Source organism: Sebastes fasciatus, chromosome 1 (assembly GCF_043250625.1).
Source record: "Sebastes fasciatus isolate fSebFas1 chromosome 1, fSebFas1.pri, whole genome shotgun sequence".
In the NCBI taxonomy this organism is placed as follows: Eukaryota; Metazoa; Chordata; class Actinopteri; order Perciformes; family Sebastidae; genus Sebastes; species Sebastes fasciatus.
Window position 1 is genome coordinate 46,564,486 of NC_133795.1, and position 62,547 is coordinate 46,627,032.

General features: G+C 39.3%; 1 protein-coding gene and 1 long non-coding RNA gene across 5 annotated transcripts; both read right to left on the reverse strand.

Moving 5' to 3' along the window:
- Positions 1-30,009: 30,009 nt before the first annotated feature.
- Positions 30,010-31,909, reverse strand: LOC141776412 (uncharacterized). The gene is made up of 2 exons (XR_012595761.1): positions 31,288-31,909; positions 30,010-31,217 (listed from the first exon to the last, which is right to left on the reverse strand). It is a non-coding gene; the product is annotated as an uncharacterized LOC141776412 (long non-coding RNA).
- Positions 31,910-32,413: 504 nt separating this feature from the next.
- LOC141776405 (coagulation factor X) lies at positions 32,414-60,685 on the reverse strand. 4 transcript variants are annotated; one of them, XM_074649955.1, is made up of 11 exons: positions 60,230-60,676; positions 60,024-60,139; positions 59,641-59,813; positions 59,512-59,536; positions 57,139-57,252; positions 43,951-44,085; positions 37,130-37,413; positions 36,883-36,997; positions 33,807-34,003; positions 33,594-33,719; positions 32,414-32,715 (listed from the first exon to the last, which is right to left on the reverse strand). In XM_074649955.1, exons 2-11 carry the CDS (start codon positions 60,082-60,084, stop codon positions 32,473-32,475), a joined length of 1,473 nt encoding a protein of 490 aa, XP_074506056.1. In that variant the 5' UTR covers positions 60,085-60,139; positions 60,230-60,676; the 3' UTR covers positions 32,414-32,472. The 4 variants fall into 4 exon arrangements, with proteins under 4 accessions (XP_074506056.1, XP_074506067.1, XP_074506045.1 ...); XM_074649966.1 differs by lacking the exon at positions 60,230-60,676 and adding an exon at positions 60,170-60,180; XM_074649944.1 differs by having other exon boundaries at positions 60,024-60,676.
- Positions 60,686-62,547: the final 1,862 nt, after the last annotated feature.

Below are 62,547 nucleotides of genomic sequence, written 5' to 3' on the forward strand. Positions count from 1 at the left end.
TCTCCCGAACAGAACGTCGTAGACACTTGGAAACGTGCTCTGTCTGACATAATTCGACCACGCTGAACACGCCTGTCGTGGTTGTGAGTCTCTACGACCTTCCGTTCCAGAGATATACATTTTTTGATATAAAAAAGTTGCGTAACTTCGCAACCGAAAGTCGCACAGACTTGTCAGTGCCATCAGTGGAAAGAACGACCCCGAAAATGGGGGGGTACGTCAAGGTCTCATCGCTCTGTCATGTTCACACAAAGAGTTAATGAGGATGATCAAGGATGATCAATTTGATCATCGTGGTTATCATGCCCTTACCTAACCCTAACCCTAACCCTAACCCTAACCCTAACCCTAACCCAGTGCAAACAAACCTCCACCGGATCTATCAACCCCAACCATAACCCAAACCTAACCCTAACCCTAACCCTAACCCTAACCCTATTTCCAGATGAAGTTTTTATCCCCTTAACCTAACCCTAACCCTAACCCTAACCCATTTAACAGTTAAACAGTTCACTACTAGATGTTTCTGAAACATTAAACAATTAAACAGTTCACTACAGGTTGTTTCTGAAACATTTAACAGTTAAACAGTTCACTACTAGATGTTTCTGAAACATTAAACAATTAAACAGTTCACTACAGGATGTTTCTGAAACATTTAACAGTTAAACAGTTCACTACAGGATGTTTCTGAAACATTTAACAGTTAAACAGTTCACTACAGGATGTTTCTGAAACATTTAACAATTAAACAGTTCACTACAAGATGTTTCTGAAACATTTAACAGTTAAACAGTTCACTACAGGATGTTTCTGAAACATTTAACAATTAAACAGTTCACTACAAGATGTTTCTGAAACATTTAACGTTTTTCTCGAATATCTCCCGAACCGAACGTCGTAGACACTTGGAAACGTGCTCTGTCTGACATAATTCGACCACGCTGAACACGCCTGTCGTGGTTGTGAGTCTCTACGACCTTCCGTTCCAGAGATATACATTTTTTGATATAAAAAAGTTGCGTAACTTCGCAACCGAAAGTCGCACAGACTTGTCAGTGCCATCAGTGGAAAGAACGACCCCGAAAATGGGGGGGTACGTCAAGGTCTCATCGCTCTGTCATGTTCACACAAAGAGTTAATGAGGATGATCAAGGATGATCAATTTGATCATCGTGGTTATCATGCCCTTACCTAACCCTAACCCTAACCCTAACCCTAACCCTATTTCCAGATGAAGTTTTTATCCCCTTAACCTAACCCTAACCCTAACCCTAACCCATTTAACAGTTAAACAGTTCACTACTAGATGTTTCTGAAACATTAAACAATTAAACACTTCACTACAGGATGTTTCTGAAACATTTAACAGTTAAACAGTTCACTACTAGATGTTTCTGAAACATTAAACAATTAAACACTTCACTACAGGATGTTTCTGAAACATTTAACAGTTAAACAGTTCACTACAGGATGTTTCTGAAACATTTAACAATTAAACAGTTCACTACAAGATGTTTCTGAAACATTTAACAGTTAAACAGTTCACTACAGGATGTTTCTGAAACATTTAACAATTAAACAGTTCACTACAAGATGTTTCTGAAACATTTAACGTTTTTCTCGAATATCTCCCGAACCGAACGTCGTAGACACTTGGAAACGTGCTCTGTCTGACATAATTCGACCACGCTGAACACGCCTGTCGTGGTTGTGAGTCTCTACGACCTTCCGTTCCAGAGATATACATTTTTTGATATAAAAAAGTTGCGTAACTTCGCAACCGAAAGTCGCACAGACTTGTCAGTGCCATCAGTGGAAAGAACGACCCCGAAAATGGGGGGGTACGTCAAGGTCTCATCGCTCTGTCATGTTCACACAAAGAGTTAATGAGGATGATCAAGGATGATCAATTTGATCATCGTGGTTATCATGCCCTTACCTAACCCTAACCCTAACCCTAACCCTAACCCTATTTTCAGATGAAGTTTTTATCCCCTTAACCTAACCCTAACCCTAACCCTAACCCATTTAACAGTTAAACAGTTCACTACTAGATGTTTCTGAAACATTAAACAATTAAACAGTTCACTACAGGATGTTTCTGAAACATTTAACAGTTAAACAGTTCACTACTAGATGTTTCTGAAACATTAAACAATTAAACACTTCACTACAGGATGTTTCTGAAACATTTAACAGTTAAACAGTTCACTACAGGATGTTTCTGAAACATTTAACAATTAAACAGTTCACTACAAGATGTTTCTGAAACATTTAACAGTTAAACAGTTCACTACAGGATGTTTCTGAAACATTTAACAATTAAACAGTTCACTACAAGATGTTTCTGAAACATTTAACGTTTTTCTCGAATATCTCCCGAACCGAACGTCGTAGACACTTGGAAACGTGCTCTGTCTGACATAATTCGACCACGCTGAACACGCCTGTCGTGGTTGTGAGTCTCTACGACCTTCCGTTCCAGAGATATACATTTTTTGATATAAAAAAGTTGCGTAACTTCGCAACCGAAAGTCGCACAGACTTGTCAGTGCCATCAGTGGAAAGAACGACCCCGAAAATGGGGGGTACGTCAAGGTCTCATCGCTCTGTCATGTTCACACAAAGAGTTAATGAGGATGATCAAGGATGATCAATTTGATCATCGTGGTTATCATGCCCTTACCTAACCCTAACCCTAACCCTAACCCTAACCCTATTTTCAGATGAAGTTTTTATCCCCTTAACCTAACCCTAACCCTAACCCTAACCCATTTAACAGTTAAACAGTTCACTACTAGATGTTTCTGAAACATTAAACAATTAAACAGTTCACTACAGGATGTTTCTGAAACATTTAACAGTTAAACAGTTCACTACTAGATGTTTCTGAAACATTAAACAATTAAACACTTCACTACAGGATGTTTCTGAAACATTTAACAGTTAAACAGTTCACTACAGGATGTTTCTGAAACATTTAACAGTTAAACAGTTCACTACAGGATGTTTTTGAAACATTTAACAATTAAACAGTTCACTACAAGATGTTTCTGAAACATTTAACAGTTAAACAGTTCACTACAGGATGTTTCTGAAACATTTAACAATTAAACAGTTCACTACAAGATGTTTCTGAAACATTTAACGTTTTTCTCGAATATCTCCCGAACCGAACGTCGTAGACACTTGGAAACGTGCTCTGTCTGACATAATTTGACCACGCTGAACACGCCTGTCGTGGTTGTGAGTCTCTACGACCTTCCGTTCCAGAGATATACATTTTTTGATATAAAAAAGTTGCGTAACTTCGCAACCGAAAGTCGCACACACTTGTCAGTGCCATCAGTGGAAAGAACGACCCCGAAAATGGGGGGGTACGTCAAGGTCTCATCGCTCTGTCATGTTCACACAAAGAGTTAATGAGGATGATCAAGGATGATCAATTTGATCATCGTGGTTATCATGCCCTTACCTAACCCTAACCCTAACCCTAACCCTATTTCCAGATGAAGTTTTTATCCCCTTAACCTAACCCTAACCCTAACCCTAACCCATTTAACAGTTAAACAGTTCACTACTAGATGTTTCTGAAACATTAAACAATTAAACAGTTCACTACAGGATGTTTCTGAAACATTTAACAGTTAAACAGTTCACTACTAGATGTTTCTGAAACATTAAACAATTAAACACTTCACTACAGGATGTTTCTGAAACATTTAACAGTTAAACAGTTCACTACAGGATGTTTCTGAAACATTTAACAGTTAAACAGTTCACTACAGGATGTTTCTGAAACATTTAACAATTAAACAGTTCACTACAAGATGTTTCTGAAACATTTAACGTTTTTCTCGAATATCTCCCGAACCGAACGTCGTAGACACTTGGAAACGTGCTCTGTCTGACATAATTCGACCACGCTGAACACGCCTGTCGTGGTTGTGAGTCTCTACGACCTTCCGTTCCAGAGATATACATTTTTTGATATAAAAAAGTTGCGTAACTTCGTAACCGAAAGTCGCACAGACTTGTCAGTGCCATCAGTGGAAAGAACGACCCCGAAAATGGGGGGGTACGTCAAGGTCTCATCGCTCTGTCATGTTCACACAAAGAGTTAATGAGGATGATCAAGGATGATCAATTTGATCATCGTGGTTATCATGCCCTTACCTAACCCTAACCCTAACCCTAACCCTAACCCTAACCCTAACCCTAACCCAGTGCAAACAAACCTCCACCGGATCTATCAACCCCAACCATAACCCAAACCTAACCCTAACCCTAACCCTAACCCTAACCCTATTTCCAGATGAAGTTTTTATCCCCTTAACCTAACCCTAACCCTAACCCTAACCCATTTAACAGTTAAACAGTTCACTACTAGATGTTTCTGAAACATTAAACAATTAAACAGTTCACTACAGGATGTTTCTGAAACATTTAACAGTTAAACAGTTCACTACTAGATGTTTCTGAAACATTAAACAATTAAACACTTCACTACAGGATGTTTCTGAAACATTTAACAGTTAAACAGTTCACTACAGGATGTTTCTGAAACATTTAACAGTTAAACAGTTCACTACAGGATGTTTCTGAAACATTTAACAATTAAACAGTTCACTACAAGATGTTTCTGAAACATTTAACAGTTAAACAGTTCACTACAGGATGTTTCTGAAACATTTAACAATTAAACAGTTCACTACAAGATGTTTCTGAAACATTTAACGTTTTTCTCGAATATCTCCCGAACCGAACGTCGTAGACACTTGGAAACGTGCTCTGTCTGACATAATTTGACCACGCTGAACACGCCTGTCGTGGTTGTGAGTCTCTACGACCTTCCGTTCCAGAGATATACATTTTTTGATATAAAAAAGTTGCGTAACTTCGCAACTGAAAGTCGCACAGACTTGTCAGTGCCATCAGTGGAAAGAACGACCCCGAAAATGGGGGGGTACGTCAAGGTCTCATCGCTCTGTCATGTTCACACAAAGAGTTAATGAGGATGATCAAGGATGATCAATTTGATCATCGTGGTTATCATGCCCTTACCTAACCCTAACCCTAACCCTAACCCTAACCCTATTTCCAGATGAAGTTTTTATCCCCTTAACCTAACCCTAACCCTAACCCTAACCCATTTAACAGTTAAACAGTTCACTACTAGATGTTTCTGAAACATTAAACAATTAAACAGTTCACTACAGGATGTTTCTGAAACATTTAACAGTTAAACAGTTCACTACTAGATGTTTCTGAAACATTAAACAATTAAACACTTCACTACAGGATGTTTCTGAAACATTTAACAGTTAAACAGTTCACTACAGGATGTTTCTGAAACATTTAACAGTTAAACAGTTCACTACAGGATGTTTCTGAAACATTTAACAATTAAACAGTTCACTACAAGATGTTTCTGAAACATTTAACGTTTTTCTCGAATATCTCCCGAACAGAACGTCGTAGACACTTGGAAACGTGCTCTGTCTGACATAATTCGACCACGCTGAACACGCCTGTCGTGGTTGTGAGTCTCTACGACCTTCCGTTCCAGAGATATACATTTTTTGATATAAAAAAGTTGCGTAACTTCGCAACCGAAAGTCGCACAGACTTGTCAGTGCCATCAGTGGAAAGAACGACCCCGAAAATGGGGGGGTACGTCAAGGTCTCATCGCTCTGTCATGTTCACACAAAGAGTTAATGAGGATGATCAAGGATGATCAATTTGATCATCGTGGTTATCATGCCCTTACCTAACCCTAACCCTAACCCTAACCCTAACCCTAACCCAGTGCAAACAAACCTCCACCGGATCTATCAACCCCAACCATAACCCAAACCTAACCCTAACCCTAACCCTAACCCTAACCCTATTTCCAGATGAAGTTTTTATCCCCTTAACCTAACCCTAACCCTAACCCTAACCCATTTAACAGTTAAACAGTTCACTACTAGATGTTTCTGAAACATTAAACAATTAAACAGTTCACTACAGGATGTTTCTGAAACATTTAACAGTTAAACAGTTCACTACTAGATGTTTCTGAAACATTAAACAATTAAACACTTCACTACAGGATGTTTCTGAAACATTTAACAGTTAAACAGTTCACTACAGGATGTTTCTGAAACATTTAACAGTTAAACAGTTCACTACAGGATGTTTCTGAAACATTTAACAGTTAAACAGTTCACTACAGGATGTTTCTGAAACATTTAACAATTAAACAGTTCACTACAAGATGTTTCTGAAACATTTAACAGTTAAACAGTTCACTACAGGATGTTTCTGAAACATTTAACAATTAAACAGTTCACTACAAGATGTTTCTGAAACATTTAACGTTTTTCTCGAATATCTCCCGAACCGAACGTCGTAGACACTTGGAAACGTGCTCTGTCTGACATAATTCGACCACGCTGAACACGCCTGTCGTGGTTGTGAGTCTCTACGACCTTCCGTTCCAGAGATATACATTTTTTGATATAAAAAAGTTGCGTAACTTCGCAACCGAAAGTCGCACAGACTTGTCAGTGCCATCAGTGGAAAGAACGACCCCGAAAATGGGGGGGTACGTCAAGGTCTCATCGCTCTGTCATGTTCACACAAAGAGTTAATGAGGATGATCAAGGATGATCAATTTGATCATCGTGGTTATCATGCCCTTACCTAGGCCTAACCCTAACCCTAACCCTAACCCTAACCCTATTTCCAGATGAAGTTTTTATCCCCTTAACCTAACCCTAACCCTAACCCTAACCCATTTAACAGTTAAACAGTTCACTACTAGATGTTTCTGAAACATTAAACAATTAAACAGTTCACTACAGGATGTTTCTGAAACATTTAACAGTTAAACAGTTCACTACTAGATGTTTCTGAAACATTAAACAATTAAACACTTCACTACAGGATGTTTCTGAAACATTTAACAGTTAAACAGTTCACTACAGGATGTTTCTGAAACATTTAACAATTAAACAGTTCACTACAAGATGTTTCTGAAACATTTAACAGTTAAACAGTTCACTACAGGATGTTTCTGAAACATTTAACAATTAAACAGTTCACTACAAGATGTTTCTGAAACATTTAACGTTTTTCTCGAATATCTCCCGAACCGAACGTCGTAGACACTTGGAAACGTGCTCTGTCTGACATAATTCGACCACGCTGAACACGCCTGTCGTGGTTGTGAGTCTCTACGACCTTCCGTTCCAGAGATATACATTTTTTGATATAAAAAAGTTGCGTAACTTCGCAACCGAAAGTCGCACAGACTTGTCAGTGCCATCAGTGGAAAGAACGACCCCGAAAATGGGGGGGTACGTCAAGGTCTCATCGCTCTGTCATGTTCACACAAAGAGTTAATGAGGATGATCAAGGATGATCAATTTGATCATCGTGGTTATCATGCCCTTACCTAACCCTAACCCTAACCCTAACCCTAACCCTAACCCTAACCCAGTGCAAACAAACCTCCACCGGATCTATCAACCCCAACCATAACCCAAACCTAACCCTAACCCTAACCCTAACCCTAACCCTATTTCCAGATGAAGTTTTTATCCCCTTAACCTAACCCTAACCCTAACCCTAACCCATTTAACAGTTAAACAGTTCACAACTAGATGTTTCTGAAACATTAAACAATTAAACAGTTCACTACAGGATGTTTCTGAAACATTTAACAGTTAAACAGTTCACTACTAGATGTTTCTGAAACATTAAACAATTAAACACTTCACTACAGGATGTTTCTGAAACATTTAACAGTTAAACAGTTCACTACAGGATGTTTCTGAAACATTTAACAGTTAAACAGTTCACTACAGGATGTTTCTGAAACATTTAACAGTTAAACAGTTCACTACAGGATGTTTCTGAAACATTTAACAATTAAACAGTTCACTACAAGATGTTTCTGAAACATTTAACAGTTAAACAGTTCACTACAGGATGTTTCTGAAACATTTAACAATTAAACAGTTCACTACAAGATGTTTCTGAAACATTTAACGTTTTTCTCGAATATCTCCCGAACCGAACGTCGTAGACACTTGGAAACGTGCTCTGTCTGACATAATTCGACCACGCTGAACACGCCTGTCGTGGTTGTGAGTCTCTACGACCTTCCGTTCCAGAGATATACATTTTTTGATATAAAAAAGTTGCGTAACTTCGCAACCGAAAGTCGCACAGACTTGTCAGTGCCATCAGTGGAAAGAACGACCCTGAAAATGGGGGGGTACGTCAAGGTCTCATCGCTCTGTCATGTTCACACAAAGAGTTAATGAGGATGATCAAGGATGATCAATTTGATCATCGTGGTTATCATGCCCTTACCTAACCCTAACCCTAACCCTAACCCTAACCCTAACCCTAACCCAGTGCAAACAAACCTCCACCGGATCTATCAACCCCAACAATAACCCAAACCTAACCCTAACCCTAACCCTAACCCTAACCCTATTTCCAGATGAAGTTTTTATCCCCTTAACCTAACCCTAACCCTAACCCATTTAACAGTTAAACAGTTCACTACTAGATGTTTCTGAAACATTAAACAATTAAACAGTTCACTACAGGATGTTTCTGAAACATTTAACAGTTAAACAGTTCACTACTAGATGTTTCTGAAACATTAAACAATTAAACACTTCACTACAGGATGTTTCTGAAACATTTAACAGTTAAACAGTTCACTACAGGATGTTTCTGAAACATTTAACAGTTAAACAGTTCACTACAGGATGTTTCTGAAACATTTAACAGTTAAACAGTTCACTACAGGATGTTTCTGAAACATTTAACAATTAAACAGTTCACTACAAGATGTTTCTGAAACATTTAACAGTTAAACAGTTCACTACAGGATGTTTCTGAAACATTTAACAATTAAACAGTTCACTACAAGATGTTTCTGAAACATTTAACGTTTTTCTCGAATATCTCCCGAACCGAACGTCGTAGTCACTTGGAAACGTGCTCTGTCTGACATAATTCGACCACGCTGAACACGCCTGTCGTGGTTGTGAGTCTCTACGACCTTCCGTTCCAGAGATATACATTTTTTGATATAAAAAAGTTGCGTAACTTCGCAACCGAAAGTCGCACAGACTTGTCAGGGCCATCAGTGGAAAGAACGACCCCGAAAATGGGGGGGTACGTCAAGGTCTCATCGCTCTGTCATGTTCACACAAAGAGTTAATGAGGATGATCAAGGATGATCAATTTGATCATCGTGGTTATCATGCCCTTACCTAACCCTAACCCTAACCCTAACCCTAACCCTAACCCTAAACCCTAACCCTAACCCTAACCCTAACCCTAACCCAGTGCAAACAAACCTCCACCGGATCTATCAACCCCAACCATAACCCAAACCTAACCCTAACCCTAACCCTAACCCTATTTCCAGATGAAGTTTTTATCCCCTTAACCTAACCCTAACCCTAACCCATTTAACAGTTAAACAGTTCACTACTAGATGTTTCTGAAACATTAAACAATTAAACAGTTCACTACAGGATGTTTCTGAAACATTTAACAGTTAAACAGTTCACTACTAGATGTTTCTGAAACATTAAACAATTAAACACTTCACTACAGGATGTTTCTGAAACATTTAACAGTTAAACAGTTCACTACAGGATGTTTCTGAAACATTTAACAGTTAAACAGTTCACTACAGGATGTTTCTGAAACATTTAACAGTTAAACAGTTCACTACAGGATGTTTCTGAAACATTTAACAATTAAACAGTTCACTACAAGATGTTTCTGAAACATTTAACAGTTAAACAGTTCACTACAGGATGTTTCTGAAACATTTAACAATTAAACAGTTCACTACAAGATGTTTCTGAAACATTTAACGTTTTTCTCGAATATCTCCCGAACCGAACGTCGTAGACACTTGGAAACGTGCTCTGTCTGACATAATTCGACCACGCTGAACACGCCTGTCGTGGTTGTGAGTCTCTACGACCTTCCGTTCCAGAGATATACATTTTTTGATATAAAAAAGTTGCGTAACTTCGCAACCGAAAGTCGCACAGACTTGTCAGTGCCATCAGTGGAAAGAACGACCCCGAAAATGGGGGGGTACGTCAAGGTCTCATCGCTCTGTCATGTTCACACAAAGAGTTAATGAGGATGATCAAGGATGATCAATTTGATCATCGTGGTTATCATGCCCTTACCTAACCCTAACCCTAACCCTAACACTAACCCTAACCCTAACCCAGTGCAAACAAACCTCCACCGGATCTATCAACCCCAACCATAACCCAAACCTAACCCTAACCCTAACCCTAACCCTAACCCTATTTCCAGATGAAGTTTTTATCCCCTTAACCTAACCCTAACCCTAACCCATTTAACAGTTAAACAGTTCACTACTAGATGTTTCTGAAACATTAAACAATTAAACAGTTCACTACAGGATGTTTCTGAAACATTTAACAGTTAAACAGTTCACTACTAGATGTTTCTGAAACATTAAACAATTAAACACTTCACTACAGGATGTTTCTGAAACATTTAACAGTTAAACAGTTCACTACAGGATGTTTCTGAAACATTTAACAGTTAAACAGTTCACTACAGGATGTTTCTGAAACATTTAACAGTTAAACAGTTCACTACAGGATGTTTCTGAAACATTTAACAATTAAACAGTTCACTACAAGATGTTTCTGAAACATTTAACAGTTAAACAGTTCACTACAGGATGTTTCTGAAACATTTAACAATTAAACAGTTCACTACAAGATGTTTCTGAAACATTTAACGTTTTTCTCGAATATCTCCCGAACCGAACGTCGTAGACACTTGGAAACGTGCTCTGTCTGACATAATTCGACCACGCTGAACACGCCTGTCGTGGTTGTGAGTCTCTACGACCTTCCGTTCCAGAGATATACATTTTTTGATATAAAAAAGTTGCGTAACTTCGCAACCGAAAGTCGCACAGACTTGTCAGTGCCATCAGTGGAAAGAACGACCCCGAAAATGGGGGGGTACGTCAAGGTCTCATCGCTCTGTCATGTTCACACAAAGAGTTAATGAGGATGATCAAGGATGATCAATTTGATCATCGTGGTTATCATGCCCTTACCTAACCCTAACCCTAACCCTAACCCTAACCATAACCCTAACCCCCTAACCCACCCTAACCCTAACCCTAACCCTAACCCTAACCCTAAACCCTAACCCTAACCCTAACCCTAACCCTAACCCAGTGCAAACAAACCTCCACCGGATCTATCAACCCCAACCATAACCCAAACCTAACCCTAACCCTAACCCTAACCCTATTTCCAGATGAAGTTTTTATCCCCTTAACCTAACCCTAACCCTAACCCATTTAACAGTTAAACAGTTCACTACTAGATGTTTCTGAAACATTAAACAATTAAACAGTTCACTACAGGATGTTTCTGAAACATTTAACAGTTAAACAGTTCACTACTAGATGTTTCTGAAACATTAAACAATTAAACACTTCACTACAGGATGTTTCTGAAACATTTAACAGTTAAACAGTTCACTACAGGATGTTTCTGAAACATTTAACAGTTAAACAGTTCACTACAGGATGTTTCTGAAACATTTAACAGTTAAACAGTTCACTACAGGATGTTTCTGAAACATTTAACAATTAAACAGTTCACTACAGGATGTTTCTGAAACATTTAACAGTTAAACAGTTCACTACAGGATGTTTCTGAAACATTTAACAATTAAACAGTTCACTACAAGATGTTTCTGAAACATTTAACGTTTTTCTCGAATATCTCCCGAACCGAACGTCGTAGACACTTGGAAACGTGCTCTGTCTGACATAATTCGACCACGCTGAACACGCCTGTCGTGGTTGTGAGTCTCTACGACCTTCCGTTCCAGAGATATACATTTTTTGATATAAAAAAGTTGCGTAACTTCGCAACCGAAAGTCGCACAGACTTGTCAGTGCCATCAGTGGAAAGAACGACCCCGAAAATGGGGGGGTACGTCAAGGTCTCATCGCTCTGTCATGTTCACACAAAGAGTTAATGAGGATGATCAAGGATGATCAATTTGATCATCGTGGTTATCATGCCCTTACCTAACCCTAACCCTAACCCTAACCCTAACCCTAACCCTAACCCAGTGCAAACAAACCTCCACCGGATCTATCAACCCCAACCATAACCCAAACCTAACCCTAACCCTAACCCTAACCCTAACCCTATTTCCAGATGAAGTTTTTATCCCCTTAACCTAACCCTAACCCTAACCCATTTAACAGTTAAACAGTTCACTACTAGATGTTTCTGAAACATTAAACAATTAAACAGTTCACTACAGGATGTTTCTGAAACATTTAACAGTTAAACAGTTCACTACTAGATGTTTCTGAAACATTAAACAATTAAACACTTCACTACAGGATGTTTCTGAAACATTTAACAGTTAAACAGTTCACTACAGGATGTTTCTGAAACATTTAACAGTTAAACAGTTCACTACAGGATGTTTCTGAAACATTTAACAGTTAAACAGTTCACTACAGGATGTTTCTGAAACATTTAACAATTAAACAGTTCACTACAAGATGTTTCTGAAACATTTAACAATTAAACAGTTCACTACAAGATGTTTCTGAAACATTTAACAATTAAACAGTTCACTACAAGATGTTTCTGAAACATTTAACAGTTAAACAGTTCACTACAGGATGTTTCTGAAACATTTAACAATTAAACAGTTCACTACAAGATGTTTCTGAAACATTTAACAGTTAAACAGTTCACTACAAGATGTTTCTGAAACATTTAACGTTTTTCTCGAATATCTCCCGAACCGAACGTCGTAGACACTTGGAAACGTGCTCTGTCTGACATAATTCGACCACGCTGAACACGCCTGTCGTGGTTGTGAGTCTCTACGACCTTCCGTTCCAGAGATATAAATTTTTTGATATAAAAAAGTTGCGTAACTTCGCAACCGAAAGTCGCACAGACTTGTCAGTGCCATCAGTGGAAAGAACGACCCCGAAAATGGGGGGGGTACGTCAAGGTCTCATCGCTCTGTCATGTTCACACAAAGAGTTAATGAGGATGATCAAGGATGATCAATTTGATCATCGTGGTTATCATGCCCTTACCTAACCCTAACCCTAACCCTAACCCTAACCCTAACCCTAACCCAACCCTAACCCTAACCCTAACCCTAACCCTAACCCAGTGCAAACAAACCTCCACCGGATCTATCAACCCCAACCATAACCCAAACCTAACCCTAACCCTAACCCTAACCCTATTTCCAGATGAAGTTTTTATCCCCTTAACCTAACCCTAACCCTAACCCTAACCCATTTAACAGTTAAACAGTTCACTACTAGATGTTTCTGAAACATTAAACAATTAAACAGTTCACTACAGGATGTTTGTTACGGTCGCCGAGGTGACCGTTCGTTATTGTTAGTATTGTATTGTTGTATGTTGCTGTGCGGCGCTGTTCCCTGTGTTCTTTTTCTCTTGGTGCGCCCAGCTGTCCCGTCGCTCCAAGACGACGTCACGTCTTGGGGATTGCCTTCGGGGCCACGCCTCCGGAACGCGCTCAGGGGGATGCCCTTTGTTTCCCGCCGTTTGTGGTCCTGCCTCTGCCACGTCACAAGTGATTAGCCAATCACCAGCCGGCTGGGCCGAGGGGAAATAATTAAAGGCCAGCTGTGACCAGACCAAGGCGGGCAGTGATTATCAGTGATCTGTTCCCCGTGCCTCTCGATTGTGTGTTGACATTGTTAACCAGAAATTGTGTATAAGTCCCACTGGAGTCAGTGGACTTTAGATTGTGATATTGAATGTTAACTAGTTTGAGGTACTCGTGTTTGTTTATACTTAATGGTGCATTGAGGTAGTTGTGTAATTTGTCTGTGTGTTAGGATTGTGCAGGGCTAGGGTGTGTGCCTTGTTTTCTCCTTTTCGGCCACCCTAAACCCTCGTTTTCATTTAGTAGTAATTCCATCCATTGTATGGTTTATTTTGCTTTAATTTCAATCACTCACAAATAAACAAGTGATTGCCTGATAACATCGGCTCTATGTTACTCCCTTTACCCCTACACCAACTCCGGGTTGTAACATAAATGGGGGCTCGTCCCGGGATATTAATTATTCCCGAGAATTACTTGTTTAAATTAATTGATTGTTTGCACCGGGGGTGCTATGGCGTTCAATTTAGAGCGTTTTCTTCAAACCCCCACCCGTGATCAACTTGCGCTGTGTAGAAAGGACGACCTGTTAGACATAGCCCGCCACTTCGGTTTCTCGGCATCGAGGCAGCTAATTAAGAAAGAGCTAAAGCAGTTAGTTGTGAATAAACTTGTTGAGTTGAGGGTGATTGAGATGTTGGCGCCTGCAGAGTCCAGTATGCAGGAGGAAGTCGCTCTGACTGAGGGTGGAACTCCCAGTACTGTGGCTGAGCGAGAGCCGAAACCAGCCCCGGGTATTGCCTTCGAGGCGGAGGGCCGGGTTAAGACGCCGGTTACTCTCCCTCGATACGATCCCCTATCGCCTGGTTCTGCAGGATCTCGAGACGAGGCACGTTTAAAAGTACGCCTGGCTCGTCTCCACCTCGAGGCTCAGACTCATGCGCAGGAACGTCAGGCAGAGCTTGACTTCCGCCTGCAAGTTAAAAAACTGGAGATAGAGGCAGATAAAGATGTAAGGCTACGTCAAATGGAGATTGATTTACGGAGGGAAACTCTTACGGCAGAGGCAGCTTCTGCGTCAGCTGGCTCACCCTCAATGCTCGCTAGTTATTCACAAAGAGCTTTTGACATTAGTAAAAGCATCGCTTTAGTCCCCCATTTCCGAGAAACCGAAGTGGACTGTTACTTTAGCGCCTTTGAGCGCATTGCGCTGGCTCTTAAATGGCCTGCTGAGATGTGGTCCCTACTACTACAATGTAGGTTATCTGGTAAAGCCCAAGAGGTAGTAGCAGCGCTCCCTCTTGAGGCTAGTAAAGATTATGACACTGTGAAAGCCGCCATTCTGCGCGCCTATGAATTGGTGCCAGAGGCTTATAGGCAAAAATTTAGAGCCCAGAAAAAGTCCGCCACCCAAACTTATGTGGAGTTTGCGAGGGATAAGGGAAGTCTCTTTGACAAATGGTGTTCCGCTAAGGAATGTAATGATTTCTCTGCCCTTCGTGAGTTAATGTTGTTGGAAGAGTTTAAAAATTGTTTGCCTGAGCGCATGGTTGTGCATTTGAATGAGCAGAAAGTAAACACTCTGTCTGCTGCAGCTGTTATGGCGGATGAGTATATGCTTACGCACAAGGTTACGTTCACTTCGTCCTCTTTTTCTGACAGGCCTCGTTTCGTTCCCGCTGCCTCTGTTGATAGAGGTCCTAGCAGAGCTCCTCTCGTGCGCAGAGAGGAGAGGGAGTGTTACTACTGCCACAAGGCCGGACACGTCATTGCAAATTGTTTGTTATTGAAACGTAAGGAGCAAGAGCCGTCTCCGGCTGTGCGCCAGCCTAAAGGCATCGGCTTAATTAAATCAGGGCGTATTGGAAATCCCACAGACCCGTGTGATGATGATAGTCCTGATCCCTGCTTCAGGCCGTTTATTATGGAGGGCTTAGTGTCGCTAACCGGCGCGCCAGGTGATCAGCGTCCAATACAGATTTTGCGCGACACCGGGGGTTCCCAGTCTGTTATAGTTGCAAAATCGTTACCATTTTCAGATCAAACGGCGTGTGGCTACAGTACGATGCTCAGTGGAATCGGAATGGGTTGTGTTCCGCGGCCAGTGCACAGGGTACATGTGCAGTCCAAGTTAATAAGCGGCTTCTTCCCTGTAGCGGTCTGCCCGGCGTTGCCAATCCGTGGCATCGTAATGTTAATGGGGAATGACATCGCCGGGGGTAAGGTGACGCCTACGCTTGAGGTGTTAGACAGTGCACCGACACTCTCTGTCAGCCCAAAACTCGTCGCTGCTCAAAGGGCCGACAAAAGTCTGAGGAAATGTTTGTCTGCCACGGTAATTATTCATTATCTGCTTCGCCTCATTGTGATAATTGGCATTGTCTTTATTTGTTCTGCCGTGGGTAATCTCAGTGGTTTTCCCCGTTCAAAAGTAATTGGTAGCCCTGCATGGACACCAGATTACCACCGTGATTTTGAGAGTGTAACCGCTCTCCTGTGCCATGCTCCGGTACTTGCTACTCCCGATTTTCCGTGTTCTTGTAAACTGAAAGTTGCCGGTTACACTGTAGAGCCAGGTGGATGTAACCTTGTGATTAAACGAAAAGGGTTCAGAAAAAATTGTGGCCGACGCCTTGTCCAGAGTGTAAGGAGTATTGTTTGGATGTGAGGTTGTGACAACTCCGGTGGGTTTGTATTTATGTGGGGGGGTGTTACGGTCGCCGAGGTGACCGTTCGTTATTGTTAGTATTGTATTGTTGTATGTTGCTGTGCGGCGCTGTTCCCTGTGTTCTTTTTCTCTTGGTGCGCCCAGCTGTCCCGTCGCTCCAAGACGACGTCACGTCTTGGGGATTGCCTTCGGGGCCACGCCTCCGGAACGCGCTCAGGGGGATGCCCTTTGTTTCCCGCCGTTTGTGGTCCTGCCTCTGCCACGTCACAAGTGATTAGCCAATCACCAGCCGGCTGGGCCGAGGGGAAATAATTAAAGGCCAGCTGTGACCAGACCAAGGCGGGCAGTGATTATCAGTGATCTGTTCCCCGTGCCTCTCGATTGTGTGTTGACATTGTTAACCAGAAATTGTGTATAAGTCCCACTGGAGTCAGTGGACTTTAGATTGTGATATTGAATGTTAACTAGTTTGAGGTACTCGTGTTTGTTTATACTTAATGGTGCATTGAGGTAGTTGTGTAATTTGTCTGTGTGTTAGGATTGTGCAGGGCTAGGGTGTGTGCCTTGTTTTCTCCTTTTCGGCCACCCTAAACCCTCGTTTTCATTTAGTAGTAATTCCATCCATTGTATGGTTTATTTTGCTTTAATTTCAATCACTCACAAATAAACAAGTGATTGCCTGATAACATCGGCTCTATGTTACTCCCTTTACCCCTACACCAACTCCGGGTTGTAACAATGTTTCTGAAACATTTAACAGTTAAACAGTTCACTACTAGATGTTTCTGAAACATTAAACAATTAAACACTTCACTACAGGATGTTTCTGAAACATTTAACAGTTAAACAGTTCACTACAGGATGTTTCTGAAACATTTAACAGTTAAACAGTTCACTACAGGATGTTTCTGAAACATTTAACAGTTAAACAGTTCACTACAAGATGTTTCTGAAACATTTAACAATTAAACAGTTCACTACAAGATGTTTCTGAAACATTTAACAGTTAAACAGTTCACTACAAGATGTTTCTGAAACATTTAACAATTAAACAGTTCACTACAAGATGTTTCTGAAACATTTAACAGTTAAACAGTTCACTACAAGATGTTTCTGAAACATTAAACAATTAAACAGTTCACTACAAGATGTTTCTGAAACATTTAACAATTAAACAGTTCACTACAAGATGTTTCTGAAACATTAAACAATTAAACAGTTCACTACAAGATGTTTCTGAAACATTTAACAGTTAAACAGTTCACTACAAGATGTTTCTGAAACATTTAACAATTAAACAGTTCACTACAAGATGTTTCTGAAACATTTAACAGTTAAACAGTTCACTACAAGATGTTTCTGAAACATTAAACAATTAAACAGTTCACTACAGGATGTTTCTGAAACATTTAACAATTAAACAGTTCACTACAAGATGTTTCTGAAACATTTAACAGTTAAACAGTTCACTACAGGATGTTTCTGAAACATTTAACAATTAAACAGTTCACTACAAGATGTTTCTGAAACATTTAACGTTTTTCTCGAATATCTCCCGAACCGAACGTCGTAGACACTTGGAAACGTGCTCTGTCTGACATAATTCGACCACGCTGAACACGCCTGTCGTGGTTGTGAGTCTCTACGACCTTCCGTTCCAGAGATATACATTTTTTGATATAAAAAAGTTGCGTAACTTCGCAACCGAAAGTCGCACAGACTTGTCAGTGCCATCAGTGGAAAGAACGACCCCGAAAATGGGGGGGTACGTCAAGGTCTCATCGCTCTGTCATGTTCACACAAAGAGTTAATGAGGATGATCAAGGATGATCAATTTGATCATCGTGGTTATCATGCCCTTACCTAACCCTAACCCTAACCCTAACCCCTAACCCTAACCCTAACCCTAACCCTAACCCCTAACCCTAACCCTAACCCTAACCCCTAACCCTAACCCTAACCCTCTAACCCTCTAACCTTAACCCTCTAACCTTACCCTGACCCCCTACTTGAACCCCAACCCCCTAAACTTGCCCTGACTCAACCATCTTACCCTAACCTCTACCCACCCTTTTACCCTAACCCTAACCTCGGGCCCTAACCACATCCTGGTCCTCCGCCTCATCTGGGATTCGAACCCGGGTCTCCCGGGGCGGAGAGTTGCTCCAGCCACCTCACCCATACATCACGACAGGAACAGGAACCAACTTACACATTAAGCATCATACAGCCACACACACTTACATACAGATCTTTAGGCCAGTGCAAACAAACCTCCACTGGATCATAAACCCCAACCATAACTCAAACCTAACCCTAACCCTAACCCTAACCCGACAGGAACAGGAACCAGCTCACACATAAAGCATCATACAGCCACACACACTTACATACAGATCTTTAGGCCAGTGCAAATAAACCTCCACCGGATCTATCAACCCCAACCATAACCCAAACCTAACCCTAACCCTAGCCTCTTGAAGCAGTAAACAAGGAGAAGTCTTCATCGAGGGTAAGTCACTTCCAAGCTAGCGCAAGCAGCTAGCGCGGGCAGCTAGCGCGGGCAGCTAGCGCTAGCAGTTAGCGCGCGGCTAATTAGCAACCCATATCTCCCGAACCGAACGTCGTAGACACTTGGAAATGTGCTCCGTCTGACATATTTCGGCCACGCTGAACACGCCTGACTTGAATCTGAGTCTCTACGACCTTCCGTTCCCGAGATACAACACAATTCCACTCCGGGAAATGGCAAAATGTGCCATATCTCGAGAACGGAAGGTTGTAGAGACTCAGGACCAAGACTAGCGTACTCAGGGAGCCCTAAAATACAAAATAAAACTGATCCCGAGTCTTTACGACATTCCGTTCCAAAGATATAGCCCAAAACCCACTCCGGGAAATTTCCAGATGAAGTTTTTATCCCCTTAACCTAACCCTAACCCTAACCCTAACCCCTAACCCTCACCCTCACCCTCACCCTCACCCTCACCCGCGTGCGTCCCATTAGCGAACAATAGGTGAACGTTTTCTCGAATATCTCCCGAACCGAACGTCGTAGACACTTGGAAATGTGCTCCGTCTGACATAATTCGGCCACGCTGAACACGCCTGACTTGAATCTGAGTCTCTACGACCTTCCATTCCCGAGATACAACACAATTCCACTCGAGCAAAAACCAAAATGTGCCATAACTCGAGAACGAAAGGTTGTAGCGACTCAGGACCAAGACCAGCGTACTCAAGGAGCCCTAAAATACTAAACAAAACTGATCCCGAGTCTTTACGACATTCCGTTCCAAAGATATAGCCCAAAACCCACTCGAGCAAATTTCCAGATGAAGTTTTTATCCCCTTAACCTAACCCTAACCCTAACCCTAACCTTACCCTTACCCTTACCCTGACTCAACCATCTTACCCTAACCTCTACCCACCCTCTTACCCTAACCCTAACCCTGAACCCCATACCTTACCCTGACCCCAACCTGGTCCTCCGCCTCGTCTCGGAGTCGAACCCGGGTCTCCCGGGGCAGAGAGCTGCTCCAGCCACCTCACCCATCCATCACGACAGGAACAGGAACCAGCTCACACATTAAGCATCATACAGCCACACACACTTACATACAGATCTTTAGGCCAGTGCAAACAAACCTCCACCGGATCTATCAACCCCAACCATAACCCAAACCTAACCCTAACCCTAATCCTAACCATAACCATAACCCAAACCTAACCCCAACCCCAACCCTAACCCCTAACCCCTAACCCACGTTTTCGCGAATATCTCCCGAACCGAACGTCGTAGACACTTGGAAATGTGCTCCGTCTGACATAATTCGAACACGCCAGTCTTGGTCCTGAGTCTCTACGACCTTCCGTTCCAGAGATATCAATTTTTTTGGTTATAAAAAAGTCGCGTAACTCCGCAACCGAAAGTCGCACAGACTTGTCAGCTCTATCAGTGGAAAGAACGACCCCAAAAATGTACGTCAAGGTCTCATCGCTCTGTCACGTTCACACAAAGAGTTATTGAGGATGATCAATTTGATCATCGTGGTTATCATATCCTTACCCTAACCCAATATCCAAAACTTGTCATGACAAGTGGAGTTAAAGTGATAAAATAAACTCTCATAACTGAAAGTGGCTGTAAGTTTAGTTATTAATAATTATTTGTTCCCTATTTCTTATATGTGGCTTCATTGTGGTTATGTTTATACCTAACAAAAATCATAGAACAAATATGTCCCCAACAATTTATTAACTAAAAGGGAATGATAATATCAGAAATATATAAAATAAAAAGGTTCACAATACTCTCAATAATAATATACCAAGAAAATAGCACTTTGACCTTTCACAGAGATAAACAAGTCAATATTAACCCAAATCAATCTTCTATGTTCCTTTAACCTTCTGGGGTCACTAGCATGTATGTTACCCTTTAATGTACTTGGTCTAGCCAAAAATAACACAAAGCAGTACCAAAAGATATGCAATGAACTCTTATGGTTTCTTTTACTTCACCAAAAATAACCTGGTGGGCTCTCTCTCTCGCTCTCTCTGTCTCTCTCTCTCTCATATGCACACGTACACAATCACACTCTCATACACACACACAAGCCGGCAAACAGAAAAGCACCATTAATGAAAACAACCCGATGTCTGTTAGAAGGCCTGGTTGATGTTTGGTAACGTGGTGGTCAGAACCAGTTGAGAATGTTTCTCTGTCTAACCAGCCAGAACAATAAGAGCTGAGTACTCATCGTGGTGCTGATAGTAGAGCTGAGTACTCATCGTGGTGCTGATAGTAGAGCTGAGTACTCATCGTGGTACTGATAGTAGAGCTGAGTACTCACCGTGGTACTGATAGTAGAGCTGAGTACTCACCGTGGTACTGATAGTAGAGCTGAGTACTCACCGTGGTACTGATAGTAGAGCTGAGTACTCACCGTGGTACTGATAGTAGAGCTGAGTACTCACCGTGGTGCTGATAGTAGAGCTGAGTACTCACCGTGGTGCTGATAGTAGAGCTGAGTACTCACCGTGGTGCTGATAGTAGAGCTGAGTACTCATCGTGGTACTGATAGTAGAGCTGAGTACTCATCGTGGTGCTGATAGTAGAGCTGAGTACTCATCGTGGTGCTGATAGTAGAGCTGAGTACTCATCGTGGTGCTGATAGTAGAGCTGAGTACTCATCGTGGTGCTGATAGTAGAGCTGAGTACTCACCGTGGTGCTGATAGTAGAGCTGAGTACTCACCGTGGTGCTGATAGTAGAGCTGAGTACTCACCGTGGTGCTGATAGTAGAGCTGAGTACTCACTGTGGTACTGATAGTAGAGCTGAGTACTCATCGTGGTGCTGATAGTAGAGCTGAGTACTCATCGTGGTGCTGATAGTAGAGCTGAGTACTCACCGTGGTACTGATAGTAGAGCTGAGTACTCATCGTGGTACTGATAGTAGAGCTGAGTACTCACCGTGGTACTGATAGTAGAGCTGAGTACTCATCGTGGTACTGATAGTAGAGCTGAGTACTCATCGTGGTGCTGATAGTAGAGCTGAGTACTCATCGTGGTGCTGATAGTAGAGCTGAGTACTCACCGTGGTACTGATAGTAGAGCTGAGTACTCACCGTGGTGCTGATAGTAGAGCTGAGTACTCATCGTGGTACTGATAGTAGAGCTGAGTACTCATCGTGGTACTGATAGTAGAGCTGAGTACTCATCGTGGTGCTGATAGTAGAGCTGAGTACTCATCGTGGTGCTGATAGTAGAGCTGAGTACTCATCGTGGTGCTGATAGTAGAGCTGAGTACTCATCGTGGTACTGATAGTAGAGCTGGTAGTGTAGCAGAGTTTGTATCACAGAGTCCTGATGTTGAACCTCAGAACGGGATGCCAACAGCTACAGAGGATGATAGCTGACCGTGATGCTAGCTGACTGTTGCCGGCTGACGGGTGAAATCTTCTTCCTCGTTGCCAGAGGAGCTACCAGGCTTCATCCGGGTCACCTGGAGGCTCTCTGGGCAGTTCAGTGTCCTTCTGCGGTAGTTAGCTTGACTAGTTAGCTAGAAAGGCTAACGGCGCGATATCAGCTCCGGTCGATAGTCACTATGTTTACATCCAGCGTTTCACTGGCTCGCAATCTGATGCTCTAGTTTATACAGCACTATAACTAACAAACACACTTTACACAGTAAATCTCTGATTACTACATCTCTAATTACTACATCTCTAATTACATCTCTGATTACTACATCTCTAATTACTACATCTCTCATTACTACATCTCTGATTACTACATCTCTAATTACATCTCTGATTACTACATCTCTCATTACTACATCTCTGATTACTACATCTCTGATTACTACATCTCTAATTACATCTCTGATTACTACATCTCTAATTACTACATCTCTCATTACTACATCTCTCATTACTACATCTCTGATTACATCTCTGATTACTACATCTCTAATTACTACATCTCTAATTACTACATCTCTGATTACTACATCTCTGATTACATCTCTGATTACTACATCTCTAATTACATCTCTGATTACTACATCTCTAATTACTACATCTCTCATTACTACATCTCTCATTACTACATCTCTGATTACATCTCTGATTACTACATCTCTAATTACTACATCTCTAATTACTACATCTCTAATTACTACATCTCTAATTACTACATCTCTAATTACTACATCTCTAATTACTACATCTCTGATTACTACATCTCTGATTACATCTCTGATTACTACATCTCTAATTACATCTCTGATTACTACATCTCTAATTACTACATCTCTCATTACTACATCTCTCATTACTACATCTCTGATTACATCTCTGATTACTACATCTCTAATTACTACATCTCTGATTACTACATCTCTAATTACTACATCTCTGATTACATCTCTAATTACTACATCTCTGATTACTACATCTCTAATTACATCTCTGATTACTACATCTCTAATTACTACATCTCTCATTACTACATCTCTCATTACTACATCTCTGATTACTACATCTCTAATTACTACATCTCTGATTACTACATCTCTAATTACTACATCTCTGATTACTACATCTCTGATTACATCTCTCATTACTACATCTCTCATTACTACATCTCTGATTACATCTCTCATTACTACATCTCTGATTAGATCTCTGATTACTACATCTCTCATTACTACATCTCTGATTACATCTCTCATTACTACATCTCTCATTACTACATCTCTGATTAGATCTCTGATTACTACATCTCTAATTACTACATCTCTCATTACTACATCTCTGATTAGATCTCTGATTACTACATCTCTAATTACTACATCTCTGATTACTACATCTCTAATTACTACATCTCTGATTACTACATCTCTAATTACTACATCTCTGATTACTACATCTCTAATTACTACATCTCTAATTACTACATCTCTGATTACTACATCTCTAATTACTACATCTCTGATTACTACATCTCTAATTACTACATCTCTAATTACTACATCTCTGATTACTACATCTCTAATTACTACATCTCTAATTACTACATCTCTCATTACTACATCTCTGATTACATCTCTCATTACTACATCTCTGATTACTACATCTCTAATTACTACATCTCTGATTACTACATCTCTGATTACATCTCTGATTACTACATCTCTAATTACTACATCTCTCATTACTACATCTCTCATTACTACATCTCTGATTACATCTCTAATTACTACATCTCTGATTACTACATCTCTGATTACTACATCTCTGATTACATCTCTGATTACTACATCTCTAATTACTACATCTCTCATTACTACATCTCTCATTACTACATCTCTAATTACTACATCTCTGATTACTACCTCTGATTACTACATCTCTGATTACATCTCTAATTACTACATCTCTAATTACTACATCTCTAATTACTACATCTCTCATTACTACATCTCTGATTACATCTCTGATTACTACATCTCTGATTACATCTCTGATTACTACATCTCTAATTACTACATCTCTGATTACATCTCTGATTACTACATCTCTGATTACTACATCTCTGATTACTACATCTCTAATTACTACATCTCTGATTACTACATCTCTAATTACTACATCTCTGATTACATCTCTGATTACTACATCTCTGATTACTACATCTCTAGTTACTACATCTCTGATTACTACATCTCTAATTACTACATCTCTGATTACATCTCTGATTACTACATCTCTGATTACTACATCTCTGATTACTACATCTCTGATTACTACATCTCTAATTACTACATCTCTGATTACTACATCTCTAATTACTACATCTCTGATTACATCTCTGATTACTACATCTCTGATTACTACATCTCTGATTACTACATCTCTGATTACATCTCTGATTACTACATCTCTAATTACTACATCTCTGATTACTACATCTCTGATTACTACATCTCTAATTACTACATCTCTGATTACTACATCTCTAATTACTACATCTCTAATTACTACATCTCTGATTACTACATCTCTGATTACTACATCTCTGATTACATCTCTGATTACTACATCTCTAATTACTACATCTCTTTCACTAGCTTTTCTCAATCTCCTCCGTCCCGCCGCTCCTCACTAGTCCCGCCCCCACAGCCCCTCAGCCAATCACAACCAGGGAAAATGACATGACACATAAACAACCAATTACAGACAATTAAATTAACCAATATAGGTTGTACTCAAAGTAAACCACCTGCTCACAAAGTACACTGCAACCAACCTATTTAAAGTTACACAACATACTGTGTGTTTATATTAAACTAAACATGTAAATATGAACATTCTGTGTGTTTATATTAAACTAAACATGTAAATATTAACATTCTGTGTGTTTATATTAAACTAAACATGTAAATATTAACATTCTGTGTGTTTATATTGATCTGAACATGTAATTAAAGCTGCGAGCAGCGATGAACGGGCCCTCGCCCCACCTCGCGAGGCGGGTACAGTGAAACCGAAACTCTGACAAGCGCCACGACGTCTGCCACGAGACTCTACGACAAACGGTTCATGAGTTATGAAAGGGGGCGGGGCTAATGTGTAGGGGGTGGGGCTATGAGTGTATATGGACATGAAAATGACCTCAGGCCTGGACCACCATCACAAGATGAACCGTTAAAGGACATTGTGACGTCTGTGCAACAGCATTCAAAGCGGCATTCAAAATGTGTAAAAAGAATAAATCTGTTTGTCGTTTCAATTTTCCCAGGCCAGCATCAGCTCGCACATTTATATGTCATGAAGACGAAGTAGAGAAACCATGCAAGTGTAAGGTAGATGCAGCAAATGGGTTGGCACATTGTGAGTGCAAGAATCAGGGGCAGAAAAACTCTGCAAAAATGGATAAGGAGGTTGCATCGAAAATTCTGAAGGCAATTAAAGACACTCTTTCAGATGAGCATGCTAGTTATGATAGTGTAGAACAGTTGTTTGAACATTTAGGTATAAATCAAAGAGTTTTTGAAGCTGCATATAAGTCTTTTGGTAGAAAAACACATGTTGTGTTGAAAAGGCAGGCCAATGAAGTTTGGATTAATCAATATAGTAAACCTCTATTAAAATGCTGGAATGCAAATATGGACATCCAGTATGTGGTTGACGCATATGCATGTGTAGTGTACATCATTTCTTATATTTCAAAGGCAGAAAAAGAGATGGGACTGTTGTTAGGAAATGCACAAAGGGAAGCAGCTAAGGAAGGAAATGCTATTGCAAAAGATGCATTGAAAAATGTAGGGTGTGTGTATTTACACAACAGAGATGTGTGTGCTCAGGAGGCTGTGTATAGGTTAACTAATATGCATCTGAAGGAATGCTCAAGGAAAGTTGTTTTTGTGCCTGTAGGGGATAATGTTGTTAAAATGAGTTTGCCTTTAAGTGTGTTAAAACAAAGGCGTTATCTAAGAATCTTACCAAAGACGACATGTGGATGACTAGTTCTGTTGATAGATATAAGAATAGGCCGAAAGATTCCGGTTTTAACGACATGTGTATGGCAACGTTTGCATCAGAGTATCGTGTTTTGTCTAAAAACAAAAAGTCTGATAATAGGATTAAACTAAACAATGATTTAGGTTTTGTTATGCAAAGGACACGTACACAACCTGCAGTTGTTCAGTATGCGTGCTTTTCTGAGACAAAGAATCCAGAACTGTTTTATCAGAGTATTCTACAGTTGTTCATGCCGTATCGTAAGGATGTGCAGCTAAAACCAGCAGGTTTTGAGACGTATGAGCAGTTTTACAGTAGTGGTCGTGTGAGATTAGGTGATGGGTTGCTTCATTTGGTTAAGTCTGTTGTTGGTATAAATAGAAGCAAATTTGAAAAGGACGCAGATGAGTTGGATAATATCCAGAATACAATTGATGGTGGTGGTGTTGTAGAAAATGCCTGGTGCGAGCTGTGCCAAGAGCAAGAATTAGAGCGTTTAGAATGCAAACAGCTACTTAGAGATGAAAAACAGGTAGAGGATGAGCAGTTAGAAAATATTCCTGACTTAGGAGTGAGTAGGGAGCAAGTTGCACATTTAGAAAATAAAAATAACATCATGTGCAGAAATGACGGTTTGGCGTTACTTCGATCTCTGAATGAGACACAGATGTGTATTTTTTATCAGATCAGACAGTGGTGTTTGGATAAGGTAATGGGGAAAAAGCCAGACCCATTACATGTTTTCATTACAGGTGGTGCAGGGACAGGTAAAAGTCATTTGATAAAGGCTATTCAGTACGAGGCTATGAGGTTGTTGTCGACAGCGTGTCGTCATCCTGATGACATTTGTGTTTTGTTAACTGCTCCTACAGGGATAGCTGCATATAATTTACATGGAGCTACTATTCACAGCACATTTAGTATCGGGAAAGATGTACGCTTACCTTACACGCCATTGGGTGAAGAGAAGCTTAATTCTTTACGTGCTAAATATAGTAGTTTGCAGATTTTGATAATCGACGAAATCTCCATGGTTGATCATAAACTGTTGTTTTATATCCATGGAAGATTACGTCAGATTAAGCAATCTGGTGACTATTCCCCGTTTGGAAATGTTAGTGTCGTCAAGTATTGCCAACCTATTTCAGTGATCATGAGGGGATTGTATGTTCTTTTAAATGTAGAACATCCCAAAATAACATGGCATAATAACTTAAGACTTGTGACAGCTGTAGGTGTAACTCATGTGTTCAGCTGTATTTGGCAACCGAGGTGGGGTTGTTGCTGCTGTATGTGTCATCCTTGCAAAATGTGGTCCTGGACACACCTTCTGTAGGGGGAACTAACATAGGAGTAATTTTTAGTAATTACATGGCGTTTATATTTCTGGACAGATTTTGTCAGCGTGATAGCGTCATAACCGTGCAAGAGGCAGTCACAAAACTTTACAGATGTGTAGTTGAGATCGAAATGAAAGCCGAGTTCAAAGATGTGCGTAGTCTGAGTAAGAGCACTGGAAGTACTGGGTAGGAAGTGGGGAAGGGACCTGTAGCTAAAGTTATCCCATTACAAGATGATATGCAGTTATTTGTTTTTGTTTATATATTTTGAAAATGTTTACATAGTATTATATAATATGTATGTTTTCTCTATGGGTTATTGTTTGTTCTTTAATGTGTGTTCCCAAAAAAATATATATATATTTTACTTCATTTAGAACTAACATTGTTTTGACAAACATTCATATCATATACAGACGTAGGCAAAATCGTTGGTACCCTTCCGTTAAAGAAAGAAAAACCAAAAATGGTCACTGAAATAACTTGAAACTGACAAAAGTAATAATAAATAAAAATTCACTGAAAATTAACTAATGAAAATCAGACATTGTTTTTGAATTATGGTTCAGCAGAATCATTTAAAAAAACAAACTAATGAAACTGGCCTAGACAAAAATGATGGTACCCTTAACTTAATATTTAGTTGCACAACCTTTTGAGGCAATCACTGCAATCAAGTGATTTCTGTAACTCTCAATGAGACTTCTGCACCTGTCGACAGGTATGTTGGCCCACTCCTCGTGAGCAAACTGCTCCAGCTGTCTCAGGTTTGAAGGGTGCCTTCTCCAGACTGCATGTTTCAGCTCCTTCCACAGATGTTCAATAGGATTTAGATCAGGGCTCATAGAAGGCCACTTCAGAATAGTCCAATGTTTTGTTCTTAGCCATTCTTGGGTGTTTTTTGCTGTGTTTTGGGTCGTTATCCTGTTTGAGGACCCATGACCTGCAACTGAGACCAAGCTTTCTGACACTGGGCAGCACATTTGGCTCCAGAATGCCTTGATAGTCTTGAGATTTCATTGCACCCTGCACAGATTCAAGACACCCTGTGCCAGATGCAACAAAGCAGCCCCAGAACATAACCGAGCCTCCTCCATGTTTCACATTAGGTACAGTGTTCTTTTCTTTGGATGCTTCATCTCTTCGTCTGTGAACATAGAGCTGATGTGACTTGCCAAAAAGCTCCAGTTTTGTCTCATCTGTCCAAAGGACATTCTCCCAGAAGCTTTGTGGCTTGTCAATATGCATTTTGGCAAATTCCAGTCTCGCTTTTTTATGATTTGGTGTCCTCCTGGGTCGTCTTCCATTAAGTCCACTTTGGCTCAAACAGTGACGGATGGTGCGATCTGACACTGATGTACCTTGACCTTGGAGTTCACCTCTAATCTCTTTGGAAGTTGTTCTGGGCTCTTTGGTTACCATTCGTATTATCCGTCTCTTCAATATGTCATCAATGTTCCTCTTGCGGCCACGTCCAGGGAGGTAGGCTACAGTCCCATGGACCTTAAACTTCTGAATAATATGTGCAGCTGTAGTCACAGGAACATCAAGCTGCTTGGAGATGGTCTTATAGCCTTTACCTTTAACATGAAGGTCTATAATGTTCTTTCTGATCTCCTGAGACAACTCTCTCCTTAGCTTTCTGTGGTCCATGTTCAGTGTGGTACACACCATGACACCAAACAGCACAGTGACTACTTTTCACCCTTTAAATAGGCAGACTGACTGATTACAAGTTTGAAGATACCTGTGATGCTATTTACAGGACACACCTTAGTTTAACATGTCCCTATGGTCACATTATTTTACATCTTTTCTAGGGCTACCATCATTTTTGTCCAGGTCAGTTTCATTAGTTTGTTTTTTTAAATGATTCTGTTGAACCACAATTCGAAAACAATGTCTGATTTTCATTAGTTCGTTTTTAGTAATTTTTTATTTATTATTACTTTTGTCAGTTTCAAGTTATTTCAGTGACCATTGTGGGGTGTTTTCTCTTTAACGGAAGGGTACCAACAACTTTGCCTACGTCTGTAGTTACCATCGCAAGATGATATGCAGTTGTTTGTTTTTGTGTTCATATATTTTGAAAACTTTTACATTGTATGCATGTTTTCTCTATAAGTTATTGTTTGTTATTTAATGTGTTCCCAAAAAAAAAAGAAAAAAAAAAAAAGGTTTAGTTTCCTGCATTCCAACAGCATTTAGAACTAAAATTTCTTTGACAAACATTTATATCATATAACAGTTATTCAAAACTGCTTTAATGACATAAATATTCACATTTGGTAAACAAAATACAGTACGATTATGCCCCACTGTGAAATGCTGCCACTCATATGCTGTTGCTAATGCAGATTTTGCTTTACTTTCCATGTAGCGTCAAAAAGCAAAAGGCACTGGTAATGGTACTCCTGGTTTACTGGGATGGGGTTCAATTCCCTGCGGTGTCCTGCTGATTGTTTTGGCATTTACATGAAAGGCCATATTATTTGTACTCGCAACTAATGAAAGAGGGGGCGTGGCTAAATGTTGGGGGTGGGGCTTACCTACACCAGTGAAACAGGAACTCTCTGCTGAGATATATGATTCCTCCCACAAGCCTCTACGACAAACGGTTCATGAGTTATGAAAGTGGGCGTGGCTAACGTCTTTGGGCGGGGTTATGAGTATATTATTGCACGTACATGTCCTCAGGAATGGACCCTCATCATACCTGTGTGTGATGTCAACAGACTTCAGGAAATTCAGACTGTCTTCTCAACAGAAATAATCACAACTTCTGCAAAATACTTAGTTGTGTCCAAAAGAATCAGCAGGATGAAGTGGCACCTTGTTGAAATAAAAATCTGCTTTATGTTCATATATATACTTTTTATATATTTATATACATGTATGTATATCAAATGAATGACAATCTGTTATTTTGCAGGTGCAAAATGAAAATAGAGTAACAACCAGGGAGCCTCTGGACTCAAATGAACACAAAGAATCAAAATCAAAGCAGGTTAAAATCCAAGAGCATCGGCAGTCACCTTGGGGTTAAAGTAAAGCACTGCACGTGTTAGTGCTTAGCCCATCAAGAGCTCCTGTATGCAGCTGTACACTCACCTCCAACAACTCAGTAACAGGAACCTCCTCCAGATCAGGAGAATATTCTAAGAATTATAACGCTAAGATGACTTTAATACATAGTAAGGTATCAAAGGTTCTGCGTATTGATGCGTGTGTACAGTTGGCAACACATCTACGGAGCTATTACCCCCAAAACAAGTCGTGCATACAGTCAAGATTGTGAAATGGCTATATATACAGTATACTTTATATATAGCCATAAAAGTATGACCAATTAACAACAGCAACACAAAATAGAAAGAAAGAGAAACATAAAACTGTCACCTAGCTACCGTCTAGACCGTTCCCGAGATATAACCCTAACCCCCAACCCCTAACCCCCTAGCCCTCACTATGGTCTAGACTGCTCCCGAGATATAACCATAACCCCTAAACCCCTAGCCCTAACTACGGTCTAGACCGTTCCCGAGATATAACCCTAACCCATAACCCCTAACCCTGAGTATGGTCTAGACCGTTCCCGAGATATAACCCTAACCCCCTAACCCCCTAACCGTAACTACGGTCTAGACCGTTCCCGAGATATAACCCTAACCCCCTAACCGCTAAACCCTAACCCCTAAACCTTAACTATGGTCTAGACCGTTCCCGAGATATAACCCTAACCCCCTAACCCTGACTACGGTCTAGACCGTTCCCGAGATATAACCCTAACCCCCTAACCCTAACTATGGTCTAGACCGTTCCCGAGATATTACCCTAACCCCCTAACCCCCTCACCCCGACTACGGTCTAGACCGTTCCCGAGATATAAACCTAACCCCCTAACCCCCTAACCCTGACTACGGTCTAGACCGTTCCCGAGATATAACCCTAACCCCCTAACCCCCTCACCCCGACTACGGTCTAGACCGTTCCCGAGATATAAACCTAACCCCCTAACCCCCTCACCCTGACTACGGTCTAGACCGTTCCCGAGATATAACCCTAACCCCTAACCCCTAACCCCCTAACCCCGACTACGGTCTAGACCGTTCCCGAGATATAACCCTAACCCCTAACCCCTAACCCCCTAACCCCGACTACGGTCTAGACCGTTCCCGAGATATAACCCTAACCCCTAACCCCTAACCCCCTAACCCCGACTACGGTCTAGACCGTTCCCGAGATATAACCCTAACCCCTAACCCCTAACCCCCTAACCCCCTAACCCCGACTACGGTCTAGACCGTTCCCGAGATATAACCCTAACCCCTAACCCCCTAGCCCCCTAACCCCGACTACGGTCTAGACCGTTCCCGAGATATAACCCTAACCCCTAACCCCTAACCCCCTAACCCCGACTACGGTCTAGACCGTTCCCGAGATATAACCCTAACCCCTAACCCCTAACCCCTAACCCCCTAACCCCGACTACGGTCTAGACCGTTCCCGAGATATAACCCTAACCCCTAACCCCTAACCCCTAACCCCTAACCCCCTAACCCCGACTACGGTCTAGACCGTTCCCGAGATATAACCCTAACCCCTAACCACTTTCACATTTTCTGAAAATCTTTGAGTTTCTGTAGTTAATCATTTTACAGACGTTAGTTTTGTTTCTTGCTTTAAAGACCAACGATTGTGTCTCAGCGTCTCAGCTCTCGGTACCATTAACGTCCGCCGTCTCCATGGTGTCTCTGATCCAATTCAGGAAGTTCCCCAGGCGGGTATAAACTCCGTATTTCCCCTTGGCAGCACATTTCTCTCCCCAGCTGACCACTCCAGTCAGGAACCAGGTCCCTCTGTAGTTCACCACGAACGGTCCTCCGCTGTCTCCGCTGCAGGCGTCCATACCGACGTCCAGGTAACCTGCACAGAACATGTTGTCTGTGATCACCTGCGGGACGGACACAGACAGAAACATCGTGTTAGAGACGGCCAGAGACACTGAGGACACATCCTGTTAGAGACGGCCGGAGACACGGAGGACACATCCTGTTAGAGACGGCCGGAGACACTGAGGACACATCCTGTTAGAGACGGCCGGAGACACTGAGGACACATCCTGTTAGAGACGGCCGGAGACACTGAGGACACATCCTGTTAGAGACGGCCGGAGACACTGAGGACACATCCTGTTAGAGACGGCCGGAGACACTGAGGACACATTTTACATGAATCTGATGTCAAATATTTTTAGACAAAATAACAGAAAATACTGTTTAGTAGTATTCTCCCAAAGCTCTGAAACTACTTTTAGACTTATAGTGTGTACTGTGTGTACTGTATTCAGTGTGTATAGTGTGTACTGTGTGTACTGTGTGTACAGTGTGTACAGTGTGTACTGTGTGTACTGTGTGTACAGTGTGTAATGTATTCAGTGTGTATAGTGTGTACTGTGTGTACTGTGTGTACAGTGTGTACAGTGTGTACTGTGTGTACTGTGTGTAATGTATTCAGTGTGTATAGTGTGTACTGTGTGAACTGTGTGTACAGTGTGTACAGTGTGTACTGTGTGTACTGTGTGTAATGTATTCAGTGTGTACTGTGTGTACTGTGTGTACAGTGTGTACTGTGTGTACTGTGTGTAATGTATTCAGTGTGTATAGTGTGTACTGTGTGAACTGTGTGTACAGTGTGTACAGTGTGTACTGTGTGTACTGTGTGTACTGTATACAGAGTGTACTGTGTGTACAGTGTGTACTGTGTGCACAGTGTGTACTGTGTGTACTGTATTCAGTGTGTACTGTATTCAGTGGATGTGGATGTGATCACCTGTACGGTGGAGGCGGTGCAGTCTCGGTAGCTGACCACCGGCAGTGTCACCTTCCTGAGGAAGCGGGAGGACCTGCCCATGTAGCGAGTGAGCCCCCAGCCCGTCACCATGCCACGGTTCTCCTCCTGAACACACAAACACCATCAGCTCTGACCTCACATCTGCTCCTCGCCGTGCAGACTGAAAACCGTCGATGTTATGAATAAAGTTACCTGCAGCAGGTAGGAGGACAGGTGGGGGTCGGGAAGGCAGGCGGGGACGGCGGTGGGGCTCCTGACGACGGGCCGGGCGAGGTACAGCAGAGCGATGTCGCTGTCGAAGGTGAAGGAGTGGAAGTGAGGGTGGACGAAGACCTTCTGAACCTTTATCAGTTGCTCACCTGGATCAGGACGCAGCTTATCATAATCACCTGTACACAGACACATTATTCACCTGTTGGTATGAAACTACACACGAACCAGGAGGAAACACTCATACACGTGGTAGCCTGTAGTTACCTGGTCACCTGTAGTTACCTGGTCACCTATAGTTACCTATAGTTACGTGGTCACCTGTAGTAACCTATAGTACACATCACCTGTACACAGAGACATTATTCACCTGTTGGTATGAAACTATACATGAACCACGAACACACATTCAGACACGTGGTCGCTTGTAGTTACCTGGTCACCTATAGTAAAGTGGTCACCTATAATAACCTATAGTAACCTATAGTAACGTGGTCACCTATAGGTCCCTGGTCACCTATAGTAACCTATAGTAACGTGGTCACCTGTAGTAACCTATAGTACACATCACCTGTACAGAGACATTATTCACCTGTTGGTATGAAACTATACATGAACCAGGAACACACACTCAGACACGTGGTCGCTTGTAGTTACCTAGTCACCTATAGTAACGTGGTCACCTATAGTAACCTATAGTAACCTATGGTAACCTATAGTAACGTGGTCACCTATAGTAACCTATAGTAACCTATGGTAACCTATAGTAATGTGGTCACCTATAGTAACCTATAGTAACCTATGGTAACCTATAGTAACCTATGGTAACCTATAGTAACGTGGTCACCTATAGTAACCTATAGTAACCTATGGTAACCTATAGTAATGTGGTCACCTATAGTAACCTATAGTAACCTATGGTAACCTATAGTAACGTGGTCACCTATAGTTACCTATGGTAACCTATAGTAACGTGGTCACCTGTAGTTACCTTGTCACCTATAGTAACGTGGTCACCTATAGTTACCTATGGTAACCTACAGTAAAGTGGTCACCTATAGTTACCTGGTCACCTATAGTTACCTGGTCACCTATAGTAACGTGGTCACCTACTGTAACCTATAGTAACGTGGTCACCTATAGTTACCTATGGTAACCTATAGTAACGTGGTCACCTGTAGTTACTTGGTCACCTATAGTAACGTGGTCACCCATAGTAATGTGGTCACCTATAGTTACCTATGGTAACCTATAGTAACGTGGTCACCTATAGTTACCTGGTCACCTATAGTAACGTGGTCACCTATAGTTACTTGGTAACCTATAGTAACGTGGTCACCTGTAGTTACTTGGTCACCTATAGTAACGTGGTCACCCATAGTAATGTGGTCACCTATAGTTACCTATGGTAACCTATAGTAACGTGGTCACCTGTAGTTACCTTGTCACCTATAGTAACGTGGTCACCTATAGTTACCTATGGTAACCTACAGTAAAGTGGTCACCTATAGTTACCTGGTCACCTGTAGTTACCTTGTCACCTATAGTAACGTGGTCACCTATAGTTACCTATGGTAACCTACAGTAAAGTGGTCACCTATAGTTACCTGGTCACCTATAGTTACCTATGGTAACCTATAGTAACGTGGTCACCTGTAGTTACTTGGTCACCTATAGTAACGTGGTCACCCATAGTAATGTGGTCACCTATAGTTACCTATGGTAACCTATAGTAACGTGGTCACCTATAGTTACCTGGTCACCTATAGTAACGTGGTCCCCTACTGTAACGTGGTCACCTATAGTTACCTATGGTAACCTATAGTAACGTGGTCACCTGTAGTTACCTGGTCACCTATAGTAACGTGGTCACCTATAGTTACCTATGGTAACCTATAGTAACGTGGTCACCTATAGTTACCTATGGTAACCTACAGTAAAGTGGTCACCTATAGTTACCTGGTCACCTGTAGTTACCTTGTCACCTATAGTAACGTGGTCACCTATAGTTACCTATGGTAACCTACAGTAAAGTGGTCACCTATAGTTACCTGGTCACCTATAGTTACCTGGTCACCTATAGTAACGTGGTCACCTACTGTAACCTATAGTAACGTGGTCACCTATAGTTACCTATGGTAACCTATAGTAACGTGGTCACCTGTAGTTACTTGGTCACCTATAGTAACGTGGTCACCCATAGTAATGTGGTCACCTATGGTTACCTATGGTAACCTATAGTAACGTGGTCACCTATAGTTACCTGGTCACCTATAGTAACGTGGTCCCCTACTGTAACGTGGTCACCTATAGTTACCTATGGTAACCTATAGTAACGTGGTCACCTGTAGTTACCTGGTCACCTATAGTAACGTGGTCACCTATAGTTACCTATGGTAACCTATAGTAACGTGGTCACCTATAGTTACCTATGGTAACATATAGTAACGTGGTCATCTATAGTTACCTGATCACCTATAGTTACCTGGTCACCTATAGTAACGTGGTCACCTACTGTAACCTATAGTAACCTATGGTAACCTATAGTAACGTGGTCACCTACAGTAACGTGCTCACCTATGGTAACGTGCTCACCTACAGTAACGTGGTCACCTATAGTATTGTGGTCACCTGTGGTAACGTGGTCACCTATAGTAACGTGGTCACCTACAGTAACGTGGTCACCTATAGTATTGTGGTCACCTGTGGTAACGTGGTCACCTATAGTAACATGGTCACCTACAGTAACGTGGTCACCTACAGTAACGTGGTCACCTATAGTAATGTGGTCACCTGTGGTAACGTGGTCACCTATAGTAACGTGGTCACCTACAGTAACGTGGTCACCTACAGTAACGTGGTCACCTACAGTAACGTGGTCACCTAACGTGGTCACCTGCGGTAACGTGGTCACCTACGGTAACGTGGTCACCTGTGGTAACGTGGTCCCCTATAGTAACGTGGTCACCTACAGTAACGTGGTCACCTGTGTTAACGTGGTCACCTACAGTAACGTGGTCACCTACAGTAACGTGGTCACCTACAGTAACATGGTCACCTATAGTTACGTGGTCTGCGGTCTCTTCCAGGCAGTGAGCAGCAGAGACCACCCATCGATCAGAGACCAGAGTCCCTCCACAGAACCCGTACCCATCAGACCTGTGGATCAGAACCTGAACACACACACAGAGTCAACGATGTTCAGAGATTCAACAATAACTGGTATTATTATTATTATTATTATTATAATTATTAAAATACACATTCTAGCTGCTTTAAATGGGTCTAAGATGATGTCTCCAGACCTGCCAGGGACTCCCTCCTGGTTTCTCCAGGACTCCGCCTATGATACGACCAGTCACCCCAAGCTCCGTCTCATTAACCCCTCTCTGTCCAGACGTGGCGTTCACTGTCATCAGCTCCTCCTCCGTCTCTGTGAAGTTCAGTTTAGCCTCCCAACTGTCCGTGCTGTTGTCATCCAACATGGCGTCCGTCTCCATGGTGACGTTGAGACGCTCAGAGTGACGCCACAGAGAGCGACTTCGGTACAACGACAACTCTCTGTCCTGGCGACCACATGGGAACGATGCTGGACACGAAGAAACAAGTATCAATAACCTCAATATAAATACACCACAGTATCAATAACCTCAATATAAATAACCCAAAGTATCAATAACCTCAATATAAATACACCAAAGTATCAATAACCTCAATATATATACACCAAAGTATCAATAACCTCAATATAAATACACCACAGTATCAATAACCTCAATATAAATACACCACAGTATCAATAACCTCAATATAAATACACCAGAGTATCAATAACCTGAATATAAATACACCAGAGTATCAATAACCTGAATATAAATACACCAAAGTATCAATAACCTCAATATAAATACACCACAGTATCAATAACCTCAATATAAATACACCAAAGTATCAATAACCTCAATATATATACACCACAGTATCAATAACCTGAATATAAATACACCACAGTATCAATAACCTCAATATAAATACACCAGAGTATCAATAACCTGAATATAAATACACCACAGTATCAATAACCTCAATATAAATACACCAGAGTATCAATAACCTCAATATAAATACACCACAGTATCAATAACCTCAATATAAATACACCAAAGTATCAATAACCTCAATATAAATACACCAAAGTATCAATAACCTCAATATAAATACACCAAAGTATCAATAACCTCAATATAAATACACCACAGTATCAATAACCTCAATATAAATACACCAAAGTATCAATAACCTCAATATAAATACACCAAAGTATCAATAACCTCAATATAAATACACCAAAGTATCAATAACCTCAATATAAATACACCAAAGTATCAATAACCTCAATATATATACACCAGAGTATCAATAACCTGAATATAAATACACCACAGTATCAATAACCTCAATATAAATACACCACAGTATCAATAACCTCAATATAAATACACCAGAGTATCAATAACCTCAATATAAATACACCACAGTATCAATAACCTCAATATAAATACACCAAAGTATCAATAACCTCAATATAAATACACCAAAGTATCAATAACCTCAATATAAATACACCAACGTATCAATAACCTCAATATAAATACACCAGAGTATCAATAACCTCAATATAAATACACCAAAGTATCAATAACCTCAATATAAATACATCAGAGTATCAATAACCTCAATATAAATACACCACAGTATCAATAACCTCAATATAAATACACCAGAGTATCAATAACCTCAATATAAATACACCAGAGTATCAATAACCTCAACATAAATACACCAGAGTATCAATAACCTGAATATAAATACACCACAGTATCAATAACCTCAATATAAATACACCAACGTATCAATAACCTCAATATAAATACACCAGAGTATCAATAACCTCAATATAAATACACCAGAGTATCAATAACCTGAATATAAATACACCACAGTATCAATAACCTCAATATAAATACACCACAGTATCAATAACCTCAATATAAATACACCACAGTATCAATAACCTCAATATATATACACCACAGTATCAATAACCTCAATATAAATACACCAAAGTATCAATAACCTCAATATATATACACCACAGTATCAATAACCTCAATATAAATACACCACAGTATCAATAACCTCAATATAAATACACTAAAGTATCAATAACCTCAATATAAATACACCACAGTATCAATAACATGAATATAAATACACCAAAGTATCAATAACCTCAATATAAATACACCAAAGTATCAATAACCTCAATATAAATACACCAAAGTATCAATAACCTCAATATAAATACACCAAAGTATCAATAACCTCAATATAAATACACCAACGTATCAATAACCTCAATATAAATACACCAGAGTATCAATAACCTCAATATAAATACACCAGAGTATCAATAACCTCAATATAAATACACCAGAGTATCAATAACCTCAATATAAATACACCAGAGTATCAATAACCTCAATATAAATACACCAAAGTATCAATAACCTCAATATAAATACAGCAAAGTATCAATAACCTCAATATAAATACAGCAAAGTATCAATAACCTCAATATATATACACCACAGTATCAATAACCTCAATATAAATACAGCAAAGTATCAATAACCTCAATATAAATACAACACAGTATCAATAACCTGAATATAAATACACCACAGTATCAATAACCTCAATATAAATACACCAGAGTATCAATAACCTGAATATAAATACACCAAAGTATCAATAACCTCAATATAAATACACCACAGTATCAATAACCTCAATATAAATACACCAGAGTATCAATAACCTCAATATAAATACACCACAGTATCAATAACCTCAATATAAATACACCAAAGTATCAATAACCTCAATATATATACACCACAGTATCAATAACCTGAATATAAATACACCACAGTATCAATAACCTCAATATAAATACACCAAAGTATCAATAACCTCAATATAAATACACCACAGTATCAATAACCTGAATATAAATACACCAGAGTATCTATACACAGTAGTAGTATTATGTGCAGTATTATCCGCAGTAGTAGTATCATTAGTAACTATAGTAACCTTAGTTCTGTCACCGGTCTGGGAGCAGTAGTAGTATCAGTAGTAGTAGTTTTATCAATAGTAGTAGTATCAGTAGTAGTAGTAGTATCAGTAGTAGTAGTCGTATCAATAGTAGTAGTAGTATCAGTAGTAGTAGTAGTATCAGTAGTAGTAGTCGTATCAGTAGTAGTAGTATCAGTAGTAGTAGTAGTATCAGTAGTAGTAGTCGTATCAATAATAGTAGTATCAGTAGTAGTAGTTTTATCAATAGTAGTAGTATCAGTAGTAGTAGTAGTGTCAGTAGTAGTAGTAGTCGTATCAGTAGTAGTAGTTTTATCAATAGTAGTAGTATCAGTAGTAGTAGTAGTCGTATCAGTAGTAGTAGTCGTATCAATAGTAGTCGTATCAATAGTAGTAGTAGTAGTATCAGTAGTAGTAGTAGTAGTAGTAGTAGTAGTATCAGTAGTATCAATAGTAGTAGTAGTAGCAGCAGTAGTAGTAGTAGTAGTATTAGTAGTATCAGCAGTAGTAGTAGTAGTAGTAGTAGTAGTAGTATCAGTAGTAGTAGTATTAGTAGTAGTAGTAGTATTATCAGTAGTAGTAGTATCAGTAGTAGTAGTATCAGTAGTAGTAGTAGTAGTAGTATCAGTAGTATCAATAGTAGTAGTAGTAGTAGTAGTAGTAGTATCAGTAGTAGTAGTAGTAGTAGTAGTATCAGTAGTAGTAGTATTAGTAGTAGCAGTAGTAGTATCAGTAGTAGTAGTTTTATCAATAGTAGTAGTATCAGTAGTAGTAGTCGTATCAATAATAGTAGTATCAGTAGTAGTAGTTTTATCAATAGTAGTAGTATCAGTAGTAGTAGTAGTATCAGTAGTAGTAGTAGTATCAGTAGTAGTAGTAGTATCAGTAGTAGTAGTATTAGTAGTAGCAGTAGTAGTATCAGTAGTAGTAGTTTTATCAATAGTAGTAGTATCAGTAGTAGTAGTCGTATCAATAATAGTAGTATCAGTAGTAGTAGTTTTATCAATAGTAGTAGTATCAGTAGTAGTAGTAGTATCAGTAGTAGTAGTAGTATCAGTAGTAGTAGTAGTCGTATCAGTAGTAGTAGTTTTATCAATAGTAGTCGTATCAATAGTAGTAGTAGTATCAGTAGTAGTATCAGTAGTAGTATCAGTAGTAGTAGTCGTATCAGTAGTAGTAGTCGTATCAATAGTAGTAGTATCAGTAGTAGTAGTTTTATCAATAGTAGTAGTATCAGTAGTAGTAGTAGTCGTATCAGTAGTAGTAGTAGTATCAGTAGTAGTATCAGTAGTAGTAGTCGTATCAGTAGTAGTAGTCGTATCAATAGTAGTAGTATCAGTAGTAGTAGTTTTATCAATAGTAGTAGTATCAGTAGTAGTAGTAGTCGTATCAGTAGTAGTAGTCGTATCAATAGTAGTCGTATCAATAGTAGTAGTAGTAGTATCAGTAGTAGTAGTAGTAGTAGTAGTAGTATCAGTAGTATCAATAGTAGTAGTAGTAGCAGCAGTAGTAGTAGTAGTAGTAGTATTAGTAGTATCAGCAGTAGTAGTAGTAGTAGTAGTAGTAGTATCAGTAGTAGTAGTATTAGTAGTAGTAGTAGTATTATCAGTAGTAGTAGTATCAGTAGTAGTAGTATCAGTAGTAGTAGTAGTAGTAGTAGTAGTCGTATCAGTAGTAGTAGTATCAGTAGTAGTAGTTTTATCAATAGTAGTAGTATCAGTAGTAGTAGTAGTCGTATCAGTAGTAGTAGTCGTATCAATAGTAGTCGTATCAATAGTAGTAGTAGTAGTATCAGTAGTAGTAGTAGTAGTAGTAGTAGTATCAGTAGTATCAATAGTAGTAGTAGTAGCAGCAGTAGTAGTAGTAGTAGTAGTATTAGTAGTATCAGCAGTAGTAGTAGTAGTAGTAGTAGTAGTATCAGTAGTAGTAGTATTAGTAGTAGTAGTAGTATTATCAGTAGTAGTAGTATCAGTAGTAGTAGTATCAGTAGTAGTAGTAGTAGTAGTATCAGTAGTATCAATAGTAGTAGTAGTAGTATCATTAGTATCAATAGTAGTAGTAGTAGTAGTAGTAGTAGTATCAGTAGTAGTAGTAGTAGTAGTAGTAGTATCAGTAGTAGTAGTATCAGTAGTAGTAGTAGTAGTAGTCGTATCAGTAGTAGTAGTATCAGTAGTAGTAGTTTTATCAATAGTAGTAGTATCAGTAGTAGTAGTAGTCGTATCAGTAGTAGTAGTCGTATCAATAGTAGTCGTATCAATAATAGTAGTAGTAGTATCAGTAGTAGTAGTAGTAGTAGTAGTAGTATCAGTAGTATCAATAGTAGTAGTAGTAGCAGCAGTAGTAGTAGTAGTAGTAGTATTAGTAGTATCAGCAGTAGTAGTAGTAGTAGTAGTAGTATCAGTAGTAGTAGTATTAGTAGTAGTAGTAGTATTATCAGTAGTAGTAGTATCAGTAGTAGTAGTATCAGTAGTAGTAGTAGTAGTAGTATCAGTAGTATCAATAGTAGTAGTAGTAGTATCAGTAGTATCAATAGTAGTAGTAGTAGTAGTAGTAGTAGTATCAGTAGTAGTAGTAGTAGTAGTAGTATCAGTAGTAGTAGTATTAGTAGTAGCAGTAGTAGTATCAGTAGTAGTAGTTTTATCAATAGTAGTAGTATCAGTAGTAGTAGTAGTATCAGTAGTAGTAGTCGTATCAATAGTAGTAGTATCAGTAGTAGTAGTTTTATCAATAGTAGTAGTATCAGTAGTAGTAGTAGTATCAGTAGTAGTAGTAGTCGTATCAGTAGTAGTAGTAGTAGTATCAGTAGTAGTAGTTTTATCAATAGTAGTCGTATCAATAGTAGTAGTAGTATCAGTAGTAGTAGTAGTAGTAGTAGTAGTAGTAGTAGTAGTATCAGTAGTATCAATAGTAGTAGTAGTAGCAGCAGTAGTAGTAGTAGTATCAGTAGTAGTAGTAGTAGTAGTAGTAGTAGTAGTAGTATCAGTAGTAGTAGTATCAGTAGTAGTAGTAGTAGTAGTAGTAGTAGTAATAGTAGTAGTAGTAGTAGTAACAGTAGTAGTAGTAGTAGTAGTAGTAATAGTAGTAGTAGTAGTAGTAGTAGTAGTATCAGTAGTATCAATAGTAGTAGTAGTAGCAGCAGTAGTAGTAGTAGTAGTATTAGTAGTATCAGCAGTAGTAGTAGTAGTATCAGTAGTAGTAGTAGTAGTAGTAGTAGTATCAGTAGTAGTAGTATCAGTAGTAGTAGTAGTAGTAGTAGTATCAGTAGTAGTAGTATCAGTAGTATCAATAGTAGTAGTAGTAGTAGAATCAGTAGTAGTAGTATCAGTAGTATCAATAGTAGTAGTAGTAGTAGTAGTAGTATCAGTAGTAGTAGTAGTAGTAGTAGTAGTAGTAGTATCAGTAGTAGTAGAATCAGTAGTAGTAGTAGTAGTATCAGTAGTAGTAGTAGTAGTAGTAGTAGTATCAGTAGTAGTAGTAGTATCAGTAGTAGTAGTAGTAGTAGTAGTAGTAGTAGTATCAGTAGTAGTAGAATCAGTAGTAGTAGTAGTAGTATCAGTAGTAGTAGTAGTAGTAGTAGTAGTAGTAGTATCAGTAGTAGTAGTAGTATCAGTAGTAGTAGTAGTAGTAGTAGTAGTAGTATCAGTAGTAGTAGTAGTAGTAGTAGTATCAGTAGTAGTAGAATCAGTAGTAGTAGTAGTAGTATCAGTAGTAGTAGTAGTAGTAGTAGTAGTAGTAGTATCAGTAGTAGTAGTAGTATCAGTAGTAGTAGTAGTAGTAGTAGTAGTATCAGTGGGAGTAGTATCAGTAGTATTAGTATCAGTATTAGTAGTAGTATTAGTATCAGTGGGAGTAGTATCAGTAGTATTAGTATCAGTAGTATCAGCAGTATTAGTATCAGTATTAGTAGTAGTAGTAGTATCAGTTGGAGTAGTATCAGTAGTTACAGTAGTAACCTGAGTTCTCTCACCGGTCTGGGAGCAGCTGCGTCCGTCCTTCTCCAGTTTGAATCCGTAGGCGCAGCCACACTGAACTCCGGCGCCGTACAGCAGGTCTCTGCAGTACTGTATGCAGCCGCCGTTTCTATAGCGACACTCCAACACCACTGCAATCAACATATATCGGTAAGAAGTGAAAGTCAATAGTTGGTCCCGGCAGCAGAGCTATGTTTCCGCCATTTTGGACTGAATGCGACGACCAGACGCCAGTAAAACGTCCTCCTACAATAACTACATTATTTATATTCTATTGTCATATTCTACTGAAATGTCCTGTGTTGAACGATAAAATATTATAAATATTCATACTATTAAAACTATTTACTTATTTATTTATTAAACTTTTTTGCACTACTAGCTACTGGCCGATAGCCTGGTTGTTTGTCAAACGTTAATACATCCACCACGGTACAGGCTGACAGCATACAGCCCGTTGGTGGATTAGAAGATAATAAAGTGATGAATTACAGCCAATATCTCCATTATTACAGCCAATATCTCCATTATACAGCCAATATCTCCATTATTACAGCCAATATCTCCATTATTACAGCCAATATCTCCATTATACAGCCAATATCTCCATTATTACAGCCAATATCTCCATTATTACAGCCAATATCTCCATTATACAGCCAATATCTCCATTATACAGCCAATATCTCCATTATTACAGCCAATATCTCCATTATTACAGCCAATATCTCCATTATTACAGCCAATATCTCTATTATTACAGCCAATATCTCCATTATACAGCCAAAATCTCCATTATTACAGCTAATATCTCCATTATTACAGCCAATATCTCCATTATTACAGCCAATATCTCCATTATTACAGCCAATATCTCTATTATTACAGCCAATATCTCCATTATACAGCCAATATCTCTATTATTACAGCCAAAATCTCCATTATTACAGCCAATATCTCCATTATTACAGCCAATATCTCCATTATTACAGCCAATATCTCCATTATTATAGCCAATATCTCCATTATTACAGCCAATATCTCCATTATACAGCCAATATCTCTATTATTACAGCTAATATCTCCATTATTACAGCCAATATCTCTATTATTACAGCCAATATCTCCATTATACAGCCAATATCTCTATTATTACAGCTAATATCTCCATTATTACAGCCAATATCTCCATTATTACAGCCAATATCTCCATTATACAGCAAAATCTCCATTATTACAGCCAATATCTCCATTATTACAGCCAATATCTCCATTATTACAGCCAATATCTCCATTATTACAGCCAATATCTCCATTATTACAGCCAATATCTCCATTATACAGCCAAAATCTCCATTATTACAGCCAATATCTCCATTATTACAGCCAATATCTCCATTATTACAGCCAATATCTCCATTATTACAGCCAATATCTCCATTATTATAGCCAATATCTCCATTATTACAGCCAATATCTCCATTATACAGCCAATATCTCTATTATTACAGCTAATATCTCCATTATTACAGCCAATATCTCTATTATTACAGCCAATATCTCCATTATTACAGCCAATATCTCCATTATTACAGCCAATATCTCCATTATACAGCCAATATCTCTATTATTACAGCCAATATCTCCATTATTACAGCCAATATCTCCATTATTACAGCCAATATCTCCATTATACAGCCAATATCTCTATTATTACAGCCAATATCTCCATTATACAGCCAAAATCTCCATTATTACAGCTAATATCTCCATTATTACAGCCAATATCTCCATTATTACAGCCAATATCTCCATTATACAGCCAAAATCTCCATTATTACAGCCAATATCTCCATTATTACAGCCAATATCTCCATTATTACAGCCAATATCTCCATTATTATAGCCAATATCTCCATTATTAAAGCCAATATCTCCATTATTACAGCCAATATCTCCATTATACAGCCAAAATCTCCATTATTACAGCCAATATCTCCATTATTACAGCCAATATCTCTATTATTACAGCCAATATCTCCATTATACAGCCAATATCTCTATTATTACAGCCAAAATCTCCATTATTACAGCCAATATCTCCATTATTACAGCCAATATCTCCATTATTACAGCCAATATCTCCATTATTATAGCCAATATCTCCATTATTACAGCCAATATCTCCATTATACAGCCAATATCTCTATTATTACAGCTAATATCTCCATTATTACAGCCAATATCTCTATTATTACAGCCAATATCTCCATTATACAGCCAATATCTCTATTATTACAGCTAATATCTCCATTATTACAGCCAATATCTCCATTATTACAGCCAATATCTCCATTATACAGCAAAATCTCCATTATTACAGCCAATATCTCCATTATTACAGCCAATATCTCCATTATTACAGCCAATATCTCCATTATTACAGCCAATATCTCCATTATTACAGCCAATATCTCCATTATACAGCCAAAATCTCCATTATTACAGCCAATATCTCCATTATTACAGCCAATATCTCCATTATTACAGCCAATATCTCCATTATTACAGCCAATATCTCCATTATTATAGCCAATATCTCCATTATTACAGCCAATATCTCCATTATACAGCCAATATCTCTATTATTACAGCTAATATCTCCATTATTACAGCCAATATCTCTATTATTACAGCCAATATCTCCATTATTACAGCCAATATCTCCATTATTACAGCCAATATCTCCATTATACAGCCAATATCTCTATTATTACAGCCAATATCTCCATTATTACAGCCAATATGTCCATTATTACAGCCAATATCTCCATTATACAGCCAATATCTCTATTATTACAGCCAATATCTCCATTATACAGCCAAAATCTCCATTATTACAGCTAATATCTCCATTATTACAGCCAATATCTCCATTATTACAGCCAATATCTCCATTATACAGCCAAAATCTCCATTATTACAGCCAATATCTCCATTATTACAGCCAATATCTCCATTATTACAGCCAATATCTCCATTATTATAGCCAATATCTCCATTATTAAAGCCAATATCTCCATTATTACAGCCAATATCTCCATTATACAGCCAAAATCTCCATTATTACAGCCAATATCTCCATTATTACAGCCAATATCTCCATTATTACAGCCAATATCTCCATTATTATAGCCAATATCTCCATTATTACAGCCAATATCTCCATTATTACAGCCAATATCTCGATTATTATAGCCAATATCTCCATTATTACAGCCAATATCTCCATTATTACAGCCAATATCTCCATTATACAGCCAAAATCTCCATTATTACAGCCAATATCTCCATTATTACAGCCAATATCTCCATTATTACAGCCAATATCTCCATTATTACAGCCAATATCTCCATTATACAGCCAATATCTCTATTATTACAGCCAATATCTCCATTACTACAGCCAATATCTCCATTATTACAGCCAATATCTCCATTATACAGCCAATATCTCTATTATTACAGCCAATATCTCCATCATACAGCCAAAATCTCCATTATTACAGCCAATATCTCTATTATTACAGCTAATATCTCCATTATTACAGCCAATATCTCCATTATTACAGCCAATATCTCCATTATACAGCCAAAATCTCCATTATTACAGCCAATATCTCCATTATTACAGCCAATATCTCCATTATTACAGCCAATATCTCCATTATTATAGCCAATATCTCCATTATTACAGCCAATATCTCCATTATTACAGCCAATATCTCCATTATACAGCCAAAATCTCCATTATTACAGCCAATATCTCCATTATTACAGCCAATATCTCCATTATACAGCCAATATCTCTATTATTACAGCCAAAATCGCCATTATTACAGCCAATATCTCCATTATTACAGCCAATATCTCCATTATTACAGCCAATATCTCCATTATTATAGCCAATATCTCCATTATTACAGCCAATATCTCCATTATACAGCCAATATCTCTATTATTACAGCCATTATCTCCATTATTATAGCCAATATCTCCATTATTACAGCCAATATCTCCATTATTACAGCCAATATCTCCATTATACAGCCAAAATCTCCATTATTACAGCCAATATCTCCATTATTACAGCCAATATCTCCATTATTACAGCCAATATCTCCATTATTACAGCCAATATCTCCATTATACAGCCAATATCTCTATTATTACAGCAAATATCTCCATTATTACAGCCAATATCTCCATTATTACAGCCAATATCTCCATTATACAGCCAATATCTCTATTATTACAGCCAATATCTCCATTATACAGCCAAAATCTCCATTATTACAGCTAATATCTCCATTATTACAGCCAATATCTCCATTATTACAGCCAATATCTCCATTATACAGCCAAAATCTCCATTATTACAGCCAATATCTCCATTATTACAGCCAATATCTCCATTATTATAGCCAATATCTCCATTATTACAGCCAATATCTCCATTATTACAGCCAATATCTCCATTATACAGCCAAAATCTCCATTATTACAGCCAATATCTCCATTATTACAGCCAATATCTCCATTATTACAGCCAATATCTCCATTATTACAGCCAATATCTCCATTATTATAGCCAATATCTCCATTATTACAGCCAATATCTCCATTATACAGCCAATATCTCTATTATTACAGCTAATATCTCCATTATTACAGCCAATATCTCTATTATTACAGCCAATATCTCCATTATACAGCCAATATCTCTATTATTACAGCTAATATCTCCATTATTACAGCCAATATCTCCATTATTACAGCCAATATCTCCATTATACAGCCAAAATCTCCATTATTACAGCCAATATCTCCATTATTACAGCCAATATCTCCATTATTACAGCCAATATCTCCATTATTATAGCCAATATCTCCATTATTACAGCCAATATCTCCATTATTACAGCCAATATCTCCATTATACAGCCAAAATCTCCATTATTACAGCCAATATCTCCATTATTACAGCCAATATCTCCATTATTACAGCCAATATCTCCATTATTATAGCCAATATCTCCATTATTACAGCCAATATCTCCATTATTACAGCCAATATCTCCATTATACAGCCAAAATCTCCATTATTACAGCCAATATCTCCATTATTACAGCCAATATCTCCATTATTACAGCCAATATCTCCATTATTACAGCCAATATCTCCATTATACAGCCAATATCTCTATTATTACAGCCAATATCTCCATTATTACAGCCAATATCTCCATTATTACAGCCAATATCTCCATTATACAGCCAATATCTCTATTATTACAGCCAATATCTCCATCATACAGCCAAAATCTCCATTATTACAGCTAATATCTCCATTATTACAGCCAATATCTCCATTATTACAGCCAATATCTCCATTATACAGCCAAAATCTCCATTATTACAGCCAATATCTCCATTATTACAGCCAATATCTCCATTATTACAGCCAATATCTCCATTATTACAGCCAATATCTCCATTATACAGCCAAAATCTCCATTATTACAGCCAATATCTCCATTATTAAAGCCAATATCTCCATTATTACAGCCAATATCTCCATTATTACAGCCACTATCTCCATTATTACAGCCACTATCTCTATTATTACAGCCAGTATCTCCATTATACAGCCAATATCTCTATTACAGCCAATATCTCCATTATTACAGCCAATATCTCCATTATTACAGCCAGTATCTCCATTATTACAGCCAGTATCTCCATTATTACAGCCAATATCTCCATTATTACAGCCAATATCTCCATTATACAGCCAATATCTCTATTATTACAGCCAATATCTCCATTATTACAGCCAATATCTCCATTATTACAGCAAATATCTCCATTATTACAGCCAATATCTCCATTATACAGCCAATATCTCTATTATTACAGCCAATATCTCCATTATTACAGCCAATATCTCTATTATTACAGCCAATATCTCCATTATTACAGCCAATATCTCCATTATACAGCCAATATCTCCATTATACAGCCAATATCTCTATTATTACAGCCAATATCTCCATTATTACAGCCAATATCTCCATTATACAGCCAATATCTCTATTATTACAGCCAATATCTCCATTATTACAGCCAATATCTCTATTATTACAGCCAATATCTCCATTATTACAGCCAATATCTCCATTATACAGCCAATATCTCCATTATTACAGCCAGTGTCTCCATTATACAGCCAACATCTCCAGTATTACAGCCAATATCTCCATTATACAGCCAATATCTCTATTATTACAGCCAGTATCTCCATTATACAGACAATATCTCTATTATTACAGCCAATATCTCCATTATTACAGCCAATATCTCCATTATTACAGCCACTATCTCCATTATTACAGCCACTATCTCTATTATTACAGCCAGTATCTCCATTATACAGCCAATATCTCTATTACAGCCAATATCTCCATTATTACAGCCAATATCTCCATTATTACAGCCAATATCTCCATTATTACAGCCAGTATCTCCATTATTACAGCCAGTATCTCCATTATTACAGCCAATATCTCCATTATTACAGCCAATATCTCCATTATTACAGCCAATATCTCCATTATTACAGCCAATATCTCCATTATACAGCCAATATCTCTATTATTACAGCCAATATCTCCATTATTACAGCCAATATCTCCATTATTACAGCCAATATCTCCATTATTACAGCCAATATCTCCATTATACAGCCAATATCTCTATTATTACAGCCAATATCTCCATTATTACAGCCAATATCTCCATTATTACAGCCAATATCTCCATTATTACAGCCAATATCTCCATTATTACAGCCAATATCTCCATTATTACAGCCAATATCTCCATTATTACAGCCAATATCTCCATTATACAGCCAATATCTCTATTATTACAGCCAATATCTCCATTATTACAGCCAATATCTCCATTATTACAGCCAATATCTCCATTATTACAGCCAATATCTCCATTATACAGCCAATATCTCTATTATTACAGCCAATATCTCCATTATTACAGCCAATATCTCTATTATTACAGCCAATATCTCCATTATTACAGCCAATATCTCCATTATTACAGCCAATATCTCCATTATACAGCCAATATCTCCATTATTACAGCCAATATCTCCATTATTACAGCCAATATCTCCATTATACAGCCAATATCTCCATTATACAGCCAATATCTCCATTATTACAGCCAATATCTCCATTATTACAGCCAATATCTCCATTATTACAGCCAATATCTCCATTATTACAGCCAATATCTCCATTATACAGCCAATATCTCCATTATTACAGCCAATATCTCCATTATACAGCCAATATCTCTATTATTACAGCCAATATCTCCATTATTACAGCCAATATCTCCATTATTACAGCCAATATCTCCATTATACAGCCAATATCTCTATTATTACAGCCAATATCTCCATTATTACAGCCAATATCTCTATTATACAGCCAATATCTCCATTATTACAGCCAATATCTCCATTATTACAGCCAGTGTCTCCATTATTACAGCCACTATCTCCATTATTACAGCCAATATCTCCATTATACAGCCAATATCTCTATTATTACAGCCAATATCTCCATTATTACAGCCAATATCTCCATTATTACAGCCAATATCTCCATTATTACAGCCAATATCTCCATTATACAGCCAATATCTCTATTATTACAGCCAATATCTCCATTATTACAGCCAATATCTCCATTATTACAGCCAATATCTCCATTATACAGCCAATATCTCTATTATTACAGCCAATATCTCCATTATTACAGCCAATATCTCTATTATTACAGCCAATATCTCCATTATTACAGCCAATATCTCCATTATTACAGCCAATATCTCCATTATACAGCCAATATCTCCGTTATTACAGCCAATATCTCCATTATACAGCCAATATCTCTATTATTACAGCCAATATCTCCATTATTACAGCCAATATCTCCATTATTACAGCCAATATCTCCATTATACAGCCAATATCTCTATTATTACAGCCAATATCTCCATTATTACAGCCAATATCTCTATTATACAGCCAATATCTCCATTATTACAGCCAATATCTCCATTATTACAGCCAGTGTCTCCATTATTACAGCCACTATCTCCATTATTACAGCCAATATCTCCATTATACAGCCAATATCTCTATTATTACAGCCAATATCTCCATTATTACAGCCAATATCTCCATTATTACAGCCAATATCTCCATTATTACAGCCAATATCTCCATTATACAGCCAATATCTCTATTATTACAGCCAATATCTCCATTATTACAGCCAATATCTCCATTATTACAGCCAATATCTCCATTATTACAGCCAATATCTCCATTATACAGCCAATATCTCTATTATTACAGCCAATATCTCCATTATTACAGCCAATATCTCCATTATTACAGCCAATATCTCCATTATACAGCCAATATCTCTATTATTACAGCCAATATCTCCATTATTACACCCAATATCTCCATTATACAGCCAATATCTCCATTATTACAGCCAATATCTCCATTATTACAGCCAATATCTCCATTATTACAGCCAGTATCTCCATTATACAGCCAATATCTCTATTACAGCCAATATCTCCATTATTACAGCCAATATCTCCATTATTACAGCCAGTATCTCCATTATTACAGCCAGTATCTCCATTATTACAGCCAATATCTCCATTATTACAGCCAATATCTCTATTATTACAGCCAATATCTCCATTATTACAGCCAATATCTCCATTATTACAGCCAATATCTCCATTATACAGCCAATATCTCTATTATTACAGCGAATATCTCCATTATTACAGCCAATATCTCCATTATTACAGCCAATATCTCCATTATTACAGCCAATATCTCTATTATTACAGCCAATATCTCCATTATTACAGCCAATATCTCCATTATTACAGCCAATATCTCTATTATTACAGCCAATATCTCCATTATTACAGCCAATATCTCCATTATTACAGCCAATATCTCCATTATTACAGCCAATATCTCCATTATACAGCCAAAATCTCCATTATTACAGCCAATATCTCCATTATTACAGCCAATATCTCCATTATTACAGCCAATATCTCCATTATTACAGCCAATATCTCCATTATACAGCCAATATCTCTATTATTACAGCCAATATCTCCATTATTACAGCCAATATCTCCATTATTACAGCCAATATCTCCATTATACAGCCAATATCTCTATTATTACAGCCAATATCTCCATTATACAGCCAAAATCTCCATTATTACAGCTAATATCTCCATTATTACAGCCAATATCTCCATTATTACAGCCAATATCTCCATTATACAGCCAAAATCTCCATTATTACAGCCAATATCTCCATTATTACAGCCAATATCTCCATTATTACAGCCAATATCTCCATTATTATAGCCAATATCTCCATTATTACAGCCAATATCTCCATTATTACAGCCAATATCTCCATTATTACAGCCAATATCTCCATTATTACAGCCAATATCTCCATTATTACAGCCAATATCTCCATTATACAGCCAAAATCTCCATTATTACAGCCAATATCTCCATTATACAGCCAAAATCTCCATTATTACAGCCAATATCTCCATTATTACAGCCAATATCTCTATTATTACAGCCAATATCTCCATTATTACAGCCAATATCTCCATTATACAGCCAATATCTCCATTATTACAGCCAGTGTCTCCATTATACAGCCAACATCTCCAGTATTACAGCCAATATCTCCATTATACAGCCAATATCTCTATTATTACAGCCAGTATCTCCATTATACAGACAATATCTCTATTATTACAGCCAATATCTCCATTATTACAGCCAATATCTCTATTATTACAGCCAATATCTCCATTATTACAGCCAATATCTCCATTATTACAGCCACTATCTCCATTTTTACAGCCACTATCTCTATTATTACAGCCAGTATCTCCATTATACAGCCAATATCTCTATTACAGCCAATATCTCCATTATTACAGCCAATATCTCCATTATTACAGCCAATATCTCCATTATTACAGCCAGTATCTCCATTATTACAGCCAATATCTCCATTATTACAGCCAATATCTCCATTATTACAGCCAATATCTCCATTATTACAGCCAATATCTCCATTATACAGCCAATATCTCTATTATTACAGCCAATATCTCCATTATTACAGCCAATATCTCCATTATTACAGCCAATATCTCCATTATTACAGCCAATATCTCCATTATTACAGCCAATATCTCCATTATTACAGCCAATATCTCCATTATACAGCCAATATCTCTATTATTACAGCCAATATCTCCATTATTACAGCCAATATCTCTATTATTACAGCCAATATCTCCATTATTACAGCCAATATCTCCATTATTACAGCCAATATCTCCATTATACAGCCAATATCTCCATTATTACAGCCAATATCTCCATTATACAGCCAATATCTCTATTATTACAGCCAATATCTCCATTATTACAGCCAATATCTCCATTATTACAGCCAATATCTCCATTATACAGCCAATATCTCTATTATTACAGCCAATATCTCCATTATTACAGCCAATATCTCTATTATACAGCCAATATCTCCATTATTACAGCCAATATCTCCATTATTACAGCCAGTGTCTCCATTATTACAGCCACTATCTCCATTATTACAGCCAATATCTCCATTATACAGCCAATATCTCTATTATTACAGCCAATATCTCCATTATTACAGCCAATATCTCCATTATTACAGCCAATATCTCCATTATTACAGCCAATATCTCCATTATACAGCCAATATCTCTATTATTACAGCCAATATCTCCATTATTACAGCCAATATCTCCATTATTACAGCCAATATCTCCATTATACAGCCAATATCTCTATTATTACAGCCAATATCTCCATTATTACAGCCAATATCTCCATTATTACAGCCAATATCTCCATTATACAGCCAATATCTCTATTATTACAGCCAATATCTCCATTATTACACCCAATATCTCCATTATACAGCCAATATCTCCATTATTACAGCCAATATCTCCATTATTACAGCCAATATCTCCATTATTACAGCCAGTATCTCCATTATACAGCCAATATCTCTATTACAGCCAATATCTCCATTATTACAGCCAATATCTCCATTATTACAGCCAGTATCTCCATTATTACAGCCAGTATCTCCATTATTACAGCCAATATCTCCATTATTACAGCCAATATCTCTATTATTACAGCCAATATCTCCATTATTACAGCCAATATCTCCATTATTACAGCCAATATCTCCATTATACAGCCAATATCTCTATTATTACAGCGAATATCTCCATTATTACAGCCAATATCTCCATTATTACAGCCAATATCTCCATTATTACAGCCAATATCTCTATTATTACAGCCAATATCTCCATTATTACAGCCAATATCTCCATTATTACAGCCAATATCTCTATTATTACAGCCAATATCTCCATTATTACAGCCAATATCTCCATTATTACAGCCAATATCTCCATTATTACAGCCAATATCTCCATTATACAGCCAAAATCTCCATTATTACAGCCAATATCTCCATTATTACAGCCAATATCTCCATTATTACAGCCAATATCTCCATTATTACAGCCAATATCTCCATTATACAGCCAATATCTCTATTATTACAGCCAATATCTCCATTATTACAGCCAATATCTCCATTATTACAGCCAATATCTCCATTATACAGCCAATATCTCTATTATTACAGCCAATATCTCCATTATACAGCCAAAATCTCCATTATTACAGCTAATATCTCCATTATTACAGCCAATATCTCCATTATTACAGCCAATATCTCCATTATACAGCCAAAATCTCCATTATTACAGCCAATATCTCCATTATTACAGCCAATATCTCCATTATTATAGCCAATATCTCCATTATTACAGCCAATATCTCCATTATTACAGCCAATATCTCCATTATTACAGCCAATATCTCCATTATTACAGCCAATATCTCCATTATTACAGCCAATATCTCCATTATACAGCCAAAATCTCCATTATTACAGCCAATATCTCCATTATACAGCCAAAATCTCCATTATTACAGCCAATATCTCCATTATTACAGCCAATATCTCCATTATTACAGCCAATATCTCCATTATTATAGCCAATATCTCCATTATTACAGCCAATATCTCCATTATTACAGCCAATATCTCCATTATACAGCCAAAATCTCCATTATTACAGCCAATATCTCCATTATTACAGCCAATATCTCCATTATACAGCCAAAATCTCCCATTATACAGCCAAAATCTCCATTATTACAGCCAATATCTCCATTATTACAGCCAATATCTCCATTATACAGCCAATATCTCCATTATTATTACAGCCGCATACAGCTAACAGGAAGCTGTCATACAACTTGCAGGGAGCTGTCAGGAAGCTAGCAGGAAGCTATCATACAGCTTGCAGGGAGCTGTCAGGAAGCTAGCAGGAAGCTATCATATGAGCGTGCAGGGCGGTGCGGTCCCGTGCGGTCCCGTGGGTCTGATGAGCGTTCATTATGGCGAGGAAAGTAACTCTGGTTTTAGCTGTTCATTTTACTACTTTTAGGATATCATGATTTAAATGAGGATATTGAAGTGTTCCTACTGGGAAGTGGATTTATATCGTCTGATTTACAGACGTCTCTTTATACGTCCATGGACAGAGACACACTCACTGGTGGTTTCAGTCCAAGATGGCGGCAGCGCTACCGCAGCGCCATCTAGCGGCTGTTGTCAGAAAAGCACCAGAGTTGTATCTCTTTACTTCTAAACTGTTCATCTGGATCTTTAGTTCCTCCAAGCAGTAACCATGGTAACCTGTCTCCCAGCAGTAACCATGGTTACCTGTCTCCCAGCAGTAACCATGGTTACCTGTCTGACCCTCCTGTTGGACCTTTAGCTCCTCCCAGCAGTAACCATGGTTACCTGAGTCGCAGGTCCTGCCGTGGTACTGAGGAGGACAGAGACACAGGAAGTCCCCCCGGTCCAGAGTGCACAGCCCTCCGTTCAGACAGGGGTTGGTCCGACAAGGGTTCAGATCTACGACACACAGGAGAGACACTCGAACACATCACCACTCAGTGATGTCATCAGGTAAAGTGATGACATCACTGACTGATTCTGTAACGACCACTGAGCAGACTAAAGATCGACCTGAGGTCTGTACTACGAAGCAGGGTTTGGCGTTATCGAAGTAACTTCAGGTTTAACTCTGGGTTTTCGTCCTACGAAGCTGGTTCACTTCTTACTGAGGTAGGTCGCCATGGTAACTGATGCTGAACAGCTGACCTGCTCCGGAGCAGGTTATGTTCCAGATAAGAGATCAACTCGTATAAAAGCACCTCCTACTGACCAATCAGAGCTCCGTGTGGTGATTGTATGATAATATTACACACATATGAAGAAGTTACCGTCATAATCAGACTAAACACAACTCAGTTTAAACTGACAGATGCAGGAAGGACAGCTGGATTTATGCTGGGGGTGTTTACCGCTTTGAATTATGTTTTTATTTATATTTTTTAACTTCCTCTTGAGTCCGTTTCAGACCGCCGGAGAGGGGGGGGGGGCGGAGGTGAAGAAGGGGGACGGAGGTGAAGAGGGGGGGGCGGAGGTGAAGAAGGGGGACGGAGGTGAAGAGGGGGGGGCGGAGGTGAAGAAGGGGGACGGAGGTGAAGAAGGGGGACGGAGGTGAAGAGGGGGGGGCGGAGGTGAAGAGGGGGGGGCGGAGGTGAAGAAGGGGGACGGAGGTGAAGAGGGGGGGACGGAGGTGAAGAGGGGGGGACGGAGGTGAAGAAGGGGGACGGAGGTGAAGGGGGTTTAAATAGTCCTAGACGCCACTATTTAATCGTAGGGTATAAAGAAGAGTAATCCATTCATCTTTTACACTCTTAAACACTATTTATATTTAGACGGTCTGTTAATTTACACATTCACACATCTGGAGTTTTTTCTTTTTCCAGCTGTTCTTCCTGCATTTAGCAGCTTGAACTGTTACTGTTAGTCTGATTAAGAGTTTAACTTCTTCGTATTTGTCTAATATAGTTTATTCTTTGTAAAATGTGTCTCTCTGCCTGTCTGTCAGCTGACAGTAGACTAGTCCATGTCTGTGAGTGATTGGTCTGTAGACTAGTCCATATCTGTGATTGGTCTGTAGACTAGTCCATGTCTGTGATTGGTCTGTAGACTAGTCCATGTCTGTGATTGGTCTGTAGACTAGTCCATGTCTGTGATTGGTCTGTAGACTAGTCCATGTCTGTGAGTGATTGGTCTGTAGACTAGTCCATGTCTGTGATTGGTCTGTAGACTAGTCCATGTCTGTGATTGGTCTGTAGACTAGTCCATGTCTGTGAGTGATTGGTCTGTAGACTAGTCCATGTCTGTGATTGGTCTGTAGACTAGTCCATGTCTGTGATTGGTCTGTAGACTAGTCCATATCTGTGATTGGTCTGTAGACTAGTCCATGTCTGTGAGTGATTGGTCTGTAGACTAGTCCATGTCTGTGATTGGTCTGTAGACTAGTCCATGTCTGTGATTGGTCTGTAGACTAGTCCATGTCTGTGATTGGTCTGTAGACTAGTCCATGTCTGTGAGTGATTGGTCTGTAGACTAGTCCATGTCTGTGATTGGTCTGTAGACTAGTCCATGTCTGTGAGTGATTGGTCTGTAGACTAGTCCATATCTGTGATTGGTCTGTAGACTAGTCCATATCTGTGATTGGTCTGTAGACTAGTCCATGTCTGTGATTGGTCTGTAGACTAGTCCATGTCTGTGAGTGATTGGTCTGTAGACTAGTCCATGTCTGTGATTGGTCTGTAGACTAGTCCATGTCTGTGATTGGTCTGTAGACTAGTCCATGTCTGTGAGTGATTGGTCTGTAGACTAGTCCATGTCTGTGATTGGTCTGTAGACTAGTCCATATCTGTGATTGGTCTGTAGACTAGTCCATGTCTGTGATTGGTCTGTAGACTAGTCCATGTCTGTGATTGGTCAGTAGACTAGTCCATGTCTGTGATTGGTCAGTAGACTAGTCCATGTCTGTGATTGGTCAGTAGACTAGTCCATGTCTGTGATTGGTCAGCTTCGTAGGACCGCTTAGCGTGATCTCGTTTGTTCGGGTTAGTGAAGCCGGATAACGAGAAGACATCCTGGGTATGTTGAACTCGCTTCGTAGTACAGACCTCTGGTGGTTCTGTAGGTTCAGATCAGTATCACCGGGTCCAGATGAATCCAGATCAGCGAGGTCACATCTGAATCTGCATCAGCGTGTTTCATCATGTTGATGGTGAGAATACCTACTTGTGTATTTGTACCAGAACTCCAGCTGTGGAACAACACACTCAGAGTGAGTATACGCAGTACTGGGAGTACTTGTACGTACAGTCAGGGTGCTGAGACCTCCGTTTGGACCGCGGCGCCGGTTCTTACCGTCTTCTCTCTGGTCTGGAAGATCTCGGCAGCCTCTTCCTGTGAGCAGATCTCCTCGTGACACTCCCTCTCCAGGTCGCCAGGTAACATCTCCTCCAGGAACAATGAGTTGGCTCGCCGCAGCCGGGAGGACGCACCGAGGATCTGACCCGCCGCCGTACGCTCCAGGAACACTGAGGGTGGACAAAATAACAGAAACAAGAGTGTACAAGTACAAGAGTACACACTGCTGATACTACTAATATGATGTTTATGTGTACAAATAGAAATACAACGTCAGACACAGAATCACCTGAGTACTGATTCTACAAATACTGTGTACTGTACTGCAGTACTAATACTAGCATCATAGAGACATCAACAGGTCCATCAGTCCGTCTCACCTGAACATTCGATCAGTGCCGAGCAGGAGACCAGAGAGCAGAGAGTCCAGGTCAGCAGCATGTCTGTCTGTCCTCAGACCCAAACCTGCTGTGTCTTAATGTCTCCTGTTGTCTCCTGTTGTTTCTTAATGTCTCCCGTCGTCTCTTAATGTCTCCTACTGTCTCCTACTGTCTCTTGATGTCTCCTGTTGTCTCCTGTTGTTTCTTAATGTCTCCTGTCGTCTCTTAATGTCTCCTGTTGTCTCTTAATGTCTACTGTTGTCTCTTAATGTCTCCCGTCGTCTCTTAATGTCTCCTACTGTCTCTTGATGTCTCCTACTGTCTCCTACTGTCTCTTGATGTCTCCTGTTGTCTCCTGTTGTTTCTTAATGTCTCCTGTTGTCTCTTAATGTCTCCTGTTGTCTCTTAATGTCTCCGGCTGTCTCTTAATGCTCCCGTTGTCTCTTAGTGTCTACGGCTGTCTCTTAATGCTCCGTTGTCTCTTAGTGTCTCCTGCAGTCTCTTAATGTCTCCTGTTGTTTCTTAATGTCTCCCGTCGTCTCCTGTTGTCTCTTAATGTCTCCTTCTGTCTCTTAATGTCTCCTGCTGTCTCTTGTGAGGACAGACGGTTGGTGTCGGAGGTAAAATGTTGGACTCCAGCTGATCGATTGATCGTTAACCACAGTTCAAATATTGACAAAGAGACGTCACATCAGCAGCAAAGAGAGGACACAACAAGAGACAAATGTGACCGTCTACATCGTAGTATAATATTATGTAGTACTAGTCGTAGAAATACATTTGACATCTATATGAATTATTTGATGTTATGATGGGTTAGAGGTTTAAATGTGAAATATGTGAATAATAATTGAAAGTCTCAATCAGCAGCTAAACACGACGTTCCCTTTAAAAATATGTTAATCTCAAATATTTATAATTAATATGTAAATTACAAGAAACCTGGCAGATATAACTAATGAATTAATTATGTTAATTTGAAATAAAGACGTTTTAATGTTTTTATCTTTTCACATTTAAGGAGAAATAAAGAATCCCTGAGCACTAATTTGAGTTAAGTAAACTAAGGATTAATTAAAGGTATTCTAAGGGGTTGTTGTTTCAGTGTGATGAAGGTCGGTTCAGAGTACCTGAGCAGGTAGTGAACGGTGTACCTGAGCAGGTAGTGAACGGTGTACCTGAGCACGTAGTGAACAGAGTACCTGAGCAGGTAGTGAACGGTGTACCTGAGCAGGTAGTGAACGGTGTACCTGAGCAGGTAGTGAACGGTGTACCTGAGTAGGTAGTGAACAGTGTACTTGGGCAGGTAGTGAACGGTGTACTTGGGCAGGTAGTGAACGGTGTACTTGGGCAGGTAGTGAACGGTGTACCTGAGCAGGTAGTGAACGGTGTACCTGAGCACGTAGTGAACAGTGTACTTGGGCAGGTAGTGAACGGTGTACTTGGGCAGGTAGTGAACGGTGTACTTGGGCAGGTAGTGAACGGTGTACCTGAGCAGGTAGTGAACGGTGTACCTGAGCAGGTAGTGAACGGTGTACCTGAGCACGTAGTGAACAGAGTACCTGAGCAGGTAGTGAACGGTGTACCTGAGCACGTAGTGAACAGAGTACCTGAGCAGGTAGTGAACGGTGTACCTGAGCAGGTAGTGAACGGTGTACCTGAGCACGTAGTGAACAGAGTACCTGAGCAGGTAGTGAACGGTGTACCTGAGCAGGTAGTGAACGGTGTACCTGAGCAGGTAGTGAACGGTGTACCTGAGCAGGTAGTGAACGGTGTACCTGAGCACGTAGTGAACAGTGTACTTGGGCAGGTAGTGAACGGTGTACTTGGGCAGGTAGTGAACGGTGTACCTGAGCATGTAGTGAACAGTGTACTTGGGCAGGTAGTGAACAGTGTACTTGGGCAGATAGTGAACGGTGTACCTGAGCATGTAGTGAACAGTGTACTTGGGCAGGTAGTGAACAGTGTACTTGGGCAGGTAGTGGTAGTGAACGGTGTACCTGAGCATGTAGTGAACAGTGTACTTGGGCAGGTAGTGAACAGTGTACTTGGGCAGGTAGTGAACGGTGCACCTGAGCATGTAGTGAACGGTGTACTTGGGCAGGTAGTGAACAGTGTACTTGGGCAGGTAGTGGTAGTGAACGGTGTACCTGAGCATGTAGTGAACAGTGTACTTGGGCAGGTAGTGAACAGTGTACTTGGGCAGGTAGTGAACGGTGTACTTGGGCAGGTAGTGAACGGTGCACCTGAGCATGTAGTGAACAGTGTACTTGGGCAGGTAGTGAACAGTGTACTTGGGCAGGTAGTGAACGGTGTACTTGGGCAGGTAGTGAACGGTGCACCTGAGCATGTAGTGAACGGTGCACCTGAGCATGTAGTGAACAGTGTACTTGGGCAGGTAGTGAACAGTGTACTTGGGCAGGTAGTGAACGGTGTACTTGGGCAGGTAGTGAACGGTGTACCTGAGCAGGTAGTGAACGGTGTACCTGAGCAGGTAGTGAACGGTGTACCTGAGCACGTAGTG

What these genes read in the sequence shown, in the direction of transcription:
- LOC141776405 (XM_074649955.1), bottom strand. Translation starts at nt 60,084, where the DNA reads ATGCTGCTGACCTGGACTCTCTGCTCTCTGGTCTCCTGCTCGGCACTG. An exon ending in CAGGAGGGAGTCCCTGGCAG is followed by an intron (nt 36,998 to 37,129) that starts GTCTGGAGACAT and finishes GTGTGTGTTCAG; the next exon opens with GTTCTGATCCACAGGTCTGA. An exon ending in GCACCGCCTCCACCGTACAG is followed by an intron (nt 32,716 to 33,593) that starts GTGATCACATCC and finishes TCCGTCCCGCAG; the next exon opens with GTGATCACAGACAACATGTT.